The sequence below is a fragment of the Lacerta agilis genome, chromosome 3, assembly GCF_009819535.1.
Source record: "Lacerta agilis isolate rLacAgi1 chromosome 3, rLacAgi1.pri, whole genome shotgun sequence".
NCBI classification, from domain to species: domain Eukaryota; kingdom Metazoa; phylum Chordata; class Lepidosauria; order Squamata; family Lacertidae; genus Lacerta; species Lacerta agilis.
Window position 1 is genome coordinate 60,614,396 of NC_046314.1, and position 56,090 is coordinate 60,670,485.

Below are 56,090 nucleotides of genomic sequence, written 5' to 3' on the forward strand. Positions count from 1 at the left end.
GGATCTATTGGCATCCAATCTAGTCCTTTTAGCATCCCATTAACTTGCATGTGATTTGGGAAATCTGCTACTGGAAATTAGAAAAGCTGTAGAAACAGATCTGGAAGTGTTGAGTGTGGACTTTATTCTCTCTTCCTTTTTACTCTCACCTCCTCTCGCCTCTCTCACATCAGCTGACTTCAGCCAGCCATTGGCCAATCCACACTCTTGTCCTCAACTGGCCAATCCACATTTGCCTTGCGTGACTCACACCCTTCCACCCTTGCTGTGAGGGGAAGCCAATATGGCAGCCAAGGTGGTCGGTCAGGACATCTGCAGCTCCCCATGGAGGTTTGGACTAGTTGCCTACAGGAAATACACAGTGGGGGAAGCTATCCCAGCATTCCCCTGACAGCTCATCTCCCTGGAGTGCCAAAGCCAGTCTTTGCCACCATTGATGGCCAAGACAGCTTTGAAACCAAAGTGACCACCCTGGTGAACAAGATGCAGGTGGCTTCTCAGAACAAATTTGGATAGTTCTGCACAGTTGGGATTCTTATAAATTCAGGCTCAAGTTATGAAGCAAAACATACTACTGTAATGGCATTTCATGCTTTCTCAAAAAGCTTGCCTTTTCTTCTACAGCTCAGTTTGGCAGTAAGGACAAGATCCCCCTCACTTTGGAGCAGCATGGCAACATCTGTGATTTTCAGGTATCAAGGGACACCACCACGTGTGCCATTTCAGCCGATGTCAAAGACCTGGACACTGTTGTCTGTCTTCTGTCTGACATACTGCTACAGCCCAGATTATCGGATGAGAAGATTGAGATGGTGTGCATGGCAGTCTGCTTTGAGCTGGAGGACCTGAACATGAGGCCCAACCGAGAGCTTCTGCTTACAGAGTTGATTCATGTAGCGGCTTTCTGTGAAAACACAGTGGCATTGAACAGATTCTGCCTGGCAGAGAGCATAGAGAATATTGATAGGAAGGTTCTCCATTCGTACATGCAGAATTACTACACACCCAATAGAATGGTGTTGGCTGGCGTTGGGATTGAGCACGGGCAGCTGGTGCACTGCGCCCAGAAGTATCTCCTTTGGGCTGAGCCCATGTGGGAAAGCGGTACAGCTTCAGCATTGGACAGGTCTGTTGCCCAGTGCATAGGAGGGATCCTCAAGCTGAAGACAGACATGTCAGGTGTGAGTTTGGGGCCCACCCCCATCTCAGAGTTGATCCACATCATGATTCGGCTGGAAACTTAGGCTGGAGGAAGACTTTATTCCCTTTGCTATTCTGAACATGCTGATGGGAGGAGGCAGGTCCTTTTCCGCGGGGGGGGGGGGGGCAAAGGCATGTTCATCCAGTTGTACCTCAACGTGCTCAAGCAGCATCACTGGATGTACAATGCCACTGCCTACCACCACAACTAGCAGAACGCGGGTGGCGCTGTGGTCTAAACCACTGAGCCACTTGGGCTTGCTGATTGGCACGACGGGGTGAGCTCCCATTGCTTGGTCCCAGCTCCTGCCAACCTAGCAGTTCAAAAGCATGCAAAAAAGTGCAAGTAGAGAAATAGGTACCGCTCCGGCGGGAAGGTAAGTGGCGTTTCCATGCACTGCTCTGGTTTTGGTGTTCCGTTGCACCAGAAGTGGCTTAGTCATGCTGGCCACATGACCTGGAAAAACTGTCTGTGGACAAATGCCAGCTCCCTTGGCCTGTAAAGCAAGATGAGCGTCACAAACCCACAGTCGTCTGTGACTAGACTTAACTGTCAGGGTTCCTTTACCTTTTTTTACCACCACAACTATGAAGATGCAGGCCTCCCATGCATCCATGCCAGCACAGACTCTGGGCAGGTTTGAGAAATGGTGGAAATAATTCACTTTAATGGCAGGAGCCGTTGGAGAGGTTGAATTGAGCAAGAAAAGACCCAGTTGCAGTCCATGCTGATGACAAACCTGGAGTCTCAGCCGGTTATTTTTGAGGATGTCAGAAAGCATGTGTTGGCGACCCCATGAGCTCTGCGTCCTGATTGGCCAAGTGAATGCTGGTGACATTGAGAGAGTGGTGAGGAAAATAATGAGGAACAAGCTGGCTGAAGGACTTGGCGAAGCTGCCCACTTACAAACACACCCAATGAGCCTTTTCTAGCAAGGATGGGCAGCTCCCAAAGATGTATCGGCTTCCATTAACAAGCCCTCTCAGATCCACTTGTTGAGATTTGTGGTTTCCCTGCCAAGATGGCTCTCATGTGTGTTTGGCCTAAAGGTTAAGGTCATGCAAATATATAACACAAGAAGAACCTTGCTGTATCTGTCCATCTAGTAATGTGTTCTCACAGTAGACAACCAGATGCCCATGGGAAACCCACAAGCGGTATACTTTTGTTCCTCAGCAACTGGCATTCAGAGGTCTGTCTTTTAATGCCACAAGGTATGGATTGTCAACCACAAATATCAAAATTAGACAACCTCTTCTGTTGAAGATGGGGCAGGGTCAAGTAAACACAGACAACAGCTGGTTCAGAAGGAAGAGAGACCAGAAAAAAAAGTTTTTCCGACAGAGAAGGTATAACAATCTTCATCAAAGAGGGGTATTGTGCAACCAGCTGATAATGAGATTTAGCAGATCAGACTGCACTGCTGGATGTGCTTCTTTACTGTGGGTTGTTTAAAATATTAAAGTTTCCACATAGAAAGCAGTTGTGCACATGATTTTTTTTTATTTTTTTTTGCTTTTCCCTACATATAAGCAATATGGTGAGACTTGGGCCTACAAAAGAAAGAAAGCATTATTCACTTGTTATAGCAAAGAAATGGCTCCGTTTTGACACCCCGGTTTAAGATGAACAACAGCAAAACCCATAATGTAATCTCATCCTTCTCACAGGTCACCTGTTGCATGAGTTAACTTCAGTCCTCTGTGTTGTCTCTCCTGATTCAAACATGTACACACAGATTCTAGATCTTTCAAACAAATTGGAAATGCCTGCAATTCCTCAGGAAATTAGTTCCCATAGCGGAAGAAGACATAAAAAGAAGCTATAAAATTTCTGAGTTCTAGGTGAAGATGACTTTCTGATAGGATTTTATGAACTCTTTAGCCAGCCCCACCACCACCACCACTGCCACCCCCCCATCTTCTAACACACTTTTAAGAAAGGAGAAACGGGAGGGCGGGTTGTTCCGTCACAGGCAGGGTCCTTTCCTTCCTTCACTCACTAAACTCAAAAGTGGATTGTTTTTGAAATAAACCTTTCTGTGCTCATCTACTTCATTGCCTCCAGGAGCAGTGCTTTGTGGATGATGAGAATACTGGTCAACAGAATTCTACAGTACTAGAAGGTTCAGCACAGAAAGCAGAACTGCCTGTAAAGAAAAGAGAGGGTTGCTCCAATACCCATAATAGGGTTTTATTTGTTTACATAGTACTCAATGGCAAAAGAGGCTTCTGTCATGGCTGAAGACAGAAATGTGGAAAATATAGGTCTGTGCTGCTTCAGAGAAGTGGTTGAGGAAGAAGTAGTACAAGGCACTTTGGTTGTAATCCTATATGCCAGGGGGGTGGGAATTCCAGCCCACTGGCCAAGTTTGGCCTGGCACAGTTCCCAATTTGGACAAGGCCAAATGGCCACTTGCCCCAAGCCATGCCCACTTGTCCCACGCCTGGTGTCAAGTGTCATTAGGTGTGGAGTGTGGGAACGTTTATATAATATAGTAGCAGAGTTAAACGTTCCTTATTTAAACCTGCACAGCGGCAAACGGCTGCTGACTCGTTTGAGTCTTTCGTCCTTTTCTTGATTGTCAATCCCTTTATCCGTCTCAAAATAAAGATACACATGAATCTGATTAATAACCAAAGTAAAGTAATTTACTGACAGATTCATTCATGTACTTATTTAGGTTACAAAACAAAAGATATAAACTATATTAGTGAGTCTCTTAAAAACATCTTTAAGCAGCAGCAGCCTAACAGACCAACAGACTAAAACTAACTGACACAAAGTGGCAGTTGGTCCTCCCTTAGAATGTTGGACTTGACTGACATCATCCCACATGGAGCAGCTAGAGAACGACTTTCCAAACTTGGGTCTCCAGTTGTTCTTGGACTACAGTTCTCATCATCCCTGACCACTGGTCCTGCTAGCTAGGGATGATGGGAGTTGTAGCCCAAAAACCGAGTTAGATATGCAGCAAGATCAGCTGCATGACCAAGTTTCCCATGGGGAACTTGATCCTGCAACTGATCCCTGAAGAAAGCAGGCTTGAAGTAACCGCCCACCAGCCTACTAGCTAGATCAGGGTTCCCCACCCCTGCTATATCTGCTTACATGGAAGTAAGTCCCACTACACTCCTTTATTTCTTCTGAACAGGCCTGACTGACATACTGGTTCTTTCTAGACTCTTGTCTGGTGCTTTCCCTCTTCATCAAAAGCCGGTTCTTAATGTTTAGCCTGCTCTGCCTACAGACCAGCTCTACCATGTTTACTTTGAGAAATGTTCAAAGGAGGGAAGGGGAATCTGTGGCCCTCCAGATGTTGTTGGACTTCAACTCCCATCAACCCCAGCAAGCATGGCCAAGAGTCAGGAATTATGGGGGTTGTAGTTCAACAACATCTGGATTGTCACAGGTTTCCTATCGTTGTTCCAGACAGTGTGTTGCAGCAAAAACAATGAAGAGTCTTGAGGCACCTTAAATAATAACAGATTTATTCAAGCATAAGCTTTTGTGGAGTAGAGACCACTTCAGCTGCCTGAAGTGTTACCCTCAGCTGGCAGGAATAAACATGAGTGTAGAGAGAGAAAAAGATGGGAATGGAAAATTTAAAAATACAGACTCTGAAAAGCTGAAATGTATTCAGAATGAGTACAGTGGTCATTTCCAACAGCAGTAAGTCGTGATAACAGCCCATACTTTTTGCATTTCATTGCCATTTGCCTTTTCAGTTTCCTTTTTTTTTTCATTACACCCATATGTCCATTGTATATAATTTTGGGGCCAGCTCAGGATAGATAACACATCAGGACTCTTAAGCCATAAATGCTTATGGTGTAATAAATGTGTTCATCTTTAACTTGCCGTGTGACTCTTTTGTTGTGCTTGAAGAGAGCTCTACTGAATTCAACAGGATTTTCTTCCAAGTATATGGGCATAGGACTGAGGCCTTATTCCTTCTCTGGCATAGGCGGGGATCAAAACTTAATAATACCAATGTTGTGATTTCATGGAAGAACTGTTATCTCTTTACTGCAGCTGGGTGCACAGGTCTGGACGGGAGGGGGCTAGGCAGGCTTATATATTCATCTGTATATTCTCAACAGATTGGCAAAAGTGCTCAGGGCGTTTTGGAAGCAGAACCTCTACAATCCAAAGATTAACCCTTTTGAAAAAACTAGGCACATACAAATCAATGCTATATGATTGCACATATAGTCTAAACCAGTGATGAACAACTTATCTATTTATTTTAGGGACTATTATGTTTTCCCTACAGTGGGGTATATGTGTTGTGGAGTCACTTACTGGTTCGTCTCCATAATAAGGCTGGTGCCATGAATATTATTAATTACAAATATTTGTACTCCATGATATCAGAGCAACTCACAGTTTTAAAATAGTTATTTTAAAAACCCTCACTATATTTACCACTACCAGCAGCATAAATACATACAGCATCAGGATTAAAAATAACCACAAGTTAACACTAAAGACTACTGCTAAAGCAGATGCCCAGGCCAAGCTAATACTGTACTTATCTGGTCAGTTGGCAAGTTCCATTACGCATATGTTAAATATTAAAACCCGTGTAGAATTAAAGTGTGGAAGATACATATTTCTTACAACTTGAAAACACTGCAATCTTTTTTTACAAGAGGAAATGTCGGCAAACTTTTCTTTATTTTAAACTTGCACTGATTACTGTTGTTTGGTTAGGCTACAAGCAGTCAGAGAAAATAGGCATGTGAGACATCAATTAGCCTAAAAACAGCTTACTGTATATGGTTCAGAATTGCTGAGATTCCTGGTCACAGCAGCAGTCCACTAGGTGGCAATCCTCTTATGCATGGCAGGGTTCACTGTGGCTCAATATTAGTGCTTTTTGCACCTTTTAGAGCTCCTGTATGCTGCAACAGCTCGTAGATGGAGTTTAGTACAAACAGTTTGTTAGTAGGGGAAGAACCGGGTTTTCCATGGGAGATTTCTGATACAATATTGGGGCATGGTTTTTCTTGAAGATGTTCTCTCCACACACATACAATGGCTCAGAATCCACGTTGCCATACCCACAGATGTTGCAGCTGGGATTAAAGCATGCATAATGGTTTGCAACCCTGTTCAGAAAATTGGCAATATCTCCCTCATGTATGATTATACAGCAACCATTCAGGACTCTAAAAGGAACCATTCGTCTAGGTTTGCTTCAGTAAGAACAGTTAAAATGCTAAGTGCAACAGAAGATGTGGCAACCTGCAACTTGGCAGCAACTTTACATTAAAAACTTAAGTGATGGCCTCAAACAAAATTTAGCTGAAAACCAATGTTGTAGGCCACAAACTTAGTGTTATTTCATCCAGTGAATTATATAATTGTGTTTATTCTTTTAGTCACTCATCAGTACATATTTGAATTAGCATTCAATACATGCAGATGTGAGTTTCCATAGATTCCTATGCATGATGGGTGGATTGCAGTTGTGTTCAGTCTTTGCTGCACAGCTACTCCAAATAGTATGGGAATCATCTGTAGTTTTCCACTTATGCATGGCTCTAAACTTTTGCGTTAACTTTTGAATCTTCCACAATTCCTGACACCATGTCTCCAACATACTGGGACATAATTCTTTCCAATATCTCACTATTACCAATCTGGCAGCAGTCAATAAACTCTTCATGCTTTACAGTCTTCAAGTTGTCATCAAAAACCATCTTTAAAACTAGCTTTGAATCTGATGTACTTGTCTGGCTTGTTATTTTATCACCCCCAAAGTGCAACCTTTCCACATGGCCACCACATATGGAACATTGTTCTTCATTCTCTATATCTCTTCCACACTCTGTGGAAGAGGATTCTGTTATTGTATTAAGTGTATGTAGAATGAGGTATCATTTGAATACCACTTTAACAGATTTTTCTGTAATCCTTGCTGATACTGATTTAAAAGGTAGTTTTCTCCAGAGACTTTTTCAATTGTTCTCATCGTTTTTTTTGTAGGTCTTGTTCCCATGTTTTCTTCAGACTTCCATATGACCCTAGCATTTCCACCTCCAATATTTCATGTCTATCCAATAGCAAGACTTTCCTAAGGTTTGTGGCTTGAGCAATTAAACCTTCCATTAGCGTGAGAGGTCTGGTCACTTGAGGAGCAATTTCCAGAATGGTTATAAATTGTCTACCTTGATGGATTTGAAAGCAAGTGTAACTTCATTCAGCTAATTGTTCTTCAGATAGGTCTCCTTATGTGCATCTAACACCCATTTAAAACTTCCTTATCTGGAATGGGTCAACTTCTTCCCAACCTTTAAAATTATGACATTTATCCCTGCTAAATTGCTGCAAGTAAAGGGCTCTAGATGTAGGACAGATGTGCCAGTTTACCTTTCTCTGCTGAATTTAGACTAAGAAATTCCTATGCTGACCATGAAACAGCAACCTATTCTATGGTAACAATTATGCTATCCTTTTAGTCCAAACATCAGCTGTGGAACTTTGTTTAAAGACTTGTTAAATGCATTATTAGAAAACTGCATTCCGATTCCTCTTCTATAAATGCTCCATTTGTAAGTTTAACTATTTTCTTCTGTCCTGGACTATTATGGAATACCCTCTCTTAATCACAAAGCCCTGCTACATTTATCTAAGCTTGTGTTTAAGAAAAATAAGATGGAAACATTTGGGTGTCAATTAACAAATAACAAAGACACAATTTCGTGACCAGAGATTAAAATGCCCCTAGTTTGGGTTTTTCCAAGGTATCACCAATGATGAAAATTGCAGTGTGTATGGGAAGGTGGTGAATGCTATGTCAACTGGGGATTTGGAGCTAGCAGTAAAGTTAATTTGCCATTTTTCCCTTTATGCGTCTGGGTTTAACGGTCATGCCTGGTGTATGCCAGGGTAAAAGTGGAGTAGCTATTTTTCTGGGAAAAGAGTTCTAAAAGAAAAGAGTTGTTCTCTTGTTGTCTCTTGGCTTCCTTCACCAAGCTGCTGTTATGCCAGAAGGCAGTGGAGGAACTTTGTTCTCCCTGGTGTCTCCCTGGTGTGAGAAGGGAAGGTTAAATCTTAAGACTTCAAGCAGTCAGGTTTGCAGAGATGCAAACCAGTATTTGCTCACATATATTTTTAATCACACATTCTGAAGAGCGGTGTGTGTGTGTGTGTGTGTGTGTGTGTGTGTGGTATGGATGGAAGAGTAGCACAGTGCAGAAAAAACATCCCAAATCTCTATGGAAACACAGGATACATATTTTCTCTCAAATGGGAGTTTTACATCTTGATTTTTTTTAAAGAGACTCTCAGATCTTTATGGGTAATTTCTACTACATCAGTACAAAGTACAATTCTTTTGCCTCCCTTCTTCTCATACATTAACCACCTTTGGCTTAGATTTTGAACCCAGCTCTTTACTGCTACACCTGTGACACCTGTTATCAAATGCAGCATTCAAATATGTTCACGTTTGACAAGGTTTGCTGCCAAAGAAACCTTGATAAGAAAAGCCTTGGTTTGAGGCCAACCCCAAAATACTTGTTCCAATCCAGCTACAGTTCATATGCATGCAAAAGCAGATTTCTACTTGAATCTCTCTAGCAAGGAACTTTATGAGCCAGAATTCAGCTGTCAAAGACTACGCACTGAAAACCTACTTAGAAAATCAGTGACACTTCATGTCAGCTGTCTGGGAGAAGAAAATGGGGCTGGATTTGGTTTCCCTTGCTCTCCTTCCAGTAAAACTGGCAGATTGACTGTTTTTCCAACAGAGCTGTGTGTACAGAGCGACAGCAACCTGTGATAAGCACATGGAACCATAGTTCATTATCCGAGACTTTGCATATACAAAGTGCTTAGGTATTATTCTGGGAGGACAGATCTCAATGGGATTAGTTTTTTGACTGATGTTGGTCCGTATGTAACCGATAAAACAGCTCTGTATAAGGTGGCACTTGAGAAAACTAGAAACAAGTGCTATGTCTTATCGAGGTGAACATCTGGTATAGAGCTATCCTGCTGAGAAGGATGTAAAGGGTTTTGATTAAAGCCTATAATTTGTACTATGCCTTTTTTGGTGATGGTTGCTCTTCTTCACAAAGGAGAAGTAAATCAATTCTTTTATTTGCAAAGAACCAAGATGGATCAATTGACTTCTCCTTTGTGCAGGAAACCAAGGTGCCTGTCTTGTCACAAACTGCTTCTGCAGCTTACGTCAGTTTCCAAAGCAGTTTGGCCTGCGGGAGAGAGATCTGTTGCTTGATTTCTTACATTTCTGTGGTTCTTTGGATCTTAGCTGATATTTCTTGGCATTTCTCTCTTTTTTACACACACTACAAATGTGTGTGTGTGTGTGTGTGTGTGTGTGTGTGTGTATAAACAGTCTAAAAACAAAAGTCATGTTAGTGAATATATTTCAGTGGGAAGTGTCCCATTTCTAGATGTACTTTATTGATAAAAGTAGATAGAACCAGCAGCCAAGGCACAGCAAATTAATAAAACAGCTGCTTCTGGGACTCTAATTGTCCTCAGAGCTCTTTCCCCGTTTGTGTCAAAGCCATTTTCTTTAAAAACCTAACAGTTACTGTTTAAAATGAGCCCTTAGCTGAAAGCTCTCCTGCTAGTCTTGCTCCAAATACAACCCTGGAATGGATTGCCTGCCAACCATTGGACATTTTGGGGGGAGGTTTTAAAAAAAGACAATATTTTATCAGTGCTCAAAACCTGCCAAGGTAATTAAAGGCCACGTTGCATATACAGTATTTGAATGGAGAGCCCTGCAGACTTTAAAATGTTTAAATTATAAGGAGCAACTTGCTTTTTTAAACAGCTGCCTTGTGTCACTTTGTTGTATGCAAAGGGAAGAACTGATGAGGCTACAATAAAGCTTTCAATATTGGTTCAATAAGCCTTTCATTTGTTTAAGTTGTTGTTCATATTTATGCTTCTTGTTGTGCCTGCATAGATATGAAGGCTCATAAAAATGTGGAGGGGAGGGGGACAGGTTTCACCCTATTTTCACAAAGCAGTGAAAATATGATAACAATGATAAAGCAGCAGAAACTGACAGTGATATCTTAATAATGAGACTGATTAAATTTCATGTAGTATTGAGTCTTTGTCTTGCCCCTGTGTTTCCGCAGCTCTTTTTATGGAAGGAATGCCTTTTGTCTGTCTGAGTGTGAAGGACTTCTATTCCTACTCAGAGTTGACATACTGAAGTCAATAGGAATGAGGGATGTCCAGTGATGACCATCTGTGAATGGAACGTATTTCAGCTGCTGCAACAGGCCTTCACCTTTATTTCTTCCTCCTATAGCCAACCATGTACCCCCCCCCCCAAGTCAGCTGGTGGACCCTCTGGGACAGGTTTGGTGAGGGCACAGGAGATGAAGAAGGGGACACTCACTCAAACATCATTAGATGTCACCCTGTTGCTGAAATCCTGCCCATCACAGATAGGAAAACTGTGGCACTTCAGATGTTGTTAAAGACTGCAATTCTCACCATCCCTGGCTATTGGCTGGGCTGACTGGGGCTAATGGGAGTCCAACAACTCCTGGAGGACCAGATGTTCCTGATCCCTGCTATCTATGCTTGGGAGTAAAGTTATTTTAAGTTTATTTATAGGTCCCTTTGGAGGGAGGCACAGCCCCCCCCCAATCCCATTGAACTAGGCAGGACTTCCTTCCAAATAAACATTGATAGGATTGGGCTTTCTCAAAATAGATAATCTGAGTTCAACCCACTTCTCCCCCCCCCCCTTTTCTTTTCTTATGTCTCACCAACACTGACTTATAAAAATGTTATATGGAAAAATACGAGAGAGACATTGTACTACCTTTGAAAATCTTTAATAAAAATATTTTTAAAAAGTTGCTAGACACAGTGTGTGGGATGGATTACCAAAAGGTAATTGGAATAATAAGGATAAGCTTTTTTTTTTTTTAAGGAACTTCAAAATCTTCTCAATTGTGTGTGCGTGTGATATATAAGCAGTGGGAACCTGCAACCAATTGCAGCTTCTAAGCCTGTGGAGATGATGGTCTACAATTTTTTGCATTTTTAAAACACAGACAGGATTTCTCAGTAGGAAATGAGAAATGTGTTTGTTACAAGTTGCTTGTTTCATATGAATAGAAATGTTTGTAGTGTTTGTGTCTCCCAAATTTTCATTCTTCCCTTCATCAAACAGAAATGGATCCTCCCACCTGCAAACAGCACTAGACTCCAATATGTAATTAAAGCATTTATCATCAAATTGTGACTGAAGACAGCTTAATAAGGGAGAGGCACAAACTGTATATTTAAGGCTGCAACCCAAAAACACATATCTGAGAGTAAATTCCATTGAACTTCCAGGTATACATGCATAGGACTGCACTGTGAAAAGCACCTTGCTTAATCCTTACCTATAACTATTAATCAAATATATTCATCACACAAATTATGTCCCAGGTGCTATGCAAGGCATAGAAGGGACATATTCTCTACCCAGACAACTTACCATTTAAAGGTTAAATCAGTTTGCTTATTGAAATGCTGTATTTGAAATCAGTGGGGCCTAATTCCAAGTTTAACGCTTAAGAAATGAGGTGCTAATATAGCTACTTTAAAGTTACCTCCCCCCCCCAAAAAAAATTGCCCTTCTGCCACACACAATGTGAAATTATTATATGTCAATGAAAGCTAAGCATGGGAGGCAAGTGACAGATGTATTCATTTTTATTATTTAACCATCAGGAACATACTTCATCCCTTTTCAGAATTTGTTTTATCTATTTAATAGAGAAATAAAATTAGTGCAACAACTGTGGCTCTGACTTTTCTAACTATTGGAACTGTCCATAATATACAAATCTACAAGGCACTGCTTGACTGCTTCCCAGCCTGTTGAGTTGCTCAGCATGCACATTCTCCAGGAATAAGAGCTCCATGTCAAACTGCTGGGCCATTCATTATTAGAACAGCAAGGCCCTCTTCTGGATTGTAATCATAATACGGTCAAGGAACAACCCAATAAGCACTGAAGTGCCAGCTCTGAGCTTTAGGCATTTTCCTGCTTAGTTACCTTATACTAAGAAAAGTTCCTCTGGAAATCTAGTTCTCAATATTCCTCTTTGACCTTTTTTTTTTTAACAATAAAGCAATACAGTATATAAATGTTGTGAAACAGAATATTCACTCAAAAAATTATGGGTATGCTAGACTTCAGTTTTCAAGGCAGTTGTCTATCACAAGCATATAAGAAAAAGAAACTGTCTGTTTGGCTAACTGCAGTGACAACGTAACCTGAAAAAGTACACATGACCAAACTTGGTCATAAACAATCGTTTGTCAACTCAGACATCATGAACAAACCACAGCCAAGCTTTCTTAATCATGAATGTCTTAATTGAGCTCAATATAAACAAGCCGTTGTCTGGGATTTGCTAGCTTACCTTCGAATTATTCCAAATTATGTATACATTGGAAATGTGCACTACAAAGTGATGAGGAAAGCAGGTTTACTTTTAAGTAACAAACTCTAAATCTGTCTAGGATACAAGGGAAAGGGCTGCAGCACAGTGGAAGAGCACCTGTTTTATGGTGAGAAGGTCCCAATTTCATCCCCCTGTTTCCAGTTAAGTCGTCCATAGGTGTTGCCAACCAGAATACGTAATCCTGGCCTAGACAGACCAGTGGTCTTACTCAATATGACAGCTTCGTATGTCTTAGAGCTAATAAGACTGGTCCTCATGACAGTTTTCGGCACAACAGCCACTGCTCACAAAAGTTTCTAGCTGCTGGCGCCATGAGTGGATGTGGTGGTTCTGTCCTGGCTGATGGGGCATGCAGAACTCTGAGACCACTGAATTTTTGTATGTTGTTAAGGTGTTTAAATGTAAACAGAACTTTGTATGTGCTCTGGCTGGTATATCGTCATGTGTGTGCATGGCATCAGTGGCAAGAAGTCAGCATACCTGCCAAACTAAGGACTTTCGGGATAGTTGGTCTTCCAGCAGCTGATCAGTTCAAAATTAGTAGGGCTACAACAGTGTCATCTTAACTATTTAATTATTGAAGGATACCACTCCTTTCTATTGTTCCTTATAAAAAGCCAAACATTTTAACCAAAAGCCATATTTGACAATTTGATTATTATCTTTCAATCGGTGATACTTTTGGACATTTTACAGAGTAACAGACATGCTTTTCTTCACCTCTCGGGGCTAAATACCATAGCTGAGGGAAGGTCAATCCTGGCCAGCCTTTTCAAAGACTTGTCATTCTTCCAGCTTTGCTTTACTTTCCACTACAACCACTCATTTACTGCATTCCTTTCTTCGAACTTTTGATTTTGGTGCTGCCACAAGAAAAGAAAACATAAGCATTAATATTCAAAGATGCAAAAGCCAACATGAATTAGAACAAGAAGGTACTTACCATTTGGATTTTCTTGTCTGTAGAAGGTTTTCAGCATTTCAACAGCTTCTTCAGATCGATAACCAGCTATGCACTGTAGAGATTGGAATATTTTGCTCATAAGGCCTCCCAGATTAACCAGCTTGTATCCCAAAGAGGTTATCTGACTCTTTAGTACCATAAAGAACTTCAGCAGAGGTGGCTACTGACATCACTGTGTTCAACTTCCAGGGGCAAAAGAAAATCCACTGAACAACTTCATACTGGAGGTTTGTTTTTTTTTTTAAAGGCAAAGCAGTACCTTTCAATAATAAAAATGGCTTACCACTGAGGGTATCCAATTTACACATGTAAATAGCATGTTTCCAAACCATTATTATATTCATCTTGACTGGCTTACAGATAATAACCGTAGTGTGATAGCCTGGTTTGTAGGGATAGCTTAAAATAACAGTTTCCTGGTTTGGACATTAGAAGCAACTGTGGTTTAACAAGCCTCCAAAGTAATGAATGAAGGCATATGAGAGAAGGGAAGTGAGAGTGTGCACATACACAGGCTCTTCCCAGTCCAACCAACCATGGTTTGTTGAACAGGAATCTATGAGTTTGTGCCAAGGAACTTGCATTTGTGGATGTGTTTTTCCCCTAGCAGCAAAACGACCTTGACCTATCAAAATAATTTTGTTATGTTGCAACTTTTCCCACTCACAAATCTTTCCCTATTGTCATTTATTTCTTGACATGTGTGAGTGAAAGTGACAGTGCTTACACACATACACAAAATAGGATGCTTTCAATGAATGCCCTAATTTAAACAGTATGCATGCACATGGTGGAATAATTTATACGCAGCCATTAACTGCAATTGTTTGAGAATGAAAATCAAATTTCTTAAATGCAAGACATTTCTTCTCACATAGTTGCCATGATGTAGAGCTAGTATCACTATGCTAAATATCAGGGTAAATAAAGTGCCTTTTTTCTCTTTTAAACAAAATTACAATCAATTCTGGTACTATAATGGTTTCCAACTATTCTGATATACCTTCATCCATATAAAGTGTATTATTTATTAAGTTTACAACCTGCTCTTTGTTTTTAAAGGGAGGATACATAAGATTTATTGTGGTCTTCCATCCATAGACTCAGATCCATTTACCTTCACCAATGCTGCACAAATAAATGCTTCCTAACCATTCACTGAATCCATTTTGATTGTAGCTAATTTTACAATTTATGGCTTGCATTCCCTCACACCTCAAACAAGGATGAATTATACTCTTCTCTATAAAATAAAGGAGCCCTGAAGATGCTATATTATGGAAGAACACTCCAGCCTGCTATTTCTGTTTGGGGGTGGGGGTGGGGGGTGGGAACAGAGTGGCTTCTCTAGATCCTAAAGCTATTTGCAGTCCCTCTAAATGTTGATTCAGCACCAAACTATCACTGGAGAAATGCTGACACAGTGGTGCTAAGGATGAATTTCAGTGGTAGTTTCAGAATTAAAGTACTGACAACAATGCACCTTTAGAATAATTTCTCTCTGGATGAGGTTGTACCATCAACCTGCACTTGGTTCTTCTACACACTTTCATTTTTTTTATTAAAAAAAAAAACCCCACACACATCAGTAACAAGTATTTCACCTGGAATGGTTCCCCTGTGTCTGTTAAGGTAGCAGAAGAGATGTTCAAAACTGAACCACAGCCTCCGAATCGTTCGTTTTGGCAGCCATATACAACCAGTGGGATTTATATATGTAAATTAAGAAAAGGAGTATAGAATAGAATGATCCTCATTTAATAGGTTATATAGTTGTGCTGGTCTCAAACCCATACCTCCCTCCTTTCTCATGTATGCCATAAACTCCTCTTTTCCACAGACACACTACTGCCTGGTCATATCTCTGGGCAAAACTTCCCCCACTCAATTCAACTCCTTTGCTGCTAATTCACTGTTCCCCTCTGCCCACAATCTGAGAGCAATAACTACCACTACTGTATCCTTTCCAAATTTCCTAACCTAGGCTTGCCATACGTCAGGAAAATTCCTGACATGTCCTGGTTGTCTGGTGTAAAAATTGCGTCGGGGGAATTGCCAAAATGTCAGGGGAAACCCAGATGTATGGCAACGCGATGGGGGGGGGGGAAGCAGTGGAAGCAGCTCCAAAAGCTTAAAGTCACTTTTTTGTGGGGGGATTTCCCCCCAAAAAAGCTCAACAATGTGGGTTTGTTTCCAAAAAAGCTAAACAATTTTGGGGTCCTCAAGAGCAAACCAGCTGGGTGAGCAGGTTATGCTTGCTGAACAACTTTGCGGGTGTCAGGAATTTTGCTTACTGAAATACAGCAACCCTATCCTAACGCAGAACAGAGATGGCACAATACACTTTGGCCCCTGAGACACAAGCACCACACAGGGATGGTAATAATTATAAACTAAGTCATGATAACGCCAAAGACTGCCACCTGATGCATGCTGCCTCACCCTGCTTCATTGTAGCATTGGCTACACCCGGCACCCATTCCTTGCTTAGACTCACCCACACAAATACTTGCTAAATTAAACTTCTTCTCCATAGGCCCAGAACCTGGGGAATAACAGAGGGAGAGGGACATAGAAATGTGCTCTGCTTGTTGGCTTTCCTAGGATCTGGTTCAGCACAGTAGGAAACAGATGCTGGACCAGTTACGTCTTTAAACTTGTCCAGCGCAGCTCTCCTTACGCCCATCATCTCTGCACAAATGAATCCCCTTAGACCCAATGACACAGGCCTCATGACAACATAGAGCTGCCCTCTGTTAGCTTGTTAGCAACCAATACGTGAGATGAAATTAACATACCAATGGATAATTTTCCAAAGGATACTCATCATTCGCAGAGCAGCTGCACACATTATACAGGGCTCTACAGTGACATATAGCACTGTGTTCACAAAGACTTCCTTGGGTTCCTTCTTGTTCTGACGACACCAGTCCATGACCTGATCAATTGCTACCATTTCTGCATGGCGAGTAGCCTGTGGGGATACAGGGAAATAACATCAGTATTTACACCAAATAGTAATGTATCAATCTGAATTCCTGCTATTTTTAGTAGGAAGGTAATAGGGTAGGATCTTCAGTGATGCCAAAGCTTAACAACTAAAACCATATACAGTGGTACCTCATGTTGCAAACGGGATCTGTTCCGGAGCCCCGTTCGCAACATGAGCAGAACGCAACGTGAAGTGCCACGTCTGCGCATGTGCGCGGTGCGATTGGGCGCTTCTGCGCATGACGTCATTTCGCGCTTCTGCGCTTGCGTGAATCGCTGAACCCGGAAGTAACCCGTCCCGGTACTTCCGGGTTTGGCGCGTTCGTATCCTGTGATGAACGTAACCCGCAGCGGCCATAACATGAGCTATGACTGTAAAAGATGGTCATAATAACCACAGAAATTTCATTTCAAAGCGGTAAATTTCCTCTTGTAAAATAGAAAAGCAGAGTATGTTGTTGGCACTTTATTGAAAGGTTCTTCCTTATCAACATCTGTTATAAAGGGAAAACACACATCTGTTTCTCTTTATCCTTGGTTAACAAATGTTGTGTTAATCAGCTTTTCCATTATTGAAAACATCCCGGTTTTTACCCAGATTTCCATTTATGCAAGGACAGAGAGGTCAGACAGAAAGTGGCCAGTTGGGGGGAAATGCTGAGCTACAGGCAAAATGCTTTTCCTACTTGTCAAGATATCAACATTCTTATTTTGTATCTAAATCAGTCTATGAATAAATATGAGGGAGACAATGAGACCTACTAGTCATAAGAGCTCAAAGGATACCACAGAAGGCATCCTCCCTCTTTCAACAGCTTTAGGCATGTTCACATATTCCATCTACAGTCACTTTCAATTAGGAGCATTTGCTTCTAGGCTCAACAGAATGTCAGTATTGTTCAGAGACAGACCGAATACCTCCATTTCATTCATTTATTTACATTTTGGTATTCTTTACCCTGCTCATAAGCTGACAAGGCTTACATAAAAAATTCATTTAAAATAGGAACAACAAGAAGACACACACAGAGAGAGGGGGACAGGATTAAAAAAAACAAGAAGGAACAAGATTTGGGAAGATAAAAAGAGCAGACTCAATGTCTCTGGGGAAAACACTTCAGTGCTCGGAGGCTACAACCATTGATCTGGCTTCACTTCCAATGGCAGTGGGACCAGAGAAGAGGCTCTGAGGATCAACGTCATACTTGAACAGATTCATGTAGGAGAAGGTACCCAAGATTCAAAGTCATTTCAACCTTTAGAGACTAAAACCAGCCCAAAGGATTGTGCTCAGAAATAGACTGGGAGCAGTTATTTCAAGGCTGGCAAGTTATGATCTGGATGTCAGTTCTCACTTAGCAGCCTAGCCACTGCATTCTGAACTTACTGTTATGTCCATTCCTCAAACACAACCCCATGTACAAAACATTATACTTGCCTGAATAGGATATTAGCAAGAGCATGGATAGGAACTGCAGTTGGTGCACTAGCCTAAATGCTTTAATACACCATTTAGCGTCAAAACAGAAAACATATTTTGATAAGAGAAGTTTAAAGCTATTTAAGGCTGCTTGGCTTAAGATAAATGAAGCCTATATATTTCATTGAATTCCACTTCTTTACCACTCTGTTGCTGTTAAGATAGTGATCAAAGACAGAAAGCAAATTAATCATTGGGTAGATTTATTACTGTTCTGATTTAATATAAGTTTGCCTTGCAATAACTTGTTCCACAAATGATTTCAGATCAAAGTAGAGATCTAAAAGTGAATAACTGATAACAAGTACATACCAAACAGAATTATTAGTATCTTATGCATTTGTCTGTAAACCAATGTTATAAGACAGCTTTGCAAATGAATTTATATTTTAGCCAGCCTTCCAAAAGATCAGATCAGCAGATGAACAGCATCAAGCACTCCAGGAAATGTTCAGCCCCCTTCCTTATCCCAGAGCTGACACTATGATGATTATGATTATGATTATGATTATTATTTTATTAAATTTTGTTTACTGCCCATCCAAAGATTTCAATGCAATTCACAGCACCCCTACACACCTAATAGCCCTCTCAGTTCTTGTACTTCCCTTTTATGAATCCAGTCATGATCTGCATTTTGGAGGGGAGGTTTGCTATCGCAGCACAGCTTTCCCCCTCCCAATCTCCTCCTTATGGGGACTCACATGGAACCCATTCTTGTGAATGAATTTGCCACACACGTCTTATTCTTTTAGCCCCTCCAGCTACGCTGATAGCCTCCAATGGTGGGAATGGGCAACTACTACACTACAGCAGTAACCAAGGGGGAACTTAAGATATATACGCATTAGAAACTATTCTTATCATCATGCTAGTCCTATAAAACAAGGGACAGACTGTCAGACTAGGAGTGTTAATGTATTAGGATACTGGTTTAAATACACCGTGATTTCATGCTGTACTACACTAGCTACTTCTTATTAGAATGATCTTGTTATTTTTCTATAAATTAACTCTTTTTGGAACAATTCTGTGTGAGCGTGTATTTGTGGGTATAGGATAAATTAAGCACGGGTTCAGGGCAGTGCGCAATCATCTCTACACAAAATATCTTACTTCTCAGGAGGTGGACAGACATAGGAACTCCCACACACACATGTAACAGTTTGATCATAGAAGTCCTACATATATTGGGCACAGTTTATTTGAAATAATGCATCCTAATATGCATCTTATGTGGTTATATTGCCATCACCACAATGCAGTTAGATCATCCAAGGAAGTACAATAGTGTACTTTCATGACTCTCCCTGCCATCCAAGGTTACACTGTTACCGTGATGCTTTGAATTTTGCCCTTGATTGTGAGCAACTCAATGTAATGGTCATTTGAGTATGCTATGTAATATATGCATACTCAAATGACCAATCTGGATGCCAGAGGTTATCGCTGAAACATCTTCAAGGGCAAACCAGGTGGGTGGGCAGGTTATGCTTGCAAGTGAGGTTTAGCGTGCCAGATAACTGTTACAGCCAAAAAGAACAATGCACGTTCAAACAGAAACAGAAGCATGTTGAAGGAAAAACAAGTGCAGGCAAGGAAGCTGCCAGAGGGAAAAACATGCTGGTAATATTTGCTCTACCTCCTGCCAGACAATTCAGAAGGGTCAGCTTGGAGAAGTATTGGCTGCTCTACCCGAAAGGACAACTCCCCCAGCTGCAGATTAAAACAAGTCTATTATGCCATTCAACATACAATCCAGCTCAGGATAACTTCTCACATTTTGTACTCAGGCACAGATACCAGAGCTTTAAAAAACCACACAGCCACAACAAAAACATGCATTTTGTGAATGGAATACTGTCAGTAAACTGTAACTTTTCTTGGCAAACGTTTATAAAAATAAGATGAAAAACGCATCAACTTTTGATCAGAAAAACTTTGAGATAGTTAACAAAGTTAAAATGTTTTTTTAAAAATAAACAAACACCACTGTATCATCTTTTCAGCTTTAGCTGTGTCCTGAAAATATTTCAGTGAAAAGCTGCTGCTTTTAAGAATTATACTATTTTTTAAAAAAAGTTTTAATTCAAATGCAGTTGCATTAACATGCAGAAAGGCCGGATACAATTATGATAAAAACACAGAAGCTGAAACAACAAATCAAAGGACCAAAAGTAATGAAAATGAATTCTTTTTTTTTTTCATAATCTTTTTATTAATTTTCACAAATGTACATTATATTTACAATTTGTTACATATAAGTCGTCATGTATTTTGGCCTCTTCAGGCCTGGACTTCCAACAATCCTTCCGTCTGGTTTTAACAATACAAGTCTTTGTTTTTATATTTATTCTGTAAATTATTGCTTTTATTTTCTTATCTTAAATAATTTATCTTTATTCATCATACAATAATATTCATTTTTGACTACAAAGCTTCCTGTAAACCTATCAACGTATTCATTTGTGTATATTTCTTTAAATAATTTGTAAACTTCCGGCGGCGACACCATCGCCGGGTGGTCGAAGGCTGCTTCGGGTCCGAAGCGCCTTGTCCATCCCGGGGGTTAGGAGCCGCGCTACCGCAGCGCGCGGCTCCGGTTGGGGTGCGGGAAGAGTGTCCCGCACCCTGGGCTCCCCGGCTGCGCCCGCGGAGGCTCCGAACCCTTCCCCTGCCCCCCTGTAAAGGGGGAGTGGGGGTGAAGGGACAACGGAGCCGGGCTTACGGGGATATGCCCCAACCGGGATGCAAATGCGGCGGCAAAGCCCGCGGTGAGTGTCTAAGTTCTACCTGTGAAGAATGGAGCTAAAGGAACCCGGTGGTCGTGAGTAAATAATCTTGGCAGAAATCGTGTTTTTGGAACGATCCGGGGGGAAGGAGAAAGGCAGCCTGCCTCCCTCCCTTCGAGCCTAAGAAATTAACCAATTTGAGGGATTGCTGCCACAGAACTGGTTATAAAGTATTTAAAATCGATACATGAGACTGGCAAACTTTTTTCTTGGGAAGCTAACTAGCGGAAAATATCTCTATTTAAAGTTGCGGTGTTTGCGCTCCAGCTTAGGAAAATGGCGACGAACAAAGAGACAGGAGAAGAAATATGATACCCACTTCCTCCTCCTCTGCCAGTATGCTGGGTTTCGTCCTTGAACTGGTATTGAACTCTGGACTAACAGATGAACAAAGGCTCACTGCCTTGAAGGTGGAACTACTTTACAGAAAAGTTAAAGTCTTGTGTGGGGGTCTGAAATGGAACCAACTGCCCACAGAGGAGGCTAACAAAACTTTTGACACTTTGGAAGAAAATCTTGTCAAAGAGCTGAGAGGATGGATGGAAAGATGGAAAGAAATGAGTGAGCTACTTCGGAGAAGAAATTCGCTTGTTGGGGGTGGCAGCCCCAAGGCGATGTCAAGATTTGCTATATCCAGTCCCCGAGGTGTGAGCTCGGGGGCCAGGGACAGAGAATTAAGGTATTTACAAGAAGAAAAGGAATGCTACAAAGAACCGGAGAAGCTGAGAGAGGGAGAGTTGGACACCTCGGAGCTCGTGGCAAGGAGAGCTTTGGACTATGCCTGGATCTGTGGACGTTTGGAGAGGGAAGATGCATGGAAGTTCAGTGCTGATGCCATCAGGAGAAGAAGAATGGACAGAGGGGGTGTGGGGTGATGTATTAAGCAAAATCTAAAAGTAATCTGTTATGGTACTTTGAAATTGGAGGGTGAACACTGTCAACAATAGTTTGTTTTATTATCTGTTTGAATATGAAAAGAGATATTTTAAGTTTTTATGTTATTAGCAGCAGTTCAAAGGACAGAAGAGATAGATTTGATGAGGATGATCTGTGAGGATTTATGAGGATGTAGTATAAATAAAGTCGATTTAAGTGGTTTAAGTTTATAGATTAAGACGATTAAGATTAAGATGAAGATTAAGATGAATATTTTTCTTTATATATATAATTAAGTTTAATTTTTTAAATGAAGAGGTTAAAAAGTAGATTATGGATATAAACTCGAAGGTGAAAAGGCAGGGGAAGTCAACTGTCAAGATTGGAAAAAGAAATTTTTTTTTTTTTTTGGAGATGTCTAATTAAGAAGGAAAATCATGGCAATTTTTGTATTAGATGTGTAATTGTATTTGTTTAGTATGTGTATAAATGTAGGTGTGGTTAAGGTTGTATGTGGTTATAAGTAAAAATGTCAATAAATTCTTATAAAAAAAATAAAATAAATAATTTGTAAATTTTTTCCAATCTTCAATAAATTTTTGGTCTCGCTGGTCTCTGATTCTCCCTGTCATTTTATCTAACTCCGCATAGGTCATCATTTTCAAAATCCATTCCTCTTTTGTTGGCGAAATTTCCTGTTTCCAATTTTGGGCCCATAAGATTCTGGCTGCTGTTGCCATATATTGAAACAATTTTATATCGTCTCTTTTAATTCCTATACCTGTTATACCCAATAATAAAGACTCTGGTTTTTTGGCAAAATTATATCCTAATATTGCTTTCATCTCATTGTAAATTTCGTTCCAATAACTCTTAACTTTTTGGCATTCCCACCACATGTGATAGAGAGTTCCCACCTTTTCTTTACATTTCCAGCATTTGTTGTTACCTTTGTGCATTTTTGCCAATTTTGCTGGCGTTATATACCATCTGTACCACATCTTGAACATATTTTCTTTTAATGTATTACAAGCCGTAAATTTTGGACCTTCTCTCCAGAGTCTTTCCCAATCTGTCATCATAATATTATGCCCAAAGTCCATTGCCCATTTAACCATAACCGATTTCACCTCCTCATCTTTCAATTCCCATTCCAGTAAATTTCTATACATTTTAGACAGTATTTTGTGGTTATTACTAAGTATTTCTATCTCAAATCTTGATTTAACATCACTAAAGCCATTTTTCTTCAAATCGTTTCTAAATATTTCATTTATTTGATGGTAGTGTAGCCAATCCTTTACATATTCTTTGACTTCTTCATATGGTCTTAGTTTCCAATTCGCTCCATCTTTTTTGAGTAGTGTTTCGTATGTTGGCCAATTCTCTCTCATATTTGTCTTTTTTAGGGACATCATCTCCAGTGGTGAGAGCCACTTTGGAGTCTTTCTTTCTAATAAATTTTTATATCTCTCCCATACCTCATATAAGGGTTTTCTGAAGACGTGGTTTCCAAATCCTTTATGTACCTTGATCTTATTTTGCCATAGGTAGGCGTGAATTCTCAGCAGCATTCAGAAATCAGTGCTATGCCAAATGCCTTGTAGAAAAGGAATGTTGTCATGGCCCTTCTGAATTACAGTAGGAAGGATGCCAGGTGATATTTCTCCTATGGGAAGATGTTCAAGAGTTGCAGAGAACTACTGAGAACACAGTGCTTTACACACCTACCGGTAATTTCCAGAAAGAAGGAGCACAAACATGCAAATATTCCAGAGACAGCAGTGTACATATGCCACTCAGAAGTTACACAAGATGCATGTTTTTGGACTGCAAAAATGATTACAATTATACCAACTTAAGGAGTTTTTACCCGCATATGTAGTGCAGTGACTTAAATTAGCTTAATTTAGTTAAATAACTTACATTTTTAGTTTCATTAACTTCATTCTTTCCCTTCCCTATGATCTCATTATTGTAGACCATGAGGCAACCAACAGGTACTTCACCACTCTCTAGTGCTTCTTTAGCCTATCAGACACAAAATGAATCAAGAGGAGCAGCTTTATCACTGATTATATACACCAAGGCAAAGTACATTGCATTCCAAATCCTCCCACCCCACAAGCCAGCATTAAGAAAGCAGCCAATTCCAAAATATTCTTACCCAAGGTTTACTCTCAAGAGTAAGGGTGGAAATTATTCTTTTCCCCACTTTTCATATAATAAGCAAAGGCAGCCATGTTAGAACACAATAAAAATTCAAAAACCCACATTAGGGCAATGTCTGGCAAACCACAATAATATCACAAATTTGAGTGCATGCTTTCCAAGTTCTCCTGAACTTTTCATCAGGCTAGATGTTAAATGAAGCCAAAATGCAGGGGAGGGAAGAGAAGAAGAGAACTATATTTTGCTACCCCTTATCTACGTCTATCCTTAGAATGAGCTCAGGCTTGTTAGAGAAGTTACAAACAAACAAACAAACAAACGCTTCTTTGGCTACGTTCGAAACAATAGGAAGAACAAGCAAGTAGTAGGTCGTCTGCATGGAGATGGGAGAAATGCTGTTGGATGACAGATAGAAGTCGGAACTGCACTTCGCCTGTCTTAACCTAAATGGAAAGCAGTGTCCATCCTGGTGATAACGTAATAGCCGATGCAGGGAGGATGTTGAAGCCCAAGACAGGATGGGGGGGGGGGGAGGTGGTAAGGTAACACCTAGCTAGTTTAAATGAATTCAAACCTTTAGGGCCTTATGAGCTGCACCCAAGGGTACTAAAGGAAAGACACACTTCCTTTATCCATACATGTTTCGCATGGCCCTTGAGAGAATCTGCACTGACAAGGGGTTTGTGGGCTTCCCCTAGGCCTAGTGGCACCTGGAAGACTGGATGCTGTACTGAGTGTCCTTGATGGGCCTCTGGCCTAATCCAGCTCCTACACCCTTAGATGACAACAAATCATCTGTCTAGGCATTTAACGCGCCATGGGACTCCTTTTTGCTTTCGAGGAGCATCACAGCCACAAGACTCACGTGGCAGCCCTTTTATCCAGTCCCTCCGCTCCCCACCCCCACTCACTCACCATGTTTACCGCGAGGTCCATCCAGGCCTGCCTTTCCCCTGCGGCCACCGCTCGCCCCTTCTCCGCTTCCATCTCTCTATAGAGGCGAGCGGGGCCGCCGCCAACACTACAGCCCCGGAACGGAGAGCACGGAGCCGATGTTTCCGGGGGGGGGAGGGGAAAGGATCCGGATCTACACGGACCGCGTAGAGGTGGGGGACTAGAATGCAGGTAGGAGGCGGAGCGGCAGCAACCGCTGCCTTCCCTTTGCGTGGCCGACGTCTGGGGCGGGGCTTGAGGCTTTGCGGCGGCTGCGCTACGGCGAAGAGGCGAAGGAGGCAGCGCCGAGCCCTTGCTTTCCGCGGACGCCGCGATGCTGCTGGCCGTGTGGGGCTTCCTCAAGCGCCACAAAAAGAAATGCTTCTTCCTGGGCGCCTTCGTGGGCGGTGAGTGAGAAGACACCCCCCCCCTTTGCCTTCTGCTCCCGCGTCCTCCTCGGTCTCCGCATAGCCCTCCTTAGCCCTTCCCGAGGAAGGGGGCCTTTGGCTGGCTTGGCTTCTCACCCAGTGCCGGATTTATGTATAAACTAAACAAGCTATACCTTAGGGCCCCCAAAAAAATTAAAGGGGAAAAAAACCTGGATGTACATTTCCAAAATGTAAGATAAAACCTACATACAGCAACAGTGGCAAATTGCTTTAGATACCTGTTAGGTCCATAAATAACCATATAGCATATATTCAACACAAAATTAGCGACAATTTGTTGTTGACAAAGGACAGCTGGACATATAAAGGGCCCCATTACCTTAAGTAGCTTTCGGCCTTATCAAACCTAAATACGGCCCTGTTCCCCCCCATATGCTCCGCCTCCCCCCATTCACACCCAGACCTGCTGCCTTGTTCCCTGAGATTGCAACCCCCCCCCCCATCTCTCAGCAGTAAGCCCTACTGTTTTTAGTGGGGCTTACTCCCAGGTAAGCGTCGCTACCTGCCCAAGCAATTATAGCACTGGATGTCTGTGTGCGGTTCTTTATCTTTTTGAGTTCACATGATGTCGCGCCAGTTATAATACCAACAACCCTGCTAAGCAGGCCAGTGCTAGCATTCCTGCATATTGTAAGGCAGGGGCTGAAGTCGACAGAAGGCCACTTGCTTCTGCTCTATGGTGGCCACACCCCTTCTCTCCCAGGCTGCGGCTCCTGCTGTTTCTCCCTCCTTGTGCCTTTATTTCAGCTGATCTCCTGTGTCTTTTAACCATAATCTAGTGTGTCATCGCTCCTTTTCCCTGCCTTGAAAAGTAGTCCCCCGCCCCCCAAGAAAAAAATTTTAAGCTCAAAATTGCTGAAGGGGTTCAAGTTCAGGCCTGTTCCTTATTCACTCGTTTCAGATTATAACTTGTCTTAATTTTTCCTAACAAGTGCATGTATGGACTCATTCCTTCTTTTCAGATCAAAGTCTTTCCTTTTGCACAATCATCCTGTTATAACCAGCTCTTGGAGATACTTGCTGCTTCCCACCCCCACCCGCAATTTGTTTTTTGCTCTGTATTGGTAGGAAAACACTTTCCCCTTTATTGTGCTTTTCTGGATACGTACATTTCATGAGCTGATATGTTGTATTCTAAGTCATTAGAAGTTTATATTTAAAAATAGGGGAGTATGTGGCAGTAGCAGCCATTGTTTCATAACATACATTTGAAACAGCTATATATTCATTTGCCATGAATTAGCCTTTTCTCATCTCAGTATTCATCACTACTTAACCAGGGGACTCTATTTCCATTATCAGTTTGCTAAAAGTACTTAAATATTCTGTATAGTCAACTATTTTATCTGATTGTGTGAAACTATTACCAATAATTTTCTATCACAATCCATTGTAGGTTATTTTTGCCTGAGAAAGGGAAGACAGTCTGGAAATTAAGAACAGTTTTATTTAGCATATATGCTGTTTTGGTGATCCTGTACTGTGATGGGATCCAGCCTTACTTATGATCATTTAATCTAATTGTGAGAACTTGTTCTGGGTAACATTTTTACAATTTCTACTGAAATCAAGAGGAAAAAAAATCTTCTAAAGCAGAAGAAACTGTTTGGTATTTTTTTAGGCCTAAATTATGCCTCTTCTAAAATGCCTTTAATAGGAGTTTATGTACTTGGAAAATATGGACAGAAAAAAATGAAAGAAATCCAAGAAAGAGAAGCTGCAGAATACATTGCACAAGCACGAAGACAGTATCATTTTGAAAGTAACCAGAGGACTTGCAACATGACAGGTAAAGCAACAGCAGTCTCTTGGGATCAATTCAGTTCATATCATGGCTTTTGCTAACTATAGTGCACGTCACTTACCCACTGTTGGTTCATGTTTTCTCAGCACATATTAATTACCATAGTTTCTGTTGCCAGTTTGACAACTGATCACTGAACCTTGATTTGTCATGCCAAATCATAGTTAAACTTCCTTAACTATGGTTTGGTGTGTTGCCTAACTGAAGTGGTCTTTTTGATTGAGGTAATATAAACAGAACCACATAGAAGAAGAAGAAGAGTTTGGATTTGATATCCCGCTTTATCACTACCTGAAGGAGTCTCAAAGCGGCTAACATTCTCCTTTCCCTTCCTCCCCCACAACAAACACTCTTTGAGGTGAGTGAGGCTGAGAGACTTCAAAGAAGTGTGACTAGCCCAAGGTCACCCAGCAGCTGCATGTGGAGGAGCGGAGACACAAACCCAGTTCCCCAGATTACACGTCTACCGCTCTTAACCACTGCACCACACTGGCTCTCATAGTAGCTAGGATTTAAAAAATTGCATGTCTAGCTTCACATTTCCAGGGGGACTTGTTTTTTGTTAACAGCAGCCCCTTAAGTAGCATGGCAAACTACATTTAAAACTCATGAAGGACCATCTGTAGCCTAAGGTAAGTTGGGCCTTTATAGCTAATTTTGTTTTATTTTTCTGCACATTTTATGGGCTTTTCTTATGCTGTTCATCTGTGTTAAACTCCTATTTTTTAAAAGAAATCATATCCGTACTGAGCTTCCTTTACTCTAAAAGACTGAGATCATTTAGTCTCTATTCAGAAAATTAATTCTCCTGATTGCGAAAGTGCTCTTTGCACTTTGGCTCTGAATTCTTCCTTTTTGAAGAGGGGTAACTAAAGCTGGAAACAATGATATTAAAGGTGTCATTGTGCATACTTCTAGTTTGTGCTTTTTTTTGAAAAACAAAACAAATGATCCTTATATTTATTTCCCAAAGATCAAGAGTTGGATTCAAACTTGCAGTTCTTTGAATGGAACAGCTTCCCCTGTTTATGGAAGGTTCTGAGATCCAGCAGATGCTTAGCTGGAGAAAGAGAAGGGGAGGCCATTTTAGTCTATTCCCCCTATAGTTTACCACTTCCTGTGCTGTTCCCAACACTCTAAAGCAGTTTCCCATGAACTGCTATAGCAAATGTGGGAAACCTTTAACTCTTCAGATGTTGCTAAACTACAATTTGCATCAGCCACAGCAAACATGGCCAACGACCAGGGATGTGGGAGTTGTAAACCACTGACATTTGGTGGACTAGATGCTCCTCACAGCTGTGCTAGAGGGAGGAGGAGGTATCAAAAAATACATACACATGTGATCAAACCCATTACTGAATAAATGATTTGTTTATAAGATTCTATGTACGCTGGTTACGTTCCTAATCATTTGCTTTTCATTAATAGTCCTGTCAATGCTTCCAACATTAAGGGATACTTTGATGTATCAACTGAATTCTGAGAGCCTCACTTCACTGCTGAAGAATAGGTAAGTGTGATCTGTTGATTTGGTTTGAATGCCTATTCTTTATATTTGGGCTATAAGTGGAATGTGCATATGTAACTATCATGTGGGGAAATTATTCCCTGCAACCTGAATCCCTGGATTGAAAACCTTTAAAGTTATTTTATCCTGATAGAGAAATATAAGAATTAAAATTATGTAGCACATTTTGTATCTAATATGCATTAGTGGGGAAATGATAATAAAAAGTATTTATGATGGATGTTCTATGAAACACGTAGAGGAAGCATAAAGCGAATTCCAGTGTGTTTCGGTTAGTTTGAAAAATGCTATTTGGAATATTATTTACAAAGGCCAGTTAGGGCTACATTTGTAAATTTCTTCAGAGACTCAAATCCCCAGGCTTGGTTAATTATATCTTCATTTTCCTCCAAGCATTTTGTCACAAGCAGTTTCAATGCTTGTTCATGCCTATATTAAAGTGAAATTTGAATTTTCACTTTAATATAGACAGAAATTGAGCTTTCTTTCTACCAAGACCATTCCTTTTAAATGTTTCCAATTTTGTGTTTTCTTAGACCAGCCAACAAATTAGAAATATGGGAAGATTTGAAGATTATAAGTAAGTTGAAAGGAATAATTATGCTCGTGATCCAGTGAGCCTATTTTTATGTATGCACATAGCAGAGCTTCTGGTTTTTCTTCAAAATGCAGCTCTGGCCCAGCTCCAGTGCATATTGCAATCTGTAAGCAGAACTATCAGATACGTGCTTCTTCAGAAGCAAGTGCTATTCTGTTCAATGAAGTTTACTACAAGCTCATTATGCATAGGATTGCAGCCTTACATAGCATTCCTGTCCCCACCCCAATGGCTGCAGATGGTGTTGTCAGGATGGTATGTACTCGCCTGTCTACTGGCCTTCAGTGCCAGAGGTAGGCAGGAGGGAAAGGCTCTGCTTTGGAAGAGGCCTCAGCTTTGCCTAGACATGCACTGAGCAAGTGGTTCCCAACCTTTTTGATATGGCAACACCCAAGCCCAAACTCACATGGCATAGTGACCATCAATTTATTGTCTCGTGAATTTTTGACCTTCCCAAGTGTTAAAATGTGGAAATTGAACCTTTCTAACACATGTTAATGCAGCATTATAACATGCCAACGAAACAAAAAGTTGTTTGCTTACAAGGCCTGTGACCCACTTATACAGGTTTTGTGAGCCACTGGTTGGAAAATGCTGCACTAATCTCTCACCTGTGGTAGCCAGCAGAAAGCTCTAAAGTGGGGTACTAGCGGATTGGGATCAATGGGACCCAGCCCCCCTTGAGATATTTAGCTACACCAGCCTGGAGCTGATGTAGTGAAAATAATCTGTTCCACACTTTCCCAGCCCCTTGTTTGGATTGCATTGCCATGTTCTTGCAAGCCTAAGTAATAGGCTTGTAAAATTTGTCTTTGTTTGAGCTCATTGCATCTTAAGCTCTTGATTACCCAGAAGAAACACCTTTTTGAAGAAGACACGAAATACAGATAGCCCCTCTATCTGTATTTCTCTAGAAAGTTATGTTTCTAGAAAGCTCTAGAAAGTTGTTTCCTGCACATAAAACCAGAACGATAAACAATATTATTACTCTGCATTACTTTAGATGACATGCTGATTATTAGCTGTCCACTCTTTTTCATTTAGTATCGTTCCTTTTTCTGTTTAAAGGTTTTACAAGAAGCATTGTAGCTGTATATAGCACATGTATGCTTGTAGTTCTTCTACGAGTACAGTTAAATATTATTGGTGGATACATCTACCTGGATAATGCAGCAGTTTGCAAAAACGGCACAGTAAGTATATTCTTTGAGCAGTATATCAGTGATTGAAAAATTCAGTAAGGGTGCCTGTAATATGTAGAATCCAGTACATAGTATTATACTTACAGAAATCCAATTGATGCTTAATTATATGCTGAGGATGAAATACAACATCACAAGTGAGCTTTCTGCTTGCATGACAGGACTGCTCCTTCCTCTCCTCTCCCTGCACCCTCCCAAATGCAGAGGGAGGAGAGATTCTGTTGCATATGTGCTAGCAGATGGGGCACGACTGGGTATCATCAATTTATGAGTATTGGAAGATTAGAAGATTGGACTGATGCTAAAGAGCAGAGATGATGCTTCTTGAATTCCATTTTTGTGAACTCTCTGGCCCTCATAATTGGGGGGGGGGGGATTCATCCATTTTGTTGGTGTTGAATAAATTGACAGCACAGCAAAAAGGAAATAAATTTGGTGTTCCACGCTTGTGTGGTTGTTCCCAGCGTTAGCTCTTATTTATAACGAGAGAGGATCTATAAGACTTTTTTTAAAACAGAGATTTGAATTGTTCTGTCCTCTGTTGTTCTGTGTTTAAAGATGGCTGAGGCTGTTAAGATCCAGGGTATCTTGAGAGTGATGCCAGCAGCAGGAGAGCACAGAGAAGGCACAGGGAGGGAAATTCTGCATCCTGACTGGTTGTACAGACACATGGAGGATAAACACACTGTTCCATAAAGTAACAGAAACATTACAGAATGTTTTTCTCCTTATAGACACCTCTAGCTCCCCCTGAAGTCCAACAGCAATATTTATCAAGCATTCAGCACCTTCTAGGAGATGGTATGATACCTGTAAACCTCTTCCTACATAGTGCCAATATTTGCAAAGTTTGAACAAATGGGTAGCTAGTCTTCAGTAACTTTTTCCTTCTGCCTTAGGTTTGACTGAATTAATTACTGTGGTTAAAAAAGCTGTGCAGGATGCATTTGGGAGGTAAAAAAAATGGTTTTTAAAGAGGTTTTCATATGTATTTTTAAAGTAATTCATTGGGATGCATTCAATTGATGTGATAAATAATGTTTAACTCCTTCCCCTTGCAGTGTTTCTCTCAAACATGCTCTTTCTCTCTTGGATTTGGACCAGAAGCTACAAGAAATTAGAAAGGTGATAGAACAACCTGGAGATGGGTCGTCATCTGAAGACACTGGATCCCAGTCTCTGCTGTGTCATTACATGATGCCAGATGAAGAGAATCCATTAGCTACGCAGGTATTTTCATAGTATTGGGAGCAGGGAATCAAACCAAACCTGAAGTTGTTGGGGGCGGGGCAGAGATTGGCTCTGGGTTTTTTTTAAAAGTAGCAGAATTTAAACTTGAAACTCAAATCTTTTAGTTTGTTTTCATCTGAACCAGAACCAGACCTTCCCAAACAAAAAAGGTTCAACATAAATAAATTAATCCTGTACATTCAATTGGAGCACTATCCAAGTTGCTTTTATGATCTGTTGTTTGTCTTTCTAGGCCAGTGGACTTACAGAAGGAGATGTGGCTACTATTAAATTACTTAATGAGACAAGAGACATGTTGGACAGGTATGCAGCAAATGTTATCTTTGGCAACTTAGGCTAAATAAACTTAGGAAAGGAAAATAGGAAACTCACTTTTTATCAGAGTGGAGCAATTGAGAGTGATTTGCATAACAAAGTATCTTTAAAAAAAAAAAACCTTTCTCAAATGCTTTGATTCTCCACTTCCCTTGTCCCTGTTTGAGCAAACCACAGTTTGCTGTTTTATCCAAACTGAGAAAATATAGCTTGCCTCTAAACTGGGGGTTGAAACTTTGCTTCATACAGATGAGGGTGGGGAGTGAACTGGAGCAAGAAGAGCAGAGGAGGAACAAATAGGTCTCCAGTAAATTCTTCTAGGCCCAGCCAGAGAGGCCTGGAGGTGTCTGAAATGCCTCATTCCTAGCTTAGTGTTATGTTTGATCTAGCCTCATATCGCCATCAGCAGAGTATCAGTTTTATTGAAATTACATTTTAAATATGATTTCCAAAATACATAGGCATGTAGAGAAGGATTTATAGAACTATTATTATTTGATTGATTTATTCCAGTCCAGATTTCAATAGAGTTTTGAGTTCATGCATAAATAGAGGGTTCAGTCGCTTATTGGACAACATGGCAGAATTCTTCAGACCCACTGAACAGGACTTGTGCCATAGTAGTTCCATGAACAGGTAAACCTCTTTAAACATGTTTTAATATAAATGCTTTTCAATGTAGAAGAATCTAAGTATAGTCAGAGTTTTACTTACTATTCCACTATTATCGGTTTCTCCCAAAAACAGTTGGTTTCACCAAGATCACACAGCAACCCTGCCAAATGGATCGGTTTTAGGCTGAATTTTTAACAAAAACAATGTCTCAAACATAGTTTGGACTGTGCTCTTCTTCCAGCAAAATGTGTTAACCCTTTGTTTAATTATGAGTAATTAGCCTTAAATTAACTGATAGATCTGCTGTCTAGCAAGATTGAATACTCACTCAGACTCCACTAAGTTAATTTTCTTTTCAAATGCTTTTTGTTTAAAGTTCCTCTCCACTTCCTGAAAAACACACTGCACAAACTTCCTTATGGGAGACATTTGTTTTAACAAGCATAAAGAGAGCCATTTTGAAAAGAAAAGTAAAAGAAGGCACAATGCTTCCTTGTAATCAGGTGCAGTGTTGGCACTTTTGAATGGAAGTGGGAGACACACTCAGCTCCCCCACACCCTGAATCTTCATGCCGGCCATCAAATAAACCAACATGCATTGGCCAGTCAGGTGACCACCACACATAGGACCCAAGAGACTCCCATTCAGAAATGCAGTTACTATATAGCACCATATAGCTCAGTGGGTTAGAGCATGGTGCTGATAACGCCAAGGTAGCAGGTTCGATCCCCGTATGGGACAGCTGCATATTCCTGCATTGCAGGGAGTTGGACTAGATGATCCTCAGGGTCCCTTCCAACTCTTAAGATTTTATGAATCTATGCCACCTACTCACAATGTCTAATCTGGACCAGGAGCCAGACAGGGAGGGTGGCTAAATGAGTGTGTGTAGGCTGGAGAGCCTGTGCAACGGTTGGGGTTGTGTGCTGCCTGCTCCCAACTGACAGGGAGTGAGTGGTAGCATGGGCTGGGCTGGTGAAGGGCCCTTTTGAGCTTCTGGGGTTCAGTCAGTCCCCAGCTTGGCTGAGCTTTTCCCCTGGGCAGGTATTATGTGTTTACTATTCTTCTGAATCTGTGTATTGCAGAAGTAGCTAACAAGACAGACATTTATGTTGTGTAATCACATCTCTCTTCCCACCTTCACCTCCAGTCTTTCTAGTGTCAGTCTTCCTTTAGCCAAGATAATTCCAATAATAAATGGGCAGATTCATTCAGTCTGCAGTGAAACACCTAGCCATTTTGTTCAGGTAAGAAGACCTTTTTCTTTCTTTTTTTTAGCTTAATCTGTTATTTAATAGCTTTTCTGCACTTAGTTTTCAGGGTGTTTTATAAACAAAATTAAACAGTACAAATGGGGACAAATCCAATTAAAATAATTTCACACCGAAAAATGAAAATGTAGACCTGTCAGCCTGCTTTGTATTGTTGTCATTAGTATATTTTTAAGCCTATAAAGGTGCACTAAGCTCTGTACAAACAGTAAAGTTACATTATGACTTGTTGCTGTGGCTGAGAGCCAGTGTGGTGTAGTGGTTAAGAGCGGTAGACTCGTAATCTGGGGAACCGGGTTCGTGTCTCTGCTTCTCCACATGCAGCTGCTGGGTGACCTTGGGCTAGTCACACTTCTTTGAAGTCTCTCAGCCCCACTCACCTCACAGAGTGTTTGTTGTGAGGGAGGAAGGGAAAGGAGAATGTTAGCTGCTTTGAGACTCTTCTGGGTAGTGATAAAGCGGGATATCAAGTCCAAACTCCTCCTCCTCCTCCTCCTCCTCCTCCTTCTTCTCACATCTTATTAATCAAAATATGAAGAAATGTGCAGAGTTCAGGTTTGCACATTTTACACTGCATAAACACAGGAAGTGAGACTGCCAGGATGACACATTTTATTCTGAGTGGAAGAAATAGAATCCATTCCCCTTTTTAGTTACGCTTCCAGGTTGGTAATGGCTGAGGCCAAAGCCATTTTTAGTGTCCCTGGTAGATGATCCACATATGTAAGATAGAGCATTTCCCTCGTAACAGTTTTGGACTTCTCAGCCTCTAACAGTGCATGAAGTAATGTTCCAAGCAATTCTGTTAACCAGGCTTGAAGTGTTAACGGGGGGTTATTTGCTGATATTATACATCTGCTTGTGTTAAAAGAGAGTTGCTGTATTTGCTACATGAACATTCTCTTTCCAGGACCTCCTAATGATGGAACAAGTGAAAGATTTTGCAGCTAATGTCTATGAAGCTTTCAGTACCCCTCAACAACTAGAGAAATGAACTGCACAGCGGGGTGTACATATGAGCCGTAGTGCCCAGTCCTGTGAATACTTCATTTGATAACGAATCTCATCAGAATGGTACAAGATTACTAATCCCTGCAAAAAGAATGTCTTTTGAGAAAATCCAACAGTTAGGTTTTATATTGATAGAGCTCACCAGACTTAAGTAAATTTAAGGGGGAGTATCATGACACCGCAAGCCTTTGTGCTGAGGCAGTCTGAGTTACAAATCACTTGTTTACAAAAGACTAAAATAAATCTGCCTACAGTAAGTCCTCTCCCCCCCCCCGCCCCCGCCCCCATAAGAAGTACATCTGTCTTCAAAAGTGTGCAGGCAATGTCAGGCTTCTGTCTCTCTTGACCCAGTGGGGAGGTGGTTATCTTTGCCCAGTCTCCCCTCAACCCAGAGACAGTGGTTGACCTATGAAATGAGTTCACAAATTGGCTGCAGCAGGTAACACATTAAGAATGGGGGCGGGGGAGAGAACCACCACCACTGTACTCTGCACCTCTTCTCTTGGTGGCAGGGGAAGATCAGGAGTAGCTTGTCTCATCACCAATCAGCTGTGAAGCAGGGTAGAACATGTCCTATGTGCCCTTCCCCTATGGCAGTTGTAAGCCGTGAGAGGTTTCACTCGAAAGCTGATCATACCATCTACTACTATGAAAAGGGGAGGTGCAATCAAGCTTCCTTTACTCCCAGCTGTCTCTTCAACTAATTACCTGCTAGCCTGAGTAAGTCTAAGAATGTGAGAACAGGAGTAGGGTATGTGGCCTTCTGTGCTTTTGGCCACCGGTTCCAAATGCATATATTTAGAACATGGTTATCTTCTGAACAATGCAATGCTAAGTGCTTACTCTACTGTTTCAGATTCAGAGTAGATGGTTCCTAGAAAATATGTTTATGCTGTTTGTAAATGGCTCCTGCTGTATACATTCATTTGTAAATATTTTTAATTGGAATATCTGTTAAATATCTGACAATAAATTATTTTAACAAAGATTGTGTGTGGTAACTTGCAACATCCTAAAGCATGCCGTTCAGTGATGTATTTGTGCAATTTTGAACTGTAGGGGGCAAGAATGGATGCAGTGCTTTATTTTTTGTATATAAAAAAAATCAGTTGTAACTTCAGCACAAAAAAGAAGCATTAAGCATATTAGTAGTCTTGCTGTAGCCATACCTACTTATTCTGTAGCAAATTTATTCTATTAGATTCTGTTTTATATATGTAAGAGGGCCCCCTAGCAGCTTACAAAAGTTTCTCCAAAAAAAGTTGCAGTCAAATACAGTAATCGCATTGCATTCAAGCAGAATCAGGATTATTTAGGCAGTATTTCTTGTCCTTGTGGGACGCAGCTAGAACTTGCCCAACCCATAACAAAAGCAAATACTTACACATTCACACAGAGAAACAAGAGTTTGGTTGTAAATCAACAAGGCAGCTGGACTTCAACATTAATTTCTCCTTATAGAACCTCAGCTGCTTTATTATTAAAGTGTTTCCTGAAGATTACAATTGCACAAATTTTTAAATTAGCAATAATTTCCTTTTTTTTTCAAGTTACAAACTGCAAGATACCCAAAGAGGTGAAAGCTTTAGAATCTTACCAGTCTGGTACTTAAGTAACTGAACGTATTTAAGTAGTGTATAATTGTAGGCCATTTCTCACTAATTAGAACTATGACCCAAGTCCTAATATGTAATTTTATATTCAAGGAATGTGTGATGGGGTAATATTGAGGTAGGTTATAGGACTCAGGAAACTGAAACCCAACTCCAGTGAAATGAAATCAAATATTACTGAAACCAATGGAAGAAGCTAAAATTCACAGCTACTTACCACTTATCCCTACTGAAAGCAATCCTAAACACTTAACTTGAGCATATTCCATCGAACATAGTAGGACTGTTGCATAGACAATGGTAGGATTGTATTGTTTGTCATACTTAACTTTATCTGGATTTAAGACCTGTATTTAAAAAACAACCAAGCCTAACCACAAGCATCAAAATTTGAATAACACGATTTACAGTCAAATTCAGTGTACAGCATTTCAGTTTTAGAATGCCTCAACCCTTTTTGTCCATAAAGTTATTTGAGCACCAATTCTAACATTAGGCATGGCAGACTCCCCAGCCACCCTTGGTTGCTTTTTAAAGTCAAAATACTTTTCTTTTTAAGACGCACAATAACTTTTCTGTTTTGTCTGTCTTTTGTGAACCTCATAAGATGACTCTTCCCAAGGCCCACTCCTTGAGTGGTTTTGCCTGACTGGTCTATGTCCTTAAACTCTAGTAATCCCTTTTGCTTGTGTGGCTGGAGGATAGAGAGTGGGGTGTAAGTGAAAAAACTAGCCTACTGTACAATGTAAAGTTCACTTTAATTGCTCTGCTCACTTTTGCATCTGGCTCGGCTCTGCACTGGCATTTGGTCCCTAGGTTACCCCAAAGGAAATGTGTCCCTGGGACTCAAAATAGTTATCACTTCACTCTGCGGTTTACTTGCACTTCCTGCCTAGTTGTGGTAGATTCTGCCTAATTTCATAGGTCCTCTTTTCAAAAGCTGAAGGAGGAACAAGATCAGTTCATGAATCTTCTTACTATAGATAATTTCTGTTTCAGATACATATCCCCTATCACCTCAGAAGTAAGTCATGGTGAGTGAAATCTGATTATTCACAATAATAATAATAATAGAACCAGTCATAATAACCAAAAGTGAAGGATGTCTGTTGCTAATAGACGTTAGTCAACTGCAGAGTCCAGCCCCACTGATAAGGAAATATAGTGAATGGCAATTGAGGTGTGACTACCATCATTCCCTTTTTTCCCATAGAAACCCATGGCAATGGCTCTTCATATCCAAGCAGCTTAACCTGAAACAGAAAAGCTTTTGTTAAATGGGAGAAGCCGTTCAAAGAGATGCTGACTCTCTCAAGATCTCGCATTTAAAGTCTCTGTCTCTCCAGATGAGAATAGCCATAGTCGGGAATTAATGGGTGTTAAACAGAACATTGACTAGCCTTCTAAACTAATCTATTATGGGTGTTATATGCAGATGATCTTGCTTTGCTGGAATGCATTTCATGTTCTTTCTAGTCCTGAAATTTTTCAGGAGAAATTGTACAGAAGTCATAAAAAGAGGCAAATATTCCTTACCTTTGTCTTTCCGGTAATGCCTTTTGGTTCCCCAAGCATCAGAGTTCCTGAAGATGGCCAGTTAAGGAAAATGGCATACAGAATGTCTTCTTTTGGCTTGAATGTATACCTAGTAGGAGTTAACAAACGAAGAATCGTTTTTTCTAAAGATCGCAGGTGAAACTACCTAATCTACAAACAATTTGGGACCCTCGTCAGCAAAGCTGTTTAGTAACCATTGCAAATACAGTACAGTACTGCACACCTCAGAAGTGTGTTGTTATTTTAAACCACCTCTTTTTCTAGAGGAGAAGGACCAATAGTTTAGAAATAGTAATCCCACACGTCATACGGAAGACAAAACTAGATAGCTTAGTCAAAATGATTGACCGTGTGTGTGTGTGTGTGTGTGTGTGTTTGGGTTTTAATGAAATAGTATTGGGGGAAGAGGGTGATTCTGATTAAGACCACAGCATTTGGGGGGGGGATTTGCTCTTGCCCATTTTATAGTTTGGATCTCGATTGCACCCTTCCTTAGATGCTATTTTCAACAGAAGGGGAGCTCCCATTGATACCAATGGAACTTTCCTCCTGGGGTTAACAGCAGCTGCAACAGAGGCAGGGGGGTTTTCAATCTGGATCAAGAGCAAAGTGTTATAAGTCTCGCTGCACAAATGCCATAGTCCTGATTCAGTTCTCCCTGATTCAGTTACATCATACCTAGCTTGTGAAGGGAGTCAAATGAGGGGGAAGTGAAATATAGCCAAGATAGTGGAACAATAACAAAAGTAAACTTAACGTTGGTACAGTACTTCCTGCATTTTTGCTTCATGGACTTACCATACTCCTGGTGTGGCACTGTCATTCTGAGCTCTCCAAGGTTTAGTGCTGAAAATGGCTTCCCCATTCAGGGCCAGCCACAGCCCCATTTGCTTCAAGCGCTCCTCAAAAATAACAGGAATGCGGCCATCATGGGTGGGCCCAATGTTCAACAAGAGATTTCCTCCACATGACACTGTTTCTACAAGTTGCTGAAATTATATAGGGAGAGGAGCAATGAAAAAGCCACACTGGGTTTGGCATTTCCAACATAGCTGCCCAGCATTTGAGATGGCACATTTATATAGGTTGTTAAGCCTAAATTCATGCTTCTGTTACAACACTGTCGGTACCTTGCTGTAGGTTCAAAGGAAGTTTAACTCATGATGGGGAAACTCTGGCCCTTCAGATGATGTTGGACTCCAAACCCCATCAGCCCCAGCTAACACGTCCAATTGTCAGGGTTGATGGGAGCTGCAGTTCAACAATATCTGGAGGGAGACAAGTCCCCCAAACCCTTATCTAGCTGTTCAACTGGAAGCGCCCCTTCTGGGAATTAACACGGGCATTTCATTAGTGGGCTCCTTAGTATTTTTTTGTGTGGCCGCTAGCCCTTTAAAGCAGTTTGAATCCCCGTGATGGGGTGAGCTCCCGTTGCTTGGTCCCAGCTCCTGCCCACCTAGCAGTTCAAAAGCACATCAAGTGCAAGTAGATAAATAGGTACTGCTCCGGCAGGAAGGTAAACGGCAATTCTGGTTCACCAGAAGCAGCTTAGTCATGTTGGCAACATGACCTGGAAGCTGTCTGGACAAATGCCGGCTCCCTCGGCCTATAGAGCGAGATGAGCGCCGCAACCCCAGAGTTGTCCGCAACGGGACCTAACGGTCAGGGGTACCTTTACCTTTACCTAGCCCTTTAAAATGAGAAACAAACACTTAACTCTTGCACAATTATTTATCATTCCATCCCACACTTCCTCCCAAAGGAACCCAGGATCCGCAATAATTTTTTAAAAGCATTCTAAAACATTTAACATTATTCTAATGAAAATTACAATTATCAACATTGTTTCACCTAGCAGAGGCGAACGGAGCTGCTTGGCCACCCAGAGCGGCAAATGCGGGGGCACCCCCCAGGGGCAGGGTGTCACTCCATAGCGTGCATGCGTTGTGGCGCACAATGCATGCGTCACGATGCACAGCGCATGCGCACTATGGAACGGCGCTGCACATGTGCGTTATGAAGCAGCGCTGCGGCAAACCTTGCGAGCCGCAGAGCGAGGCTGCCTCCGCAGCTTGCTCATGGGGTTTGCCGCGGTGCCGCTTCATAGTGCGCATGCTCAGCACCGTGACGCACGCATCATGACGCATGACGCGCTACGGAGCAGCGCTACACATGCACGCTATGGGACGGGCGAGGGCGGGCCAGGGAGGGGCGTCAGCAGCTGATGCCCCTCCCTGGCCCGCCCCTCACCTCCACTCCAGCTGGAAAAAGGAAAGCGCGCACCGAGCAGGTTTACGAGCAAGCCATAGGCGCGTGCTTTTTACCGGGTGGTGGGGCTCAGCTTGGGTGTTGTGGGGGTGTGTGTGTGCGCCAAGTGTTACCCTCCCTCCAGGGTGGCACATGGGGCGGCCCACCCCCAACGCCCTTGCTATGCCACTGTTAGTGAACTCAGGGTTGCTAGGAACGGTATCTGAAAGAATGCAAGAATTGACAGCCCCAGATTCTGTATCTGGTTTTACCTTTACAAGCTCTTCAATTGTTAGGTAGTCACTCAACTGTGCATTCCTCCGGTATCCCCAGGATTTTTTGTCTATTGTCATACAGTTTTCCCACTTATGGGGCAAAAGGTGTCCTGGGTTATAACGATCGGCACACGTATAATAGCCTCCATGTTTACAAATGCAGCCAGCTCCCCAGCGATCATTTGTTACAACCATGTCCCGAACAGGGCTGGGGAGGGGGAGAAAATATTGTTCAGATATAGTGCTTTATTTTAACAGGAAGCTCAGTAGATTCAATATAAGCAGCTTACAATTCTCGAACGCTTCCTTAATAGGTAGGACTTTTTAAAAGATAACTGATGCAGTGGTACACACTCTGCATTTTATTTTAAATCAAATATTTAACCTAGGTGGTTATGCACTTCTGAATGTTTAAAAGCAGCTAACACTTGTGGATACAATACAAAACCACAACCTCATCGTTTCTGCTCTAGCATGCTACACTTGTGGGGACCTACATATATTCCCATAAGTGCCTTGGAAATATTGAAAGTATTTTCTAACTTAGAAATGCCAGTTTCTTAAAAATGCCAATCCACTTCAAGCACCAAGACTTTTGCACTAGTTGTTGTTGTTGTTGTTGTTGTTGTTGTTGTTGTTGTTTTTAAGAGTGCCAATCCTCTTTTTTTGAGTGTTTGCTACTGGAACTTTTGGGGGCGCCCAAGGGATGTCACTGACACAGCCCCTCATCTTTGGCTTCAAAATGTATATGTGCTCTAATCATCCCCTGGAAGAAGACCAGGGGCTTTGCTTCAAGGTGTTCTATTTTATCACCCCTGCAAGGTAATAGCATTTTGTATTTTTACATTTTACTTGGCATCTGGCAATGTCCCAGAAAGTGCCCAAAGGCTAAGGTTGTCTTCCTAAAAATGCTGATGGCTGGCAACCATGAAGTGGCAAAAGCTGATCCAGCCGGCCACTTCTCAGGAGTAATAAGGTAACACACTGTCAGGGAGCCACTTTTCTCGGGATTTCTTAATTCTGAAGAAGGAAAAAAGGGAGGGACAGGAACTACACTTGTTTGGTGACGTGGGATATTTAGCATTCCCTGTTGTCCTCCATACAACAGAATAAAATTAAGCAACCTGGGCTTCCCAAGTATTCCCTGGAAGATGACAGCAGCAGTGCATTTTCTTGTGTTTCCTTTATGGATGATGCCACTGGCAGCCTGACCTTGGATGCAGATATGTCACACAAGCCTCATCCAGAATCAATTTATATATTAAATCAATGCAAAGTTGCCAATATGCACTTATTTAGGCATGTTCACTATGCTTAAGTACTTGCAGGAGAGGGAAAAGGAATAAAATAAAAATGGAACAGAGAGAAGGAACATTGGACATAAACAGTGTACTGAGCATGCGCCTATCTGCTGATCAATTTTTGTACCTGCAGAAAACCAACACCATGCACTGAAGATGATAGTTGGTGTACTGAAGCACTTGTGCAGAGGGAGGGAGGGAGGGAGGGAGGGAGGGAGAGAGAGAGAGAGAGAGAGAGAGATTAAATACCAGTGAAATCATGACAAAGCAAAATGGAGTCACATGCACAAATTCTGAAATGTCAAAGTTTTTCTCTACAACAAAACAAAAGAAAAATTAATGTGAGACCAAGGACAGAATGGGACAATAACAAAGGAAGAAGGGGAAAACTGTTCATGCCTAATTCATGCGTATGTGTGTTCTAAAGACACCTGTTTAGGACTCAGGTTGCCTACTGATAAAATGAATTTTAATTTGACAAATGATGCAATCCTGTACCAACTTACCTGAATTCAAATGGGCTTTCTTCTCAGTAGACATGCATAGGATTTTGCTGTTAATCATCTGAAGTACTTACTCAAATAAATATAACACACATTTGCATAAAACCAAAATCTCAACAGCAGGGCCTTTTTGAGAATGTGTAAACTATTTCACATTTTCAACAAAAGCTGCCATTTGTTTTTAATATTTTCCATCCCCTATTTACAGGCACACCAGAAAGAAACCAGCTTCAAAAAATAAGCAGTTGATAAATCAACTGGCAGTTCTTTAGCTATCAGAAAATCCTATTACACCAAAAGGAAATCCTGTGGTCTATCTAAACTATTTAAAAAGGCCAATCTTTACGATTTGCTTGAAATGCTTAAGCAACATTTTCAAATCACTTTCTAAGCAACTTAGGGCCTTCCTCTACATCTGCCACTGGACACACACATCCCGCCTGTAACTTCCAACAACATATGAAGAATCAGTGGTAAAGCACTCCTGGCTGCAGAACAGTGGAACAGTGGAGAATGCATCAGACTGAGTTGCATTTAGACCAGTCCTCACCAACCTTGAGTTTCTACAAGTTATTGCAAATTATGTGGGCTGCTGTCCAAGAACATCTGGGGGCTCAAGGTTAAGGAAGGCTGGTTTACCGTACTTCAGCCTTTGCTAAACTGGTGTCCTCCAGATGTTTCAGACTACCATACTTCCTGACCACCCTGGCTGGCTTTAGTCCAAAACATCTGAAGGCCATCAGGTTGAAGGCGGCTGGTTTGGACAAATGCTTCCAGCAGAATTGGGTCAAATATCATCAAGACTTCAAGTATTTGAAATGAAGAAGTCAGGGCACTGGGTTATAAATGTTACTAACCTACTGAAGAAGGAAACTGCACTTGTCCAGGACTCCTAAGCTGTGTAACTACAGGTCAGAAATCACAGGCACCTGCAATGGCAGCCACATTCCAAAACCACAAGGAACTAGTATGAAGAACCCCATTCTCTCTCAATATCTTATTTAGGTAAGTAAATTAGAATTTGTTATCATGAAATGATTAATCAATAGTGAAATCCTACACATGTTCACTCAGAAGTAAGTTTAGTGGGACTTACTCCTAAGAAACTCTTTGTAAATGCATCAGCCTGAAGCAATGAGTTGCACAAAATGCTATTAAAAAGCTGTTAGGAAACAAGTTTCTTGCAAATATTAATATTGAATGGATTATTTCAAGGGCAGGGAGTGGGGAAATGGACGCACCTGTCATTATAAAGCCAAGCTAGGAAGCCAGTGCTGTTCCAATAAGTGTCTGGGGCACGCCCATCTCCATCTGACCACAGAATCTCTGGGTGGTACTTGTTCACAATCTCATACAGCTCTGGGAGTGACTTGGCACTTGGGAATTGTTTTTTTAGGAACCCACTAGAGGCATCATCAAGGAAGAGAGGATTGAACCATTCGAACAGCGAGTGATAGAGTCCAAAGTGTAAGCCAGTTCTATTTCTAATGGATGATGCTAATTCAGCCACAATGTCCCGTTTGGGTCCAACATCAACAGCATTCCAAGCCCAAGAATATTTAGATCCCCACAATGTAAAACCTAGGAAACGAATGTTAGGATTAATAAAATAATTGTAATTGTAAATATATTGTGCGCTTTTATTTTGCAATCTTGTTTAACCTAATGCTTCTGAACCAGTTTCTGGAAGCCTCAGGAGGGAAGAGTGCTCTTGTGCTCAGCTCCTGCTTGCAGGTTTCAAACAGGCATCTGGTTGGCCACAGGATGCTGGACTAGATGGGCCACTGGCCTGCTCCAACTGGCTCTTCTGTTCTTTAACTAAAGCATGCTCTGAATTAAATTAGCTGTTTTATGGAGTACAGTCCGCCAGCCCTTGCTGCTGGGAATGGACGGCCAAGTGGGAGGCCGGGCAGGTAGGTAGGTGCTGCACTGGCCTTTCTTGTGCTTGCTGTGTGCAATGCCTGCCTGGGAGCTGAGTGCCCAGTGCCAATGGAGGGCCCTTCCACCATGCAGGCCCAGTGGCACTCGCTGCTGCCACTGCTGCCTCCCAAGGTGAGGTGCCAGCCTCACATTCACCTTGGGTCAGTCTCCGGTGGGCTGCTAAGGCTGGGGGAATCCTCTTCCCAGGCCCTGTGGGGCAGAGTGAGGAGGCACCTCTCTTTGGGACAGCTCAAAGACCAGGGGTGGTGGTGACTGCTGCTCAGAGGACTCCCAAGGAGAAGAGAGCAGGCTGAGGGAACACTCCAAAAGGGAGGGTGTTCGAAAACAGGCGAAGGACTCGCAGCTCTGAAGGCAAGGGGTGACGTAACTGAGCTTCTGAGGCTTGGAGAAAGTTTCCCCACAGGGGAGCCGCAGAAAGAATGTAGATGGCCAAGGGAGCCCTGGACTCAAAATAGTTGAAAACCTCTGTATCTAAGCAGCTGAATGAGGAAGCCTCACCCAGGCTTTTTGTCTGCTGAAACAAACCAAACAACTGAGCTCAGAAAGAAATACATTCACGTTTACCTTCATGGTGCTTTGAAGTCAAGACAACATATTTGGCACCTGACGCTTTCAAAATGTCTGCCCACTGGTTGGCATCAAAAAACTCTGCTGTAAACAAAGGGCCAAAATCTTCGTAACTGAAACCAGGAGGATAGTTGCTCTTCATAAAGTTTACATAGGGCTCTCTCTTTTCTTTCTGCCAATACCACCTACAAAGGAACCAAACAAGCCTATTGTATCTGCACACAAAGGCAGAAGCATTCAGAAGTTCCCAAAACAACAGATTCAAACATATTCTGGAGTATATTCCTGCAGCTGTCCTGATCATGGGGCATTTAGGAAACACAAGAAGCTGCTTTGTACCAAGTCATACCATTGGTCCATCTAGCTCAGCAATGGCTACAATGACAGCAGCTGTCTAGGATTTCTGAAGTGGATTCTTCCCCAGCTCTACCTGGAGATGCAGGAACTGAACCTGAGACCTTCTGCATACAAAGCAGAAGCTCTAGAACAGACCTATGGATCTTCCCCATGTGAAGCAGGTTGCAGAATTAGTGAATTAGTGAATGCAAGAGTAGAAGTCAGTGTTTAAGGCAAAAGTGGATACAAATGGAGTTTCAGGGTGCAAATGCTTCTCTAGTGTCTTTAATGCAAATTGGGTTCTAGGTTTCTCATGCACACCGCAAGTGATGCTTTAACGTTTGCAGGGAGACTACACATCTTCCTGTTCATTGAGCACCACGCACTCTGATTTGCTTGCATGGAGGTTATGCGATGTCATGCTGGGCAATTGTTTAGCTGCTCCTCAAATTCAGTTCATTAGTGGAGGTGCAGGATTTCCCAAGGGTTCATCCTTAGAGCCCCCTCACTTACATGAAGCAATACCTCTGAGTATGGGCAGAGTAGCTTTCACTGAATAGCTAGAGCCCGCCCACCTTAGAGGTAAAATGGCAGGGCTTCCGAGTTAAGTTTTGTATCATTCGTCCCTCTCTAGCACGAGGCTTAGTCCGATGATCACAGCGCACCCACCAGAGGCAGCATAGGAGCCAACTCCTAGGGGCCAAGGTAACTTTGGGCTCCCCAATAAATAATTTGAGGGGGCCAGGCCCCCCCCCAAGGTTGCTGGGCATTGCCATTCAAATGGTGTGCATGCGCTATGTCTTGTGATCCATTATGCGGGGCGAGGCTTACTTGCCCCCCTCCCAATATTTTATTCAAGTTGGTACCCCAGGGAGGCAGCGAGCCTCGTTGGCCGTCTTCCAGGGCGAGAGATTTCCCACCCCGGAAGGAATCGACCGGCACGATGCGCTCGGCCTCGGGAAGAGGGGCGGGCAAGGTTGAAGAGCTTGAGCAGTGGGTGGGTGGGTGGTGGGGCGGCGCCTCACCAAAACCACTCGCTGCCGAAGCTTGGCACCGAGAAGACACCCCAGTGGATGAAAATGCCGAACTTGACTTCGTCAAACCAGGCGGGCAGCGGCCGGGAGTCCAGCGACTCCCAAGTGGGGTCGTAGAGAGCAGCATCTCCGGGAGAGGGAAGCTGCAAGCAGAGCAGCAGCAGCAGCAGCAGCAGCCCTAGAGGAGCCGCTGGGGAGCGAAGGATGGAGGCGCGCGCCGGCGGAGACATCGGGCAGCAGCAGCTCCTTGCTAATGTCCTCCTTTCCTTCCTGCGCCTCGTCTTCGCAGGACTCCGGTCAGCTGACCGAGCAGCCACCGCGGAGACGAGGCAGGGCTGCTTCCGCTTCTTGCGAGATCTGGACCTTTCGCATTTGCTTTCTCGTCTTCCGGCAGACCAAAATAGTGACTCGCCTTTGGCCGAGTTTGCTTTTGGCGCTGGCCCTCCAAACAGGAAGTCGTTTCTGGGAGGTGCGTCCTGAGATCGGGTCGAGCTTCTAACCTCGCAGATGCTTCTCAAATCAGTGGGGCTTCCTGCCGCCAGTAAAACAAAAACTGGGGAGCGTTTGCCAGCCTTTATTGCGAGCATCGACTGTGGTTGAGCAGGCACAGAAGTCCACAGAGCATCAGAAGCTACACAGAGAGAGAGAGCGAGAGCGCCGAGACCAGCAGGCCCTTCTCAGTGGCAACGCAGCCCCACTGCGCACGACCTTGGACAGCTCCACAATGATAACCAACTGCTGTGGTTGTGTCGTGAGGTCATTTCTTTCCCCTCCAACGACCTGCCAGTGGTCTCCTCAGCCACCTGGATCAAGTCACAGAAAAAGGACGCCAGCTCCCAACACCTTATCAGACAGCTCTGCCAAGTCACAGCAAACAGATCCCAATGGCATCTCATTGCCACGGACTGAGGAGGTGCCACGTAGACCACACATGGAAGAAGTTGCCACCTTCCCAGAGTGCCAGCAGAGCCAGGTTCGAGGCAGCAGCCATCTTCTGCAGCAACCGGCGCGACTGCACTGCACCCTTGCCCATAGACAGGGCAACACAATTTCTGGGCTCGGTATACTGTGCGCTGATTTGGCCCTTTGGTGCAGTTGCCAGATAAGACACACATTTGCATGCGCTTCTTTATGTCTCGTGCACACTTTTGCAGGAGGGGGTGGCGTGCCCCAAAATAAAGCAGGGGTTGCATACAAGTCATAAGATGTCCAGCGGACAAAATATCAACAAGTGAAGCTTCCCCCATAATTGTAGTTCCAAACTAGAAAAGTGTTGCTCTGTTTGATATCTGCCTGCCACATAGCTGATAAAGGCACCACAGCCCCACTTTCCTCCAGTGTCAACCCTAAACAGTGCAACAAATGCAAGTTTCTGCTTGACGATAGCTCAGTTGGTTAGAGTATGGTGCTAATAACACCAAGGTTGCCGGTTCAATCCCTGAATGGGACGGCTGCATACTCCTGCATTGCAAGGGGTTGGACTAGACCAGGCTTCCTCAACCTTGGCCCTCCAGATATTTTGAGACTACAATTCCCAGCATCCCTGACCACTGGTCCTGCTAGCTAGGGATCCTGGAAGTTGTAGGCCAATAACATCTGGAGGGCCAAGGTTGAGGAAGCCTGGACTAGATGATCCTCAGGGTCCCAATTCTACAATTCGATGTTTCTGTGATCATGTTATGTTACTGTAGGTCTTTCATCTGCTAGTCTTAGGCTAGCAGTACTACATTTGGTGCAAGATAAGGCATGGTATTTAAGATGGAGGGGGTCAAAAGTGATTCAAGATTTATAGAAATTCTATTTAGAAATTCATGCTTGGATAAATTCAAGATTTAAATAGAAAGCAAGCAGTGTATTCATTTGTTGTGGCTGTTTATTAATAACTCATAATAACTGCTGCAATTCTTTTTTGAGCAAAAAGCATTTGAAATCCCCTCTCAGCCATGAGGCCCACTTGGTGCCCTTAGGCCAGACACTATCTTAGGCTAACTTACTTCAAGAGGTTGTTGTGAGGATAGAATGGTAAGGGGAAGGATGATGAACCCTACCTTGAGCTTTTTAAATAACAACCCCCCATCTAAGTGTTTAGTTGCACCAGCCCACCGCAATATTCCCCCCACCCCAAGCACCCCTGAGTTGGACAGGCCTTTGTTTTATTCTGATTTTACTTTCCTGTAAGTTACTTATCCCTTGGGAAGCTTATGAAGGGTGGAATATATGTAAATGTCCAAGCTATTTTATTTATGTGAACAACTCTGCTACGATATGAGCATTTTAAAATCTAAATTAGTATTTTTAAAGGAAGGCAGGAGTTTGACAATTAATAATACAGCAGAGTGCTCAAAAACCCTCATTTCAGAGATCCTGTTAATTTATTTTTGTTTGAGAAAGTTGACCTGAGGTTTTTATTTGAAACATGAACTGTTATGTTGAACACACACACTACCTTTCATTCTGATGTCTCGGATGCCAAGGGGAATACTGGGTTGTATTGAATTAACTCACTCAGAGTAGGCCCATTGGAATCAATGGCCATGACTCATGTAGGCCCAGTAATTTCAATGGGTCTGTCATTCAACTGAATAACAACTCACTGTGTTGGCTTATGTTTTACAGCTTTTGTGACCCATTGAAAATGGGTCAAGTTAGTATTCACACTTGAAATGCAGAAGTTTTCAACCTGTGTGTACCAAGTTCTTTTTTCTGATATCTTGAAGTTCAATAAAGTTCTCACATGACAGACAGTCTTACAAATAGAATGATGAATGGACTTGTAAAACTCAAGACCTCATTTAATCAGCTGATTTACTGCATCTAAGAACACAGCCAACTGTGCTCTCTGGACTGTAGGAAACACAATTTGGAAGCTACTATTTCAAAACTTCTTTGGTAGATGATCCAGCTAGTGCCTTAGACATTTGGCAAGCTCAGCTACCACCATAAACTCATCACTATGAAGTAAGTACACTTCATTTTTCTCTGCAAATGTTGGACGTATGTAATTAGCTCATGCATTCATATTTTTGTATGTATGTAATTAGCTCAAACATTCACATTTCTGTACTTTGATCCAAAGAACTGCTTTAATCGAGTCCAACAAGAGTGGCTTGTTATAAACCATTTTTCAAACTTCCCTAAAATAATGGCTTCTATGTAGCATGGGAAACTGTTGTTTTAAGGAATACAAGTTCAAAAATCCTTTGACCATGTGAAACTGTGCAGTTGTCTGATTTCAGCCCTAGAGTTAGTGTGCAAAGAATCACTATTGATGTACAAAGAGTGCATGATACAATTCAAGAAAATTAGCTATTTCTGCATCTTCAGAAACGAACCAGAAGGAGTAATTTCCTCTTGTGTTGTTGGGTCCAGCAATAGGTCTTTGAAATGTGCCTGTCCTTGCAGCCTTGTACTTGCTTTCTGTACATATGAAGTGTTCTGCTGATCGCGTATAATCTACACCAGGGTCTGTACTGCTGATGGAGTTGGTGAGTTTTGTTCTGTACTCTTTTTGACCATAATAAATACAGTGGCCTGATTCCCACAACCTGGTAAGCCAAGCTATGGCTTAATGGAACCATACAGACTCCTGAACCATCACAGCCCCTTTGCTCCTTCCTATGCTTTTTGATTCCCACATCTCATGTCATGGGAACCTGGGTTCTCTCTTCGCTAACCAAGTTTTATTAATCTTGGCTTACTGTGTTGTGTGAACCAGGCCATTCTGTCCTAATTTGAATACTATTGAATTCAATCTTGAAGAAACAACAGCCTCAGTTACTGTTCGCTTACAGCAGAAAATCACAACAAAAGTGTTGAAAACTTGTACAGTTTTTATGTCATAACAAGTAGCTGTAGGCAGAGTGTCATTGCCATCTATGGTGAGTTCCACTAGAGGATACATTAACCACTGTGCTAAGTAAACTATAGAGTAATGCAGAGCAGTGGATTCCATTTTAAACGGACACTCTCATTCATTCATTTGCACAAATAGCCTCTTCTTTGCAGTCATTGTAACGGAGGAAGAATATCTGCAGTTTGCCATATATTATTGCTGCATCACAATCATTAGCTACTTGCTGGGTTGCATTTTAAAAAACCCCACAAATCTTAACAAAAGAGTTAAATCTCACACTTTCCTGGAGCACTTTGCCTTTTTCATACCTGATGCTAAATTTATCTAACAGGAAGTACACAGATGACCTAAAAACGAACACGTATTCTACAATGCATATTCCGCAGGAAAATTCAAGCCAGGCTTTTTGTTTTTAATTATGAAAACTCCTTAAATGCAAATGCTGCCAAAACTGCCTTGAAGGAGCTGGCTTAGTTTGCTCTGTCACTTGCTCATTCAATTATCTTTGAACGATGAGCTGCTCACATTTAATGCAGCAGAAATGTACCCGTTGTCTTCTATCAAAAGTTGAAGTGCCCATGCCTTTACTGGTCCAACTATGTTTTCCTTGTACTGTACTGTAGGCATATTTGGCAGGCTCCCACACGTTGAGAGGAAAAGTGCTTCTTAATGGACTGCATTACCATCTTAACCTTATTTGGCATTGACTCCTATTTGATTATTTAGTATCAAGAGGGCAACCCGACCCAGGGAGTAATGCATCATAATCCCGATGGCAATTGCTCAAACAATGATAGAATGACCTATAGAAACTTTTATGGGCAGCAGCAGGCAGTTACTAAGGCAGACTGTGCAACCAATGAATCAATTAATTTGCCCCTTCCCATGTGGTGGTGTCTGGAAGATATTTTATTTGGTTATTTGGAAATGTATAAGCAACTGATCAACTCAACTGAATTCCCAAAGCTGAGAACACCAATAAAAACTAACACAATGTGATAACCGTTGGCTCCTATAACATATGGACTCCAAGCATAGCACCCATGGGCACCCATGGGTCTCTAAAGGCCTTCCCTGGTGCTATAAGGTTCCATCCTGTTCAAAAGGAGGCTTTTTTAATAGCCTAATTAATCTGCCTGGGGATTTCAGCTGGCGAGGGAAGTTTAAGTCTTTCCGCACAAACGGCATTCTCCAGGAAGATCTCTCACACACAAACAAACATACATACCCCAAATTAGACTTGATAAAAAGTCAACACTTTTTTTCATTCCTAAGTGCTGTGTGTGCTTGGTGCCCAAGAATGTTTTTTCTGGTTTGCAAATGTGCCTGTGGACTCAAAAGGGTTAGTGACCCCTGTTATACCCAAAAGGACCATGCACACTTTCTCTGGAAACCCCCACCATCAATGTTAGACTTACAGTCATTGTGCTGTCCTGTTTTAATTTATCAGTGCCAATTTGCTGATGCAGGGTTGGGTATGGAAGAGCTTCAGAGAGGACAGCTGCAGGGCAAAGGTGAAAAGGGATTTCAACTGTGTTTAGGCATTTTTACCCTTACTTTGTGCCTTTGTAAACACTCAGCTTTCACAGAACAAATCAAAGTATTTATTCAGTTGCCCTATTCATCATAATATGGGGAATATCATTGATTATTCTTTCAACTCCAACAGCCAGCAATCCTACAAGTAGGCGATCTATGCTTTTTTTAAAGTTGGCAGCTGACACTTAAGCTGAAGATGCATCTACACCTTGCTTTTGAAAGGTTTGTAACTCACTGCCTCGCATAATATAAAAAGGATCAATCCTTTATCAGCACCATCTGCACAGTGCGTATGTGCAATTTATTGCATTGTATTGTATTTTTTGCTGCCACTGAGAGATGCAGGGTTGGCTCCAGGTTTGAGGAGGCAAAGTTGTCCCTCCTTCATCCATAAGCCATGGTAGACTACCTGGGCAGTGAGGGGAATGGGCAGTAATGTTGACAGCGGGGCTCTGAGGAGCACTCCAAGCAGCACTAGATTTCTGAATCTAGTCACCATTTCATTCCTCACAATGCCTCTGACATCGCATCAGTCTGCAGCATTCTGGAACATTAAACGATGCTGCTCAGAGCACTGGAATTGGGTTTCCCCATGATAATGTGTCAGCCAAAGAATATTCTTCCCAAGCTAAAATTGAATGGGGATATAATATATATATAGAGAGAGTATTATTTAAATTTCTGCAGGCATCATGAATTCTGACAGTTTCTTTTAATGTTTATGGTCTTCTTAATGCCTTATATGATTAATTCACTTTTACATCCTTTAACCTGCCATCACCCTCCTTGCCTTTTTCTGAATATTCTATCTCAGTTCTGACCTATTTTCAGTTAAACATTTCCCACCTTCTTTTTTTTAATAAAGGCTACTAAGTTCTTCTTTCCATGTATTATCAAGTGCCACCTGCTGTTACTTTTAATATAACTGTTAATCTTTAGCTTTTGTATATATTTGAGGCTCTCTCTTTGACATCTGCCATTCAGATATCGTAACTCAAGATTTCACGTGCCTGGAGTCCTCACTTGTTGCAAATCTTTCATCTAAAGGCAGCACACTCTTAAAAATATTATATCCCTTTTACAAATGCTGTGTAGCTTAAATATTTTATCTCCCAAGTGTAGAAACAGGAGCATTACTCACTACTGGGTGTTCCACTGACACCAATGTTTTGAGTTTGCTCAAATGGAATATGTTCTCCTAAAATAATTAGACTCCCATATTCTGCATTGGAATTTAAATAAAGTTCTGCGCAGTCACTAGAGGTGACAAGCTGTGGTTCAGTCTCAGCGATGCACCTTCAACACCAGCCTCCCCACCTCATTGCTCCTCCCAGTAAGGGGCAGTGACTTCGCTGCCTGCTGGGAGGCTAAGTGTGCTGTGGTCTTCCTCCTCACCAATTGCTCTGGAGCAGTGGCGGAGGAAGCCTCTTCGCTGCCCGGGGCAGCGGAGCAGAGGCACACTGCTGGGGGCGGGGCATCACGATGCACATCTGCACTGCGCATGCTCGGAAATTCTGGGCATGCGTAGTGCATCCCAGCCGGCGCTGCTGCTCCTGCGGCAAGCCAGCAAGCGAGCGGCGAGTTGTGGGGCTGCCCCGTCCATGCTGCTTTACGGACGGGACAGTCCCATTACCCACTGCTCACTCCCCGGCTCGCTTGGTTGCCACGGGAGCTTAGCTTTATGGACGGATGGGGCAGCCCCACAAGCTGCCGCTCGCTTGCCGGCTCACTGCAGGAACAGCGGCACCGACTTGGTGCATCCGGGCAGCGGGGGAGTGGCGGGAGGGGCCGGGGAGTGTCACCCCTCTCCCCTGAAAATCAAACTTCCCACAAGTATTTCAACATGAGGACTATAAGTGTGGAGCAGGTTGGTTCTGTTCCATAACTGGAGTATTTCTTACATGTTACAGGTCACAAATACAATCACATAAATTATATAAACACACATTTAAAATGAAATGCTAGGCCTAATCTTGGGATGCACCAGATTTAATGAGTTTCAGTTTCAAGGCTGCATGTTTTCTATAGCAGGGCAAGCAACAGCTGATGGGAATGCCAGTTTAGACTTGGAAGACACCGTATGAGTGGAAATAGAGTTAATTCCCACCTCAACCCTGGCAATTCTGGCAGCTGCTTTCAAAAGAAAGCAAAGTGGTTATAGGTCTCTTCTATTTAATTGATGCTAAATGAACCATTTGTGAACCTATGGGCTAAGCTTAACCAGGGGTAGCTATAACCTACAGCCTGAAAAAAAGGTTACTGTCCCCAAAACTAAGCTATTTATTCCAGAAGCCTGAATATCACTTAAAAGCTGTCAGACTCATTGCCACACTGAACTTTAATAGGCCTTCATAGAACAATAAACATAAGTCTACCTGTGAACATTCTGCCAATAAAGAGTGGATAATAAATGAAGAAAGGAGGAGAAAAATGCAGGAGGGGTGTGTGTGGAGAAATACTGCATACGGTAACTGCTGATTCAGGGAATGGATATAAGAGCACTTCTATGCAATTTTAATGAAACTATTGATTGGTTTTATGTTTGCTGCCTAGAGACTATGGTGCCCAATACATTAGTAATACATAAAAGAGACATTATAATGTCATATGAATATGCCAGTAAGACTGTTTATATTATTTTGCTTTTGTTGCAGGCAGAACCAGTAGCAAAGTCAGAACACTGTTGAATCTGTCATTGACTTCTGCTATGGAATATACCGCATATCAACTCTGCACAAAGGTTAACATCTGGATTACAGCTGAAATAGCTATTTGTAAACCCACAAATAGTTGAAAAAATGTAGTATCTTTCATTATGAAAATTTCCCCAAAAAATCATGCTAGGGAAAGGATAGTAACAAGGTGGAAAGTTTTCTTTTCTTTGCAAGTGTAGACAGAAATGTATTTTTGTCTAATGTAATTGCATAAACCTATTTTCTATTGGAATGTATATGGTATAGGAAAAGAACCTAAGATTTATTCTTCAATATTACCTTTATGTTTGCCTTTAGTAATTATTTTAGCATTGCTGTTTGCATAATGTATTATGATGCTTAGCTGCCTTGAAATGTGTGGTATAAATGTGTGAAATAAAATAAATAATTCCTAGGTAGATTTTTGAGAAAGGAAAATTCTATTGGCATCAATAGAGTACACTTCCAAGTAAATTTTATGGGCTGTTTTCAGAACCGAGTTCTATGTTCTGTCCTCTGCTTTAGAGCAATGGGGAATTCGCTGTTTCTCACGGGAGCATTGGTCATGGACTAGGGTAAGCCCCCCTGCCCTGTTTCTGAGCATGACAGAGCAAGTCCACAGCTCTTAATAGGAATATCTGGAACCTGGAAGATATAGCAAAGGACTTTTTTTTTCTTTTTTTTTTTTTTTAGAACAAACAGCCTAAATGCTCAAACTCTGTATGGATAGAATCAGGTAGCCTGTTTCTAGGAATTCACAGGAAGCACACTGTATTTATATCCAGTTAGGTACAGTGACTGCATCTGAGAATGTAATGAGATCCTCTCTCTTCCTGCATGTGGTGCTATCTAGTACAATGTTAGGAACAGAATCACCAGGGGTTAACTTTGGTCTTTCAAATTTCAGCAGTGCCCTGTGCAAGGCCAACATTTGGCACCCCCTCCCCACCTCTTGCCTTCCATTTTGGTCAATTCACTATGTCATAGATGCAATGCCCTGCAGTGCCCCCTAGTCTCAGCATGCAGTACAGCAGAACTGGTCACACTGCCCTAAATCCACCTCTGGAATCATAGAACTGGAAGGGACCTCAGAAGACATGCAGTCCATCCCTTTGCTCAGTGCAGGATCTGCAATGCAGGATGCAACGGCAGCATCCCTGGCAGGTGGCCATGTGGTATGTGCAACTGTGCACTGAATTAGAGCATTAAATATGTCTCAGTTTTTAAAATAGGAGACAAATATTCACTGGGAAACCACACCTGTTTACTTAACTGTTTAGCAATTTTCCTGTTCCACTCTTCAACCACAGACGATTTCCACAGCTGTTCACAATAAAAACAGTCATTAAACTACCATTTAAAATTGGATACGTACCTTTTTAAAAAAACAAAACAAAACCCTGAATGACAAATTGTGTTAAAACAGAAAAAGCAGGGAATGCAACATCTATTGAAACAAATATCTAAGCACCAGGGCAAATGCAGCAGCCTTCCCTTGGTGCCAAAAGAGCCTCAGAGTTGACACCAGATAAGCCTTCCTTGGGAGACTCTACAGAGCACAGCTACAAAAAAGAAGAAGGGGAAGGAAGGAAGGATTTGGGACAACAGCTGTCTCACCTGGGAGTGCAGCACCCCCAACACAGATCATCTCCTCATCCAGGCAAGTTCAGCTGAGGCTTCCTAATATATGTAGGCCTACATGT

The 56,090-nt window shown here is 42.0% G+C and overlaps 3 protein-coding genes and 1 pseudogene across 4 annotated transcripts; 2 read left to right on the forward strand and 2 right to left on the reverse strand.

Moving 5' to 3' along the window:
* Positions 1–283: 283 nt before the first annotated feature.
* LOC117044614 lies at positions 284–2,200 on the forward strand (annotated as a pseudogene).
* A 9,698-nt stretch (positions 2,201–11,898) lies between these two features.
* Positions 11,899–25,007, reverse strand: ADAT2 (adenosine deaminase tRNA specific 2). 2 transcript variants are annotated; one of them, XR_004426239.1, is made up of 7 exons: positions 24,863–25,007; positions 23,702–23,806; positions 16,460–16,610; positions 15,241–15,347; positions 13,616–13,688; positions 13,410–13,535; positions 11,899–12,314 (listed from the first exon to the last, which is right to left on the reverse strand). XR_004426239.1 is itself a non-coding variant. In XM_033143916.1 (6 exons), the coding sequence occupies exons 1-6, from the start codon at positions 24,932–24,934 to the stop codon at positions 13,495–13,497; spliced, it is 549 nt and encodes a 182-aa protein (XP_032999807.1). In that variant the 5' UTR covers positions 24,935–25,007; the 3' UTR covers positions 13,230–13,494. The 2 variants fall into 2 exon arrangements, 1 of the variants encoding a protein (XP_032999807.1); XM_033143916.1 differs by lacking the exon at positions 11,899–12,314 and having other exon boundaries at positions 13,230–13,535.
* A 123-nt stretch (positions 25,008–25,130) lies between these two features.
* On the forward strand, positions 25,131–35,208 carry PEX3 (peroxisomal biogenesis factor 3). The gene is made up of 12 exons (XM_033143923.1): positions 25,131–25,287; positions 26,987–27,118; positions 28,565–28,646; positions 29,201–29,244; positions 30,331–30,455; positions 31,199–31,265; positions 31,364–31,418; positions 31,526–31,694; positions 31,948–32,018; positions 32,544–32,666; positions 33,797–33,893; positions 34,828–35,208. Exons 1-12 carry the CDS (start codon positions 25,215–25,217, stop codon positions 34,909–34,911), a joined length of 1,122 nt encoding a protein of 373 aa, XP_032999814.1. The 5' UTR covers positions 25,131–25,214; the 3' UTR covers positions 34,912–35,208.
* A 789-nt stretch (positions 35,209–35,997) lies between these two features.
* FUCA2 (alpha-L-fucosidase 2) lies at positions 35,998–46,931 on the reverse strand. Its single transcript, XM_033143922.1, has 7 exons — positions 46,294–46,931; positions 44,930–45,117; positions 43,666–44,005; positions 40,618–40,828; positions 38,897–39,087; positions 38,078–38,186; positions 35,998–37,794 (listed from the first exon to the last, which is right to left on the reverse strand). The coding sequence occupies exons 1-7, from the start codon at positions 46,887–46,889 to the stop codon at positions 37,654–37,656; spliced, it is 1,776 nt and encodes a 591-aa protein (XP_032999813.1). The 5' UTR covers positions 46,890–46,931; the 3' UTR covers positions 35,998–37,653.
* Positions 46,932–56,090: the final 9,159 nt, after the last annotated feature.

Excerpts from the sequence above, each read along its gene's own strand:
- FUCA2 (XM_033143922.1), bottom strand. The coding sequence starts at position 46,889 with ATGCTCGCAATAAAGGCTGGCAAACGCTCCCCAGTTTTTGTTTTACTG. Across the intron at positions 44,006-44,929 it reads GACTTCAAAGCACCATGAAG|GTTTTACATTGTGGGGATCT; the intron begins GTAAACGTGAAT and ends TTCGTTTCCTAG. Across the intron at positions 38,187-38,896 it reads AGTGCCACACCAGGAGTATG|GTATACATTCAAGCCAAAAG; the intron begins GTAAGTCCATGA and ends AACTCCTACTAG.
- ADAT2 (XM_033143916.1), bottom strand. The coding sequence starts at position 24,934 with ATGGAAGCGGAGAAGGGGCGAGCGGTGGCCGCAGGGGAAAGGCAGGCC. Across the intron at positions 16,611-23,701 it reads AAGTTAATGAAACTAAAAAT|GCTACTCGCCATGCAGAAAT; the intron begins GTAAGTTATTTA and ends GTATCCCCACAG. Across the intron at positions 13,689-15,240 it reads ACACAGGGGAACCATTCCAG|TGCATAGCTGGTTATCGATC; the intron begins GTGAAATACTTG and ends CAATCTCTACAG.
- PEX3 (XM_033143923.1), top strand. The coding sequence starts at position 25,215 with ATGCTGCTGGCCGTGTGGGGCTTCCTCAAGCGCCACAAAAAGAAATGC. Across the intron at positions 30,456-31,198 it reads CAGTTTGCAAAAACGGCACA|ACACCTCTAGCTCCCCCTGA; the intron begins GTAAGTATATTC and ends TTCTCCTTATAG. Across the intron at positions 31,695-31,947 it reads AGAATCCATTAGCTACGCAG|GCCAGTGGACTTACAGAAGG; the intron begins GTATTTTCATAG and ends TTGTCTTTCTAG.